The sequence below is a fragment of the Coregonus lavaretus genome (assembly GCF_964263955.1).
Source record: "Coregonus lavaretus genome assembly, chromosome: 15".
Lineage (NCBI taxonomy): Eukaryota > Metazoa > Chordata > Actinopteri > Salmoniformes > Salmonidae > Coregonus > Coregonus lavaretus.
Genome location: NC_140002.1, coordinates 31473185 through 31545052, shown reverse-complemented (window position 1 = coordinate 31545052; position 71868 = coordinate 31473185). Strand labels below are relative to the sequence as shown.

The 71868-nt window shown below is 42.1% G+C and overlaps 4 protein-coding genes across 4 annotated transcripts in view; 2 read left to right on the top strand and 2 right to left on the bottom strand.

Moving 5' to 3' along the window:
• LOC311142077 (unconventional myosin-Ic-like) overlaps window positions 1-13764 on the top strand; it is a 20080-nt gene extending 6316 nt beyond the window's left edge. Inside the window, exons 9-32 of the mRNA XM_084177641.1 lie at window positions 1-38; window positions 142-213; window positions 509-628; window positions 768-853; window positions 1187-1292; window positions 1429-1509; window positions 1651-1742; window positions 1889-1983; window positions 6004-6050; window positions 6256-6336; window positions 6670-6775; window positions 6848-6965; window positions 8523-8636; window positions 8762-8838; window positions 9084-9152; window positions 9357-9601; window positions 9743-9826; window positions 10628-10721; window positions 10993-11048; window positions 11341-11476; window positions 11670-11740; window positions 11853-11950; window positions 12202-12301; window positions 12534-13764. The exon at window positions 1-38 is cut by the window's left edge and continues 76 nt beyond it. Of these exons, the coding sequence (XP_084033767.1) occupies window positions 1-38; window positions 142-213; window positions 509-628; window positions 768-853; window positions 1187-1292; window positions 1429-1509; window positions 1651-1742; window positions 1889-1983; window positions 6004-6050; window positions 6256-6336; window positions 6670-6775; window positions 6848-6965; window positions 8523-8636; window positions 8762-8838; window positions 9084-9152; window positions 9357-9601; window positions 9743-9826; window positions 10628-10721; window positions 10993-11048; window positions 11341-11476; window positions 11670-11740; window positions 11853-11950; window positions 12202-12301; window positions 12534-12560 (2213 nt within the window). The 3' untranslated portion in view covers window positions 12561-13764. The remainder of the gene's footprint in view (window positions 39-141; window positions 214-508; window positions 629-767; window positions 854-1186; window positions 1293-1428; window positions 1510-1650; window positions 1743-1888; window positions 1984-6003; window positions 6051-6255; window positions 6337-6669; window positions 6776-6847; window positions 6966-8522; window positions 8637-8761; window positions 8839-9083; window positions 9153-9356; window positions 9602-9742; window positions 9827-10627; window positions 10722-10992; window positions 11049-11340; window positions 11477-11669; window positions 11741-11852; window positions 11951-12201; window positions 12302-12533) is intronic.
• Window positions 13765-27956: 14192 nt separating this feature from the next.
• LOC311142116 (ependymin-1) lies at window positions 27957-30240 on the top strand. The gene is made up of 6 exons (XM_084177705.1): window positions 27957-28130; window positions 28314-28345; window positions 28615-28755; window positions 28944-29130; window positions 29270-29354; window positions 29742-30240. Exons 1-6 carry the CDS (start codon window positions 28043-28045, stop codon window positions 29872-29874), a joined length of 666 nt encoding a protein of 221 aa, XP_084033831.1. The 5' UTR covers window positions 27957-28042; the 3' UTR covers window positions 29875-30240.
• A 6475-nt stretch (window positions 30241-36715) lies between these two features.
• Window positions 36716-41740, bottom strand: LOC311142111 (protein CWC15 homolog). The gene is made up of 7 exons (XM_084177698.1): window positions 41674-41740; window positions 40982-41123; window positions 40717-40829; window positions 40398-40489; window positions 40191-40301; window positions 37302-37441; window positions 36716-37215 (listed from the first exon to the last, which is right to left on the bottom strand). The coding sequence occupies exons 2-7, from the start codon at window positions 41110-41112 to the stop codon at window positions 37086-37088; spliced, it is 717 nt and encodes a 238-aa protein (XP_084033824.1). The 5' UTR covers window positions 41113-41123; window positions 41674-41740; the 3' UTR covers window positions 36716-37085.
• A 1070-nt stretch (window positions 41741-42810) lies between these two features.
• On the bottom strand, window positions 42811-59317 carry LOC311142126 (sestrin-3-like; the record flags this gene model as incomplete). The annotated part of the gene is made up of 10 exons (XM_084177715.1): window positions 42811-43888; window positions 44483-44627; window positions 44849-45039; window positions 45171-45289; window positions 45396-45543; window positions 48318-48551; window positions 50388-50570; window positions 53466-53666; window positions 53975-54040; window positions 59240-59317. The coding sequence occupies 10 exons, from the start codon at window positions 59315-59317 to the stop codon at window positions 43802-43804; spliced, it is 1452 nt and encodes a 483-aa protein (XP_084033841.1). The 3' UTR covers window positions 42811-43801.
• Window positions 59318-71868: the final 12551 nt, after the last annotated feature.

Genomic DNA, 71868 nt, shown 5'->3' with positions numbered 1-71868 from the left:
AGATCACCACTGAGCCACAGCTCAAATACCTGTCCAAGGTTAGAACTTTGAATATGAACTATACACCCTCCCCCAGACAGACACATTCCCCAATTCTCCATTTTAAAGGCAGATGTTGATGTTGTCCTGCTTGTTCTGCAGCTGCTGGGTGTGGATGGAGAAGCGCTGAGAGAGGCTCTCACTCATAAGAAACTCACTGCCAAAGGGGAGGAGGTGAGTGTCTATGGTGGGATGTTTCACTTCATACAGAACTATGCCTGCAGCCTGCTAATATCATTTTTATATAATCTAATTTAATATCCCACTTACCAACAAGTAATACAGTATGCCTCTGATGTGTATGGCATACATATTTTTATTAATTTGATTAATTGTTTTGTTTAAAAGAGAGGGTACTGATAAAGTACAGCTGAGCCCAGAAATAACACATGAAAGTATTTGCAGCTCATATTTCCAATGTGTGTGTACGTATGCATTTGTACTGCGTACTTATGTGTGTGTGTTCTAGATGATAAGCCCGTTGAGTTTCGAGCAGGCTGTGGCAGCTCGTGATGCCTTGGCCAAAGCGGTGTACGGCCGTGCCTTCACCTGGCTGGTGGCAAAGATCAACCAGTCTCTGGCTTTCAAGGTCACACACATCAATCATGATAGCTAGCTAGCAAAACAATTCACGTATTTACTGTTAGTTATTGCTCTCTCTTTGCCAGCTACCGTAATGCTGCTTGGTACCTCCAAAACTGAGTGGATTGTGTGCTGTCTATCTACAGGATGAAGTGTACAACAGCAGTAAGGGCTCGTCATCAGTCATAGGACTGCTGGATATCTACGGCTTTGAGGTCTTCCAACACAATAGGTACCTGAAAACATTCTAGCTGTTAACTTACTGTGTGTGTGTGTGTGTGTGTGTGTGTGTGTGTGGTGTGTGTGTGTGTGTGTGTGTGTGTGTGTGTGTGTGTGTGTTTGATAGCCATTTGTTTGTACAGTATCGCTGCATTTAAACAGTCAGCCCAATTCTGATATGTTTTCCTCTAATTGGTCTTTTGAGCAATCACATCAGATCTTTTCACATCAGATATTTTTCAAAGCTGATCTGATTAGTCAAAATATCAGAATTAGGCAGCCTAATTAACATATTGTAGCGCAGTTGTTTTGTGCCATCTTTCTAATCCTAACCATCTCCCTGTAGTTTTGAGCAGTTCTGCATCAACTACTGCAATGAGAAGTTGCAGCAGCTGTTCATCAAGCTCACCCTCAAGTCTGAGCAGGAGGAGTACGAAGCAGAGGGCATCACTGTGAGTCTGTGTACTCAGAGAAAAAGAGGGGTGTTTTCATTCAAATAGACAAAACAAGAATAGAGATATACTAACAAAGGCATATTGTCATGTAGTGATGAGGGTGTAGTTCATTAAATGCAACTGTGTATTTCAGTGGGAGCCGGTGAAGTACTTTGACAACAAGATCATCTGTGACCTGGTGGAGGAGAAACACAAAGGCTTCATCTCCATCCTGGTGAGAATGACTGGCATTCACTTCCGTTTAGTCGTTTATCTGACTCTCTTTAGCCTTTCTCCTCTCTTTGGTATCTCTCTCCATCTGTCCTCTCCCTGTCTCTATTTGAATGTTAACGTATAAATGTGAAATGTGTTGTAGGATGAGGAGTGTTTGAGACCAGGGGAGCCCAGTGATATCTCCTTCCTGGAGAAGCTCGAGGACACTTTGGGAGGCCATGCCCATTTTGTCACGTGAGTCCAATCTTTCTCTTACACACACACAAACACTACACACATTTCACAGTTTGTTTGTGTATTTGCACCATGACCCGAACATTTATTTGTGTGTATATTTGTGGCTCTGTATCTAAGATATGAATTGTCTCTATGTCTGTCAGTCACAAATTGGCGAATGGGAAGACTCGCAAGGCAGTGGGCAGGGAGGAGTTCAGACTGATTCATTATGCAGGAGAGGTCAACTACACTGTCAATGGTGAGCTAGCTAATCAATCAGTCAATAGTATAACTGCCGGTTCTGTGTCAGAGGAACCAGTTCCGGTGGCATGCATTGAAACGCGTGGCCTTATCGTGGCTTTCTTTTGCAAATTACTATGAATTATTCCTAAAACGTACTAAACATCATATAAAGGTGTGGGACATTTATTGTGTGACAAGAAATAACTAGCAGGTCTATTTCACTTCAGCAACTAGAATTTGTCCGTCCACAATTCAACTGTAGGAACATGGCGGCTCTCAATACCAGACAACAGAAAGAGGTGGCCCCTACTATATGAGAGATTGTTTGTGTGGAGATTACCTCTGCACTCGACTTACAATTAAAACCGGTAAATGACTCATTGGCAGTGCTCACTGCTGAAGTGGATACCTATTCAACTAAAGTGGAAATTCTGGAGAAGACAGCCAATGGAAACAGCGCGAGCTAAGTTGGAATGGATAATCAAACTCTTATAAGAGAAAACGGAATCGCTCAAATCATTCCCGTAAATTCAATGTATGGGTCACAGGACTTAAAACTGGTGTGGAAGCGGCCAACCCAACTTTCTTCATGAGCAGTCTTTTCTATTAAGTGTTCAGGTAGGAGAAGCTGGGTCCCATGCCGCTGATAAACATTGCACACGCACGGGTCCACAGCTTTGAAGTCAAGCAGCGAATTGTTCGCCTTGCAGTGGAATCCAGGGGTCTGACCTATGCAGGGAAGAGGATCAGCATCTACCCAGACCTGAGTGCCGAACTGCTAAAAAAGATGGAGACCTACAACGAGGTGAGATCCCAGCTATGCAAGCTAAACCTGAGATACGGCTTCATCCACCCGGCAAAACTCATCTTGACCTTCCAAAGCACAACACACGTTTTCCACTGCCAAGGAAGCTCAAGACTTCTTCGAGAAGCACATCAAACCCAACACACAAGCTGACAGATGGAACCCCATGACTGGCTCATTATTCAGGTATGCTATCCATGCACAATCACGCAGCCTAGCATATGGCTATGATTCTGCCCTCAGCATAAGACAATGATGAGGACAGCCCTCATGTTTGGGTACAAGGAACAATATTACTATTATTGCTGAGCATTAAACTTGTTATAATTATATTGCCTGTGGTCCAGGACATTTACACAGTGATGACACCACACCAATTAATGAACATTGGAGGTATCATACGTACTGGGACTGCTTTCTTGTGTGGCTACAGCGCATTGAATCAATTTGTTCTAAATATGGCAATATAAGTTGATAGTTATCGCCCTACAATTTGTTATTTAATTTTGTATTCATTTTTTTGCTACTGGCAAGGAGAGATGGCCAGTCCCATATAGGCTACTACTAAACAATAGCTTTTATGCTTTTACTTCCTGTTGATTCCTGTCCCCCTCTGTTTAGACTACTGAATGTATATCCCAGGTAGGACTTGACCTACAGGCAATGATGAATTATTATATAAGATCTATAGAGTTAACGTTTTGCACATACCCTCTTGTTGTTTGTACATAGTATAGAGCAGTTAATGGAGGGCAAATGTGTGTTTAAGGTCATTCAAGCATATTGCTAATAATAAATGAAGATAATGGATTAAGTGCTATTGCTCCTACAGCTGTTCTATTTTTGTTTGACTGTTTAAGCATTACGCTTGCATATCTGTCATATCTTGTTTTCATTTTCTTTACTTTTTCTTCATTACCCACCCTTACTCATCAAGTCTGCTAACTTTACTGTAAAGGTCTGAATTGGTTACTTATTTTATGTTTTACTTTATTATTATTATTATTATTATTATTATTATTATTATTTGTAATACCTTAAGACCAAAAAAATGCTGCTTAAGAGATTTCATGTGTAAGGCTGGCACTTGCCGTTATGCCATAACCCTGTGATTATAGTGCATGGCGGGGGGAACCGGGGAGGGGGTAATGGGGAGCGGTTTATAGAGGGTCTTCTGGGTGGTGAGCGACCAATGGGTGGGTTTCCCTGTGGGTCTCAAAATCACCATCCTTGGTAAAGGCGGAGACCAAGAAAGCAGAATCACTTTCCTTAAATGTTTCCACAATGGAAAGAAAATTGCCTTTATGAATGTGTATGCTCCATATTCATATGATCCTACATTTTTTGATTCTCTGAACAGCATATTGTTAGAATTAACTGAATTCCAACTGGTTATTGGGACAGACATGAATTTCATTTTGAACATGCAGGACAAATCTAATAAGACCAACTACAATCCACACGCAACCAAGGCTCTCCAACATATAATCTCTGATTACAACCTCATTGATGCCTGGGTAGCACATAATCCAAAAGCAAAAGAGTGCACTTTCTATTCAAACAGGTACAAAACATTCTCCCGAATTGATTTTGTACTATTATCTACTCCTCTATTTTCTTTAATCAAGAAAATCGAAATTCGACATATGAGCCTATCTGATTATCATGCTTACTACTGCCAGCTAAAAATGACAGAATTTCATAAAAGAGCCACAAGACGGTGCTTTAACGTTTCCTTACTACAAAATCCTACTTTATGTGAACACTTTGAAACTGAATTGAATTAATTTATAATGATTAAGAAAAATTCAGTCGATGATCCTTGGATTTTATGGGACGCCATCAAAGGTTTTATTAAAAACAATGCAACTGCATTTGCATCTGGGCTGAATAAATCACAATTAAAGAAGTGACTACGCTCTATTGATTAGACAGAGAGCAGATTTTGCCATCCATCAAGATAGACTCAACCATGACTTCCATTTTAATTGTCACAGTCGTTTACTGGCAAACAACCTTTGCAGTAATGTTCAATTAACGCATATTGCAACCGTTTAATCTGAATTAGGTGAATTACTATCAGAACCCAAGTTAAACAACCAAAGATTCTCCCGTTTCTATAAAAAATTGTACACCTCTGATTGTAAATCCACACAAAGCCAGATTGAGTTATTAGAACTTCTATTCTCTCAACTGAGGAAGCTGGCTTGCTAGGAGCCAAATCTCTCTCCATGAACTCAAGGGGCATTGGATAAAGGGGCCATGAATAAAGGCAAATCACCTAGTTTGGACGGTATTCCTCCTGAGGTCTATTAACATTTTTGGAATCAATTAGATGAACTATTACTCAATGATTAACACAGCTGTTCACAAAGGTTAATTTGGAAAGGATGTAAATACAGCACTAATTTAGCTTTTATAAAAAAAAAGGTAAGGACGGCACCCAGTGCTCTCACTATCGCCCTCTATCTTTGGTAAACATAGATATTAAACAATTTTCTCAAATTCAGTCGTCCCGTCTCGAAACCTACTTACCCAAATTGGTATATCCAGACAAAAGCCGGTTTGTTAAAAAACAAGATAACCTACATGCTTCATCAGAAACCAACGGTCCTTGGCAGTTCTATCTCTCAATGCAAAAAAAAACTTTTGATAGACTAGAATGGTCATAACTTTGTTCAGTTTTGGAGCATATGGGACTTGGCTCCAATTTCATTAATATGATCAAAATACTTTATGCCAATTCTTCAGCCATAGTGATAACAGGCTATACCTGCTCTGCTCCGCTCAGAATAAGTAGAAGTAGCAGGTAAGGTGACCCCATCTAACCTCTGCTATTTTTATTATCTGGGGCGGGGTGGGAAACATGGTTTCCGGGTGGGGAGGGAATATGCGGGCTGGTGGATGGGGACTGGGGGGGGGAGAGGGAGCCTTTTTTGTTTATTTTATTGCATACCAAACTGTTGATACTGTTCTTTATCTTTGTATTCATTTCTGATAGTTTTTTTCTTCTTCTTCTTTGGAGTGGCATGCATATTTGATAACTGAATATATCTGAGTGAATATGACTTTGAATGTTATACCTGTACCTGTAACCCCCCTTCTGAAAAAATGACAAACAAAATAAAAAGTTGATCACAAAAATATTTGGGTTATAACTGCAGGAAATAATCCACTAATTTCAACCTCACACATACTCTCTGTAATGTTTTATGTTCCTCTGCATCACAGGGTTTCTGGACAAAAACAATGACCTGCTCTACAGAAACCTGAAAGAGGTGAGGCTGGAGTAACAATAGAGAAAGGAGAACACAGACCGCACTCTAACACTCACCACACAACCATTATAGGTTTCTCATGAACTCTCTCAGAACTCCCTCACACTGTGTATGTGTGTACACTACAGTAGGTATATACAGTATAGTATCTGTGGGTGTGGTGTGGTGTGTTTACATGGTTCTGTGTTGTGCTTTCTCTGTCCAGGTCATATGCCAGTCAGATAACCAGATCCTGAGTCAGTGCTTCCACAAAGAGGAAGTGACCGACCAAAAACGTCCAGAGACGGTGAGATACACACGCACGTACACACGCACAAAGACACACACACACAGGTCACTAAACTCAACTCCATGATTTACATTGGAGTTGAGCAGCGACTAGTGTGGACGGACTGGAGCTCCGACGTCACACAAAATTACATTTTTATCAAAAGCTACGGATTTCAGCACCCAAAGAATAGCCCGCATTTACTACGACAAAGAATAGCCCACATTTACACGGGACAATGTCATGTTTAAATGCAGGCTATTCTTTGGGTGCTGAAAGTTTAATTTAGTCAGCAAACATGCACACAGACACACACAGTTTGATATCTCACCTCTCTGCTGCCCTCTGCAGGCTGCCACTCAGTTTAAGAACAGCCTGGCCAAACTGATAGAGATCCTGATGTCTAAGGAGCCATCCTATGTGCGCTGTATCAAACCCAACGATGCCAAGCAGTCAGGTAATCATACACTGTAAAGTAAATCAGTCAATCAATCAGTCAATCAGTCAATTTAATATTCTCTCTATACAGGGAGGTTTGATGAGGCTCTGGTCAGACACCAGGTCAAATATCTGGGTCTGATGGAGAACCTGAGGGTCAGGAGAGCTGGCTTCGCCTACCGCCGACGCTACGAAGCCTTCCTACAGAGGTCTGTTTGTCTGTATACAGTGCATTCTGAAAGTATTTAGACCCCTTGACTTTTTCCACATTTTGTTATGTTACAGCCTTATTATAAAATGGGTACAAAAAAAAGTCCTCATCAATCTACACACAATACCCCATAAGGACAAAGCAAAAACAGGTTTTTATAAATTTTTGCAAATGTATAAAAATAAAACCAACTGAAATATCATATTTACATAAGTATTCAGACCCTTTACTCAGTACTTTGTTGAAGGACCTTTGGCAGCGATTACAGCCTCGAGTCTTCTTGGGTATGACGCTACAAGCTTGGCACACCTGTATTTGGGGAGTTTCTCCCATTCTTCTCTGCAGATCCTCTCAAGCTCTCAGGTTGGATGGGGAACGTCGCTGCACAGCTATTGTCAGGTCTCTCCGGCGATGTTCGATCAGTCCGGGCTCTGGCTGGGCCACTCAAGGACATTCAGAGACTTGTCCTGAAGCCACTCCTGTGTTGTCTTGGCTGTGTGCTTAGGGTCGTTGTCCTGTTGGAAGGTGAACCTTCGCCCCAGTCTGAGGTCCTGAGCGCTCTGGAGCAGGTTTTCATCAAAGATCTCTCTGTATTTTGCTCTGTTCATCTTTCCCTCTATCCTGACTAGTCTCCCTGCCACTGAAAAACATCCCCACAGCATGATGCTGCCACCACCATGCTTCACCGTAGGGTATGGTGCCAGGTTTCCTCCAGAAGTTTTGGCAAACTCCAAGTGGGCTGTCATGTGCCTTTTACTGAGGAGTGGCATCCGTCTGGCCACTCTACCATAAAGGCCTGATTGGTGGAGTGCTGCAGAGATGGTTGTCCTTCTGGAAGGTTCTCCCATCTCCACAGAGGAACTCTGGAGCTCTGTCAGAGTGACCATCGGGTTCTTAGTCACCTCCCTGACCAAGGCCCTTCTCCCCCGATTGCTCAGTTTGGCCGGGCGGCCAGCTCTAGGAAGAGTCTTGGTGGTTCCAAACTTCTTCCATTTAAGGTTGATGGAGGCCACTGTGTTCTTGGGGACCTTCATTGCTGCAGAAATGTTTAGGTACCCTTCCCCAGATCTGTGCCTCGCACACAATCCTGTCTCAGAGCTCTACGGACAATTCATTCAATCTCATGGCTTGGTTTTTGCTCTGACATGCACTGTCAACTGTGGGACCTTATATAGACAGATGTGTGCCTTTCCAAATCATGCCCAATCAATTGAATTTACCACAGGTGGACTCCAATCAAGTTGTAGAAACATCTCAAAGATGATCAATGGAAACAGGATGCACCTGAGCTCTATTTCGAGTCTAATAGCAAAGGGTCGGAATACTTATGTAAATAAGTATTTATTTATTTTATAAATTTGCTAAAATTTCTAAAAAACTGTTTTCGCTTTGTCATTATGTTGGTATTGTGTTTTAGAATAAGGCTGTAACGTAACAAAATGTGGAAAAGGGGAAGGTGTCTGAATACTTTCCAAATGCACTGTATTATGTGACTGTTTACATGTTTCAATAACCACGATTTCTATATTAACCACATATATTTATTTAACCACAGGTACAAGTCTCTGTGTCCCGGGACGTGGCCTAACTGGCACGGCATACTGGCTGATGGAGTTGCCACTCTGGTCCAACACCTGGGCTACAAACCAGAGGAATACAAACTGGGAAAGTATGTACACACAGGGAGGGAGGGGGAGGGAGGGAAGTAAGGGGACTTCCATTTGCCTTAGTCATGTTATGAGGAGAAACATCAGACAGTATGTTGTTGATGTATAATTCCCTATCTCTTTGTAGGACCAAGATCTTCATCCGCTTCCCAAAGACTCTGTTCACCACTGAAGATGCCTTGGAGGCCAGGAGGCCTGCCCTTGGTAAGACTATACAGCAGGGAGGATGATGACAAGGCCGTTTAGTTTGGGGGAATCCATGTATTAAAGAAAATAACATAGATCATGATAAACAGCAGAGTAGTAGTAGCAGTAGAAAACAGTGAACTGCCCTTGGCAGAAGTATGAGGATGTATAATACACTAAGCAAATGTAATTAGGATATAATTGATATAGTCTGTTCTGTGGTCCAACCATTTTGTATCCTCTGTTCCTGTGCTCTGTTCTAGCTCTCACCCTACAGACCTCATGGAGGGGCTACAGAGAGAGGGCCAAGTATCACCGCATCAGACACGCAGGTGAGGGCCTGGATCAAACAGCTCACACTCTTATCTGCTTCTCAATTACTGCTTCCTCAAGCAGTTACTCTGCAGCCACTTTCTTGGTATCTGCTGAATGAAGTAAGGCCGAGAATATGACTTTGTTTGTTCTTCAGAGCTCTGCACAGTTGTAGCTTGTTGGTGTGTTTCTGTGACATTACTGATTGTTTTCTCTCTATATAGTGCTAGTGATCCAGTCTGCCTGGAGAGGGATGAAATCCCGCCGTAAGGCAAGGCGTCGCAGACACGCTGCTGAAATCATACGCAAGTTCATCAAGGGCTTCATCTACCGCCACTATGAGCGCTCTCCAGAGAACGAGTACTTCCTGGACCATCAGCGTTTCTCTTTCCTGATGACACTGGTTAGGAACCCGCCCAAGAGTGTCCTGGACAAGAGCTGGCCCATCCCCCCACCTAGCCTCACTGAGGTACTGCAGCCCCACAGTACACACACACACACACACTGAAGGAAATTTAGCGTAAGCCAAGGTGTGATGGTGCAATGCATCTGACTGTTGTACATTCAATGTGTCAATGTTTTATTTGTATCTGTCCCTATGTCTGTGTAGGCGTCGGAGCATCTGTGCAGGCTGTGTATGCAGAACATGATGCGGGCCTACTGCAGGAGGATCCAGCCGGAGTGGAAGAAACAGGTATGCTACTCTACTGTCTGTATCTGTCACTCACCTGACAGGAACACATAGAAAGGATATTTCTGTCCTCTTTCTATTATTTTTATTCTCTCTTACACACACTCTGTCTCTCGCTCTCTCGGTCTCCCTACTCCATTCCTTCTCCCCTTTTCTCCTTCTGTCTCTTTCTCCAACTCTACATGTATCTCTTCTGTCTCTTTCTCCAACTCTACATGTATCTCTTCTGTCTCTTTCTCCAACTCTACATGTATCTCTTCAGTCTCTTTCTCCAACTCTACATGTATCTCTTCAGTCTCTTTCTCCAACTCTACATGTATCTCTTCTGTCTCTTTCTCCAACTCTACATGTATCTCTTCAGTCTCTTTCTCCAACTCTACATGTATCTCTTCTGTCTCTTTCTCCAACTCTACATGTATCTCTTCTGTCTCTTTCTTCAACTCTACATGTATCTCTTCTGTCTCTTTCTCCAACTCTACATGTATCTCTTCTGTCTCTTTCTCCAACTCTACATGTATCTCTTCTGTCTCTTTCTCCAACTCTACATGTATCTCTTCTGTCTCTTTCTCCAACTCTACATGTATCTCTTCTGTCTCTTTCTTCAACTCTACATGTATCTCTTCTGTCTCTTTCTCCAACTCTACATGTATCTCTTCTGTCTCTTTCTCCAACTCTACATGTATCTCTTCTGTCTCTTTCTCCAACTCTACATGTATCTCTTCTGTCTCTTTCTCCAACTCTACATGTATCTCTTCTGTCTCTTTCTCCAACTCTACATGTATCTCTTCTGTCCTCTCTCTATAGATGGAGCAGAAGGTGGTAGCCAGTCAGATCTTCCAGGACCAGAAGGACAGCTATCCCCAGAGTGTCCCTAAGCTGTTTGTTGCCTCCAGACTAGGTAGGTCACACACACTCACTGACACGCTTGGTACACACCACAGGCGGCTGGTTGCACCTTAATTGGGGAGGACGGGCTCATAGTAATGGCTGCAACGGAATAAATGGAATGGTATCCAGCACATCGTTTCCTAGTGTTTGATACCATTCCATTCACTCCATTCCAGCCATTATTATGAGCCATCCTCCCCTCAGCAGCTTCCTTCGAAACTTCACAGACCATCACAGACTTGACAAACACACCACTGATAGATGCTCTTTCCTGTATACAGACAGTGAGGAGTTCAACCTCAAAGTGATACAGACTCTGGGCAATGACAAAGTGAAAGTGAGTAATATGATATTGTAATACTATCCCCCTGTAGTGTTTGCGTCAGTTTGGACTGGAGTCTACCGTGACCCCTGTCTCACCGGTCTCACCTTTGTCACTCTGTTGTTGTTGGCTGAGTAGTTAAATCCTGCTAATTGGTTGTTTCTTGTGTACAGTGTCTCTATAAAGTTATGTATTGCTTTGAAACAATATTGATACAGAAACCTTGACAACTTTGGGTTTTTATGACAACCCCTCACTCTCTCTCTTTCTCTCTCCATCCCCCTCTCCTTCTGTCTGTCTGTGACAGTATGGAGTTGCGGTGACTAAGTATGATAGGAGGGGTTACAAGGCGCGGCCTCGCCAGCTGCTCCTCACCTCCTCCTTCGCCATGCTGGTGGCTGAGGCCAAGCTGAAGCAGAAGATCGACTACGCGGCCCTGAGGAGTGAGTCTCTGCTGGGGGCCATAGGGGATTGAGGGGCCGGGGGTGGTGGGCCAGGGGTGAGGGCAGGCCTGGAGGAGGGGGCAGGGGGGTTGAACTTAAATAGTTAGGCCTCAGGAGTTTTTAGTAACATTGCTTATAAGATAGTGGTAGTGTGTGTGCACTGTATAACAGGGTGCCATTCCTCTCTTTCCAGGCATCTCTGTGAGTTCTCTGAGTGATGGGTTCATGGTTCTGCACGTGCCCAGTGAGGACAACAAGCAGAAGGTAGCAGGATGACCTCATCCTGGTTATTCTATCTAGCAGTTGTCATGGTGACTTACTGCCATGGTGCCATAAAGTACAATACCTAACATCTGACCACTTGTCTGCCCTGTAGAGTGATGTGGTGCTCCAGTGTGATCATGTGATCGAGGTGGTGACCAAGCTGGCCACCATGGCGGACAAGAAGAACAAGGTCAACATCAGCCAGGACAGGTGGGTCTGGCTCATAGAATTAGGAATTAGAATAGGATCTCTATGGTCAGGCTTCTCTGATCATCTGGACACTGGATAGCTTCATGACCTTTTTCAGAGTATTTTTGTCAATCCATTCCAACTGTCATGCTCTGTTTGTGCTAATGACACCTTTCTATTTTATTCCCTCCTCTCTCTCATCCCCTCTCACCCCCACCCCACCCCTCCTCTCCTCCCTCTGGTCCTCTCCTCCTGTCTGTTCCTGTGTGCAGTATTACGTTTGCGGTGGCTCGGGGGAAGGAGGGGGTCATTGATTTCACCAGTGGACCAGAGCTGAAGGTGGCCAAAGGCAAGAAAGGACACCTGTTGGTGGTGAGTCAGGGGATGGGAGAGGAGGAAACATATTATTATGAGGACAGTAGGGCTGAGGAAGGGAAGGTGAGGACTTCTCGATGGAGGACGAGCTGAGCTGGGATTGTAAAATGGAAAGCAGTAGAGTTTTAAAGATGGCTAACTCTTTCATGTCTATATTTTCACTGGAAGTTTTGACCAATAATCCGCATTAGGCACTAACAATGACCTCGTGGATTGACTTGTTTTGCAGACGGCTCCTCAACTCAACCCAAGATGACGATGGCAAGTAATGACAACCTCGCTGTAATCCACAGCGAACCAATCATTCCACAGGATGATTTCCTGCTTTAGCCAATCAGATTATAGCCACACAGAAGTAATTTTTCTCCTTTAAATGTGAGACCACAGCCATACACTGCCTACTACAAGATAATGATTATTTTCTCTGTTAGCACAATTGAACTTATAATTCTTAATTTAGATAGTTATTGATTAAATAGCATATTATCATATATAAATGGATTCAGAGGTTTTGCCGGAATTCATAATACTTTGTTGTTTATTAACAAAACTCGTATTAAATGAAACAACACATTTTCAATCTTATGCTTCATCTTTATTTTGTAGTCCTTTACAATATATTAGCTCTTGTATGTAATACAAATAAAAACTATATTTAGATTTCCATAATAACAAAAATAAACAGCATTTTCAAATAAATAAGTAATAAATAAGTAAATAAATAGGCAAAAAGGCTTCTTTGGAAAGTACAGTGAAATGAGGGCTGTGGGAAAAGGGGATGTTGGGTAGTGTTTCTCAACACTCTTCTTGCGCTCGGCTGTTAGAGTCAGCAAGAGAGAGAAAGAAAATAAGGAAACTCAGGGAGAAACCCAGAGGAGAGTAAGGCTGTAAGACTTACAGTAATACTACGTGTAAACCTGGTTTCAGTCTAACAAAGTCAACAGAGCATCTCACAACAATGAGAAATCACAATCTTAGGGAGTACCAGAAATTATAAACCGGGTAGTTTGGCTCCTGGATGCTGTTTGGCGGAAAAGCTGTGGTATATCAGACAATATTCCACGGGTATGACACAAAACTACTTGTTTACTGTTCTAATTACATTGGTAACCTGTTTATAATAGCAATAAAACACCTCTGGAGTTTGTGGTATATGAGCAATATATCACGGCTAAGGGCTGTATCCAGGCACTCCATGATGCGTTGTGCATAAGAACAGCCTTATCCTTGGTATATAGGGCCATATACCATACCCACTCGGGCCTTATTGATTAATTTAACCCTATCATTAATGCAGTTGAAATAACACCATCAGGTATTGACATCACTTTGTAATATTGAGTCACAGTACTGTCTTTGTCATAGTAATACTGAATGAAATATATCATTATTATCACCTTATAACGCTGATTATTAGCTGCCTTGTTACTGCTGAAATAAACTGTGTGCATTGACTACATAAAATACTGTTGTGTTATAATTAAAAATACTACAATTGTAAATTCTCACATCCAACAATGTCCCTAGTCCACAAAATAAGTTAAAAGCCACTCTGACCGCAACTTGTCACAGGCTAGTGCAGTACTAGTATGCATTATGAATATGAATCCATGCATACCGTGTCTATCTACCCCTGGGCTGGGCGCCTGGAGGACCTCTGTGTTTGGTCTTCAGGAGGTGGAAGTCTCTGGCCAGCTTAGTGAGGTAGCGCTCCAGGTCCCTGAGGATGACGTAGCCCTCCAGGCGGCTGGTCCACAGGGACTTTGATGGGGCCTGGTGGCTGGAGGGAGGGCTCACTGCACGGGTCAGGGCTGGGGGAGAGATGGGGCTCACGCTGGAGCTGTTCACACATCTCAACTGTAAAGACCACAGAGAGGTTTATCAGACTGAGCGCATAACATTTCTCCTCACAGGAGCTACTGAGTAGTCATAATGGGTAGCTATATTAACACCTAATATAGTGTGCAGAGAGAATAAGTCTACACTCACTAAATGTGTGAACACCTCAAATGTGTATGTGTGTGTGCGTTCGTTCATGTATATGGCGCACATTGTCTGTACCTGAAAGTTGACTTTGGTCATGAGATCCCGCAGGTCTGTCAGAATGCACTGTATGCTCTCAGGTATGGTGGGTTTAGCCTTGCCACTGCGCCCCATCCCGTGGGCTGCCCCCTGTCCCACCTCCTCCCTCTCCATCTCCCTTCTCTTCATGTCCAGGTGAGCCCAGAAGGTATGCAGGTCTCGAGAGGCAGCACTCAGACGCTCCCAGTCCTGTACAGGCCAGATAATAAAAAAATTCACAATGTCACTCCTATTCTATGGTACCTTTTTAAAGCATTAAACCACAACAGGTTAACAAATGGTACAGGTCACACACAAACACAAACCTTCATCTGAAGCCAGTGGTAGAAGTCTGTAGAGAGGGATGGTAGGGTCTGCAACTCCAGACTTCTGTCCTCAAACTGCTTGTTATCCAACTGCTCCTCCTTCTGGCAAGACAAATGATGGTACATTATGATAACCGCCTCTAGTAGGGGAGGATAGCTATTGTCTCTGGGCATACAGAAGCTCTAGCAGACTAGCCACCAGTAATAGAGGTTAACAGAGGAGTCAACTCACATATCTCCTGAGCAGCTGCTGTACCCGGGCGTGGGTGCACATGGTGGATTTGAGGGAGTATGAGTAAGCCTTGAGTAGGCCTGGAGGGGACGCACAACATGGGTACACACAGCAGAGGGTATGGAAGAACAGGGGAAACAGAACCCGCCACCAAACAGACATCTGGAAGAGACAGGGACAGGATGAGTGATTGCTAAACTGCAAAATCATGTCAACATTTGTCAATGAATGAAAGTCGACATGCAGAACAAAAATAGCCAGCCTTTCTGAATCAATACCCAATACATGTTGGTAACTTGTGAAACTCTCTAATATGTAATATTTTACAACACCTGTAATGCTCAACACTAGCTAGAGTGAGATGGACAGAGACAGAGCAGACTTACCTTACAGAGATAACAATCTGTGATTGACAAATATCCTAGCTGCATCCTTTGATATTTATGTATGTCTTCAGTTTCTGTTGTGGTCTGGAGTTTTTCTCAGCAGCTCGTATAGCGTTTCCTGCTAACCTGCCCATTTCTCTATTGTTGCCTAAGTGTAGAAGTTAGTAAGCACAAAATTACATTATTCATTTTTCGGTAACATTTACATTTTAGTCATTTAGCAGACGCTCTTATCCAGAGCAACTTACTCACTCCAGAGTGAGTGCATACATTTTTTCATACTGGCCCCCCGTGGGAAACGAACCCACAACCCTGGCATTGCAAGCGCCATGCTCTACCAACTGAGCTACACGGGACCTAAAATAGGGCCTAATATGATGATTGTTCATTGTTGTATAATTACTCAATATTATCATATTTTTATCAAACTCAAACTGTTCTGTAAGTTTTTACAGTGTAAATGCAATCTAGCCTAATTAGTCATTATATGTAATATTCTGTTGAGTTTAGTAATGAAACTAAATCTTTTTTTTAATAGTTATTGGACACTTACATTTTCGCAGAATCTCTTATCCAGAGCGACTCAAGGGCACATCAACAGATTTTTCAGCTAGTGTGCTCGGTGATTTGAACTAGTGACCTTTTGGTTACTGGCCCAAGCTCTTAACCGCTAGGCTACCTGCCCTTTTTCAGTTATTGGGGTTCAGAAATCTAGAGTCACTCCTTTACACTTTACATTAGTAGCGTGTCAAATTATTTTCTAACAGGGTTTCTAAGTAGTGTAAACTCTAAATTAATAGTTAACAGTTTATTCCACAAATCCCTTCATACTTACAAACCCCTTTATAATTGTATACCTTATATATACTATTATACCTTAATTTATATGGATGGTTATAGAAGAAGATTATGAAATGACATGATTATCTAAATTACAGTATTTTGTTCCAGAAATAGAGAACTAACCACTGCCTAAAATAATCCCGGAAACGAAAACTCCTTTGGGCAATCTTTTTGGTTGTTTCTTTTCTCTACGCTCATCGACGACACTTTTTTTGTGGTGTGCTCTCTATGTGGGGAACTATTCCAGAGAAGCACCGTAATGCCTGTGTCTCAACTGTGTCATCAAAACGTCTCTATCCTTGTGATGTTTTTAAATGAGTGGGTGGGTTGTACAAGCTACTTTCTGTATTCATTCCTATTTCTTCAGGTTGTCTTTTTATTCAAAGTGACTTCTATTCAGTAACACTTTGACATATACTGCACAACCCACCTGGGCGGATGTTTAGTATGAAAAGCATTTCCCATACATGCACACCAGAAAAACTCAAAACGCAATTAATAGTAGTTTTGAAAGTAAGTAATTGTGAAAGCACTGTTCTCATGCAGGATACAGCAGCGGTCTAAGGCACTGCATCTCAGTGCTTGAGGCGTCACTACAAACACCCTGTTTCGATTCCAGGCTGTATCACAACCGGCCGTGATTGGGAGTCCCATAGGGCTGCGCACAACTGGCCCAGCGTCGCCCGTGTTTGGCCGGTGTAGGCCGTCATTGTAAATAAGAATTTGTTCTTAACTGACTTGCCTAGTTAAGTAAAGGTTGAATTAAAAAAAGAATAAATAAATACAGTAATTCACTACTTTGAGACGGGCAGCACAGTGAATCAAATGGTACACATGGCATGGAACAGCAGTGTACGCTAGCCTACAGCACAAGTCATTTCGAAGTCTGCCTGGCACAGTCATATCAAAGTGTAGAAAGCACCATTTTTGGGGAAGGAATTTGTAATGCACAAATTGAATAATTGAATTCATAAATTGAACTTGCATTTCATGATTTTAATGAATATTGCATTTAGTTTTAAATGTAATTAAATATTGAAATAAAATATGTATATATTCAGTTTCAATATGGTAGACATTGCATTCATTGTCTGTGTATCAAGTTTACGATCTATCATTTGAAGTTTACAAAAGTTTAATATATTCAACTCCTCAGATGCATTAAGATTACGTTTTCAAATTCAATTCTCGAAATTCAGATTCAAAACCAGAGACAACATCCTGGTACTTTGCCATCCAGGAACGGTAGAAGAGAACAGATCAAATCAAACGCGTGGTTTCTAGAGGTTGGTGCGGTCTTGAGATAGCACTGAGTCACGTCTGTGTGTTATACACGGTCTGACTGAGTAATAGTGGTTTCTTCTCTTTTTCTCTTCTCTCTCGATTGCGAGAGAGAGAGAGCATTCATATAAAAAAAAACTATGTAAGAATCTTTCAGAAAAAGTCCAGATCTCAGAAAAGTTGATACTATTTCACCCTAGGAGAAACAACCCTGAAACACATTTACATTTACATTTTAGTCATTTAGCAGACGCTCTTATCCAGAGCGACTTACAGTTAGTGAATACATATTTTTTTTATACTGGCCCCCCGTGGGAATCGAACCCACAACCCTGGCGTTGCAAACGCCATGCTCTATCAACTGAGCTACATCCCGGCCGGCCATTCCCTCCCCTACCCTGGACGACGCTGGGCCAATTGTGCGCCGCCCATGAGTCTCCCGGTCGCGGCCGGCTGCGACAGAGCCTGGATTCGAACCAGGATCTCTAGTGACACAGTTAGCACTGCGATGCTAACTTTGGATAAACACCACCAACTATACTTACCTTGGTCTGACTATAAATTAATCTGGCCGGTTTTACTTGGCCATAAAGTCTCTAACAGATAAAGACCCTGTATAAATGTAACCTACCAATTAGAATTTGGCTTAAATTATTTGACTTTGTCATAACTCCAATCCTTCTGTATGGCAGAGAAACTTACAATTTAAAATATACATAATGGGATAAATGCCCCACCAAAGTTTTACACCTGGAATTTTGTCAAAATATTCTAGGTGTGCACAGAAATGCCCCAAGCCTAGCCTGTAGGGCAGATCTTGGGAGATTCCCCCTAGCATTTCAAATTGAGAAAAGAGCCACAAAATTCTGGACTCACCTAACACACTGTGATCCAGAATATTATCATCACAATGCTTTTTTATGCAAACACCGTAACCAGAGAGTGACCCTTCAGACTAGCAATTGGCCCAAAAGCATCAACTAAATTAAACCATTCAACCACAAATAACAAAATTCTAACAAATAGAAATCTCAATTTAATCACAAACTTCAATGTTACCACATTCTAAATAGAAATATCAAATTTGCACAACACTTTGTCAAGATCAAAGAATTCAAACAATGGAAGACATTAACAATGTACAGACTCAGTGACCATAGCCTGGCCATAGAGACGCCATAGAAAAACATGAAAGCTCATAGAAGAAAGGCTATGCAAGCACTGTGGGTCGGGTGATGTGGAGAATGAGCAGCACTTCCTACTCCACTGCTTCAAATGTCTCTCAATCAGAGATATTTATCTCCTGAAATTTAAAGAAAGAATTGCAGGTTTTCTGGAACTGCCTGTTGAGGAGAAAATCTGCGTTTTGTTAGGAGAAAACGTAGAGACAGTAGATCATGCTGCAGATTATGTTCTGGCCTGTTATAATATATGCGAAATAATATGTCACCATGTCATACACATTAGCCCTTGTAGATTTACTTTCTCAATTGTTGCTGTTGTTTTCTTTTTGTGTATAGTTTTCCATGTATAATTGCTTTTGTTGATATACAGTACCAGTCAAAAGTTTGGACACACCTACTCATTCAAGGGTTTTTCTTTATTTTTACTATGTTCTACATTGTAGAATAATAGTGAAGACATCAAAACTATGAAATAACACATATGGAATCATGTAGTAACCAAAAGTGTTAAACAAATCAAAATATATTTTAGATTTTAGATTATTCAAATTCTTTGCCTTGATGACAGCTTTGCACACTCTTGGCATTCTCTCAACCAGCTTAATGAGATAGTCACCTGGAATGCATTTCAATTAACAGGTGTGCCTTGTTAAAAGTTAATTTGTGGAATTTCTTTCCTTCTTAATGCGTTTGAGCCAATCAGTTATGTTGTGACAAGGTAGCGTTGGTATACAGAAGATAGATATATGTAGTGTATTTTCAGAGCATTTGGATAATTACTTTTTCACTAGTTTTACTTTTCAAATTGTGAATGACTGAACTGTTTTTTTTAGGGGGGGGGGGGGGGGTTTAGAGAGAGAGACGGGGGGCAGGGAGGCGAGTGAGGATGAGAGGTCTTAGTAATTTCCTGGATTGCGGAAGCATGCCGTTTCATCACAGTCTTGTGCTGTGAGTGGCAGGCTGGTTGGCATATTCACCATTATTTCACCATGACAGAAATAGCAGAAAGAGAAGTTTCTGTGCTGCCGATCTCCTGGTGATCCCCAGAATCAACCGCCTGGAGGGGGGCAGCCCTGGGAATGTCTCAGAGAACTTCATCGTCACTATTTTTACCATAATTACCACCACCATCATGACTATCAAATCAAATCACATTTATTGGTCACATACACATGGTTAGCAGATGTTATTGCGAGTGTGCTTCTAGATCCGACAGTGCAGCAATATCTAGCAAGTAATATCTAACAGTTCCACAACAAAAACCTAATACACACAATCTAATTAAAGGAACGGAATAAGAATATATAAATATATGGATGAGCAATGTCATTATCAGAGTGGCATAGGTTAAGATGCAATAGATAGTATATAATACAGTATATACATATGAGATGGGTAATGCAAGATATGTAAACATTATTAAAGTGGCATTATTAAAGTGACTAGTGTTCCATTTATTAAAGTGGCCAGTGATTTTCAAGTCTGTATGTAGGCAGCAGCCTCTCTGTGCTAGTGATGGCTGTTTAACAGTCTGATGGCCTTGAGATAGAAGCTGTTTTTCAGTCTCTCTGTCCCAGCTTTGATGCACCTGTACTGACCTCGCCTTCTGGATGATAGCGGGGGGAACAGGCAGTGGCTCGGGTGGTAGTTGTCCTATCCATCCCACTTTCTGTTATCAAGAGCCATAGTAGAGATGATATGGCACTCTGCCATTACCCTAAGGCCCATGGTCATAAATCACCATAATCAAGATTCAAATGAGAGATATATATTTACTATTGAGATTTTGGAATAGGAAAATAAACAGAAGCTGCTTAATCGACTTAGGGATCAGTCAAAATCAGCCAAGTAGTATGGGACACAGTCTTGGTACTATCTGAGTGTGTATCTGTGTAGTTACTGTTTTGGCCCCACTGGCCCGTGCACACAGGTCAGGTTCAGACCTGGAGAGAGGAAGTAGGCTGTGAACTACAGGTCAGTGGTCGGGACAACAGTGTTTTATGGACAGACACAGTACCTACTTCCTCTCTTTCGGCAGCAGAGAACTCTCACAGGGATGTGGTGTTGGGAGTGGTTGAGCGGGAGTATGTGGGTGTGTGTTTGTTGTGAGGGAGAAGCTCTCTGTGCATCACATACTGTACATACTACCCCTTTTAAATCATGACTCTCCAGAAGGGCTTCCCTCACTCTCATGACTCCCCCCTCTGCTCTCTCAGTTTGGAGGAAGACTGACAGAGATGTGCTGGTTTAGATGTACTGTAGGTGCAACTGTCCCGGCGTCCCGGTTAAGGAGGCTACACGGTTTACGTGCATAGATCTACGTGCGTGCATGTTCGTCAGTTGAGTCGGTTTTTAGAGGCAACGGACTCTTTTCATTGCATTCCACCCAGAGAGGAAGTCCACCTTGTGTAGTGTATAACCACTAGGGGGCTTGGGGAGCCAGAGTAGCTTACCAAGCAAGCAGGGCCGAGACATTCATTTTATATTTGTATTTGTATTTATTATGGATCTCCATTAGCTGCTGCCAAGACAGCAGCTACTCTTCCTGGGGTCCAGCAAAATTCATACATTCATAACAGATTTCCCAACATATTAAGTGTGTGCCCTCAGGCCATTACTCTACTACCACATATATATAACACAACATCCATGTGTACATGAGTGTATAGTGCATATGTTATCGTGTGTTTGTATGCATGTGTCTATGTTTGTGTTGCTTCACAGTCCCTGCCGTTCCATAAGGTGTATTTTTATCTGTTTTTTCAATCAAATGTTACTGCTGGCATGAGTTTCTTGATGCGGAATAGAGTTCCATGTAGTCATGGCTCTATGTAGTACTGTGTGCCTCCCATACTGTTCTGGACTAGGGGACTGTGAAGAGACCTCTGGTGGCATGTCAAAAGCTGCACTGAAGTCTAACAAAACAGTCCAAACAATCTTTTTATCATCAATTTCTCTCAGCCAGTCATCAGTCATTTGTGTAAGTGCTGTGCTTGTTGAATGTCCTTCCCTATAAGCATGCTGAAGGTCTGTTGTCAATTTGTTTACTGTAAAATAGCATTGAATCTGGTCAAATACAATTTTTTCCAAAAGTTTACTAAGGGTTGGTAACATGCTGATTGGGCAGCTATTTGAGCCAGTTAAGGGGGCTTTACTATTCTTAGGTAGGGGAATAACCTTTGCTTCCCTCCAGGCCTGAGGGCACACACTTTCTAGTAGGCTTAAATGTAAGATATGGCAAATAGGAGTGGCAATATCGTCCGCTATTATCCTCAGTAATTTTCCATCCAAGTTGTCAGATCCCGGTGGCTTGTCATTGTTGACAGACAACAATAATGTTTTCACCTCTTCCACACTTACTTTACGGAATTCAAAATTACAATGCTTGTCTTTCATAATTTGGTCAGATATACTTGGATGTGTAGTGTCAGCGTTTGTTGCTGGCATGTCATGCCTAAGTTTGCTAATCTTGCCAATGAAAAAATCATTAAAGAAGTTGGCAATATCAGTGGGTTTTGTGATGAATGAGCCATCTGATTCAATGAATGATGGAGCAGAGTTTGCCTTTTTGCCCAACATTTCATTTAAGGTGCTATCATTCTTTATGTCATTTATCTTTGTTTCATAGTGTAGTTTCTTCTTCTTTTTATTCAGTTTAGTCACATGATTTCTCAATTTGCAGTACGTTTGCCAATCGGTTGTACAGCCAGACCTATTTGCCATCTCTTTTGCCTCATCCCTCTCAACCATACAATTTTTCAATTCCTCATCAATCCACGAGGATTTAACAGTTTTTAAAGTATTTTCCTTTATGGGTGCATACTTATTAGTAACTGGGTAAGCAATTTCATAAATGTGTCAAGTGCAGCGTCTGGTTGCTCGTCATTACACACAACGGACCAACAAATATTCTTCACATCAACAACATAGGAATCACTACAAAACCTATACACAAAAGTAGACCCATCATTTGGAACTTTGGTTTTCCTAGATATAGCTACTATATTGTGATCACTACATCCGATGGATTTGGATACTGCTTTCAAACAATTTCTGCAGCAGTAGTAAAGATATGATCAATACATGTTGATGATTTCATTCCTGTACTGTTTGTAACTACCATGGTAGGTTGATTGATAACCTGAACCAGGTTGCAGGCACTAGTTACAGTTTGAAGCTTTCTCTTGAGTGGGCAGCCTGATGAAAGCCAGTCAATATTTAAATCACCCAGAAAGAATACCTCTCTATTGATATCACATACATTATCAAGAATTTCACACATGTTATCCAGATACTGACAGTTAGCTCTTGGTGGTCTATAGCAGCTTCCCACCAGAATGGGCTTTAGGTGAGGCAGATGAACCTGTAGCCATATTACTTCAGCAGTTTTTAACATGAGATCCTCTCTAAGCTTTACAGGAATGTGGTTCTGAATATAAACAGCCACACCTCCACCTTTGGCATTTCTGTATTTTCTGTAGATCTTATAACCATGTATTGCTACCACTGTATTCTGTCACGATCGTTAACGGAAGATACGGACCAAGGCGCAGCGTGATAAGCGTACATTTTATTAAGTACTTAACACGACACAAAACAACAAACAAACGATACGTGAAGTCCTAGGTTACACAAAACAAACCTTTACGGAACAAGATCCCACACCGACTAGTGCCAAACAGGCTGCCTAAGTATGGTCCCCAATCAGAGACAACGAGATACAGCTGCCTCTGATTGGGAACCACCCTGGCCAACATAGATCTAAACGATCTAGAACATCAACATAGAAAATATAACACAGAAACTACACACCCTGGCTCAACATTTCAGAGTCCCCAGAGCCAGGGCGTGACAGTACCCCCCCCCCCCCCCCCAAAGGCGCGGACTGTGACCGCGCCACACAAACACAACAGGGTAGGAACCGGGTGGGCATTCCGCCTCGGAGGCGGATCCGGCTCCGGGCGTGACCACCACTTTCTCTCCACCTCCCCATTGCGCCCCTGATCTGGTCTGGCACCGCTGACTGGAGCTGGACCCAACGACGGTGGATCAAACCGTACAGGCTCCGGGACTGGAGCCGCTGGCCGGAGCTGGACTGGACACCGGTGGAGCGGATTGCTCTGGCTCCGGAGTGGATCCGCTGACTGGAGTTGGACCGGACCCCGGTGGAGCGGATTGCTCTGGCTCCGGAGTGGAGCAGCTGACCGGTGCCGGACCAGGCACCGGTGGAACAGGCACGGGCCGTGCCGGACTGGACACACGCACCACTGGCTTGGTGCGGGGAGCAGGAACGGGCCGGACCGGGCTGACGACGCGCACCACTGGCTTGGTGCGGGGAGCAGGAACAGGCCGGACCGGGCTGACGACGCGCACCACTGGCTTGGTGCGGGGAGCAGGAACAGGCAGGACCGGGCTGGCGACGCGCACCACTGGCTTGGTGCGGGGCGTAGGAACAGGCCGGACCGGGCTGGAGACGCGCACCACTGGCTTGGTGCGAGGGGCAGGAACAGGCCGGACCGGGCTGGCGACGCGCACCACTGGCTTGGTGCGAGGAGCAGGAACAGGCCGGACCGGGCTGGCGACGCGCACCACTGGCTTGGTGCGAGGGGCAGGAACAGGCCGGACCGGGCTGGCGATGCGCACCACTGGCTTGGTGCGAGGAGCAGGAACAGGCCGGACCGGGCTGGCGACGCGCACCACTGGCTTGGTGCGAGGGGCAGGAACAGGCCGGACCGGGCTGGCGATGCGCACCACTGGCTTGGTGCGAGGGACTGGAACGGACCGGGCTGGACTGGGAATACGCACCACTGGCTTGGTGCGGGAAGCAGGAACAGGTCGGGCCGTACTGGGAACACGCACCACTAACTTAGTGCGGGGAGCAGGAACGGCCGGACCGTACTGGGAACACTCACCACTGGCCTTGTGCGGGAAGTAGGAATGGGTCGGGCCGTACTGGGAACACGCACCACTGGCTTAGTGCGGGGATCAGGAACGGGCCGGATCGGACTGGTGACACACACCACTTGCTTGGTGCGAGGAGCGGGACTGGGTTTCCTTATAAACCTCTGCTCCTTCTGCTGCCTAACCAGTTCCTCTCGCCGTGGCTCTACACTCTCCCTCTCCCTTAACGCCTCTTGTAGCTCCTCCCTCTGACCAATTAACTCCTGCTCCCTCTGGACCAATAGCCCCCGTAACCTGGTGGCCTCCTCTCCTAGTCTGCAGATTCGCCCTGTAGCTGCCTCCTGTTGCCCCGTCGTCCACGCCGTGTGCCCCCCCAAAAATGTTCTTGGGGTTGCCTCTCGCGTGTCCGTCGTCGGCACAGTTGGCGCCGTTTCTCCTCTCCTGCCTGGGCATTTACCTTTGCCCATGGCCCTTTCCCTGCGAATATCTCCTCCCATGACCACCATTTGCCCACCTGAGACATCGCTATCTTCTCCTCCTGGGCACGCTGCTTGGTCCTCTTTTGGTGGAATCTTCTGTCACGATCGTTAACGGAAGATACGGACCAAGGCGCAGCGTGATAAGCGTACATTTTATTAAGTACTTAACACGACACAAAACAGCAAACAAACGATACGTGAAGTCCTAGGTTACACAAAACAAACCTTTACGGAACAAGATCCCACACCGACTAGTGCCAAACAGGCTGCCTAAGTATGGTCCCCAATCAGAGACAACGAGATACAGCTGCCTCTGATTGGGAACCACCCTGGCCAACATAGATCTAAACGATCTAGAACATCAACATAGAAAATATAACACAGAAACTACACACCCTGGCTCAACATTTCAGAGTCCCCAGAGCCAGGGCGTGACATATTATCTAAGTGAGTTTCAGAGATTGTCAGAATATGAATGTCATCTGTTACTAGCAAATTATTGATTTCATGAACCTTGTTTCTTAAGCTACATATGGTAATCTGGGCTATTTTTAACACTTTTCTGGGATGCTTGATTCTTTTTCTTGCTTTACTGGGAAGCTTAGCAGAGGTGGACATACTCAGGTTATTTTTATTAGTGCAGGGTGAGCTGCACACACTAGGGCACACCACCTCAGTGCTAACAGTATTACTCTGGTTCATAGGCATATGATTACTGCATACAATAGCTGTAGGATCAGCAGATGCATTCCAGGCAGTAAGAGGGACATACATTTGGTTACTTACATCTTCCAACGCCCCTAGGATAATGTATGTTTGCTGAAGCATTATGACAACTCAGCGACACAATGGTAGGGATTAAATGAGCTGGACTTGGGTCACTGATAAGTCATTGTCTCAATACTGCCTTATAATGCTGTGAAAGGATCCAGGAACCCAAATGATTTGGGTGGATCCCATCCTCCTTATAATACAAGCTTTGTTTCCAGAAGGTATCAAAATTCTCAATAAATGTTACACCCACAGAGCTGCAATAGTCTCGTAGCCAGTTATGGAAAGCTAAAAGTCTGCTGAACCGTTCAATGCCACGCTTTAGGGAGGGCAGAGGGCCAGATATTATGGGGTGTTTGTTGGTGTCAAGTAGAGACCCAATCAGTTCTTTAAAATCCATCTTCAGCTGTTCCTAGCTACCCTTCGTAATGTAATTTGACCCCACATGAACCATGACAGTATCAGTATCACTGACTCACAGCCTCGGGAAGCAACCTGGTTATATCCTGAACTTTTGCCCCAGGAAAACACAGTCTTTGCCCCAGGTACAGATATATGCCAGATATTTTTACTCTAGCTAGCGATGACAATTGAACTTTAGATGGAGGTCAGGGGTTGGAAGCCTACCTCATCTATAAGAAGTCCCAAAGTTAATCTCTAAAGCCCAGAGATAGAGTTTGAGAGAGGGTTCTGAGAAGCACACATGGCCAATTGTAAGGGTTTTCTACAATCTCTATCTCCCACTCTACATTGGTACTCTGCCATATTATTTGGAATAGAGAAGCCCTAAAGACCGTAAGAACTGTCAACATTAATTTGGATACTAATTTTGATCCCTCTCCGGGGGTTTTGTAACAGTGAGAAATGTATTTGGAAAAAGTTTGGTACAAATCATTGTGGACTGATAACTGGAGTTTCTGTTAGTTGTTCTTTCAGTTGACGGTCCAAATGCTGAAGAACAGTTCAGTGTATGTCTAAATCCATTGGGGGGAGTGCTGGAACCATTTCAGTTTGATTGCATACCCGAGCCTAGATGCACTAAGATAAACTCTTCTTGTCCGAGAGAACTTATTATTTGGACGTGATCCGTTCTCTCTATATGCCAGGGTCGACTGAATTTTTGATTGGCAGTATTGTCTGATATTTATCCTGTATAAATGTTGTACATGTACACATACTACTAATTATGACAGTATTTGGATTCTGTCCATTACAGTGTATCCAGATTTGAATCCAGAGGAATGTCAGATCACTGATTATAGACCAGTCAACATGCTGTGTTACCTGAGCTGTGGAGCAGTGAAATGTGCTGTATGTAAAAATGAAATCTTACCATTTTATTCACTTTTTCAACAAATCATTTTAAGTTGAAGATTTAGTCGAACGTGACCTCTTTAGCGATGTGACCATAATCATCCTCTCAAAGGAAAAACAAATCTCTTGTCTTATATTGTTTAATATTGTTTGGTGTAGGGAAACAGAGGACAGACAGCAGGACGACAGAGGGCCGAACTCATTTGAACAGGGCCTTTAGTGTTTGGATTGGACGCCCCCCTAAGTTCTTCAGAGGGCGGCTGGATCTTTCACAGCCATAGAGACAGAAACTGCACAGTAAGCACTATTAATATAAGGGCATGAAAGGTTGTTATCAATAAACATCACATTGGTAAGGTTTTAGAAGAACAAAGGGTATGTATTTTACACAGTAGATATTCTAGTTTTAAAAGTGCACCATATTCTACGATACCACACAATTTATTGTTGAAAGGCCATCAAAATAAATTTAAGAGCAAGCAATAAGTATTCTTATAAATTGGTCTCTGTTGAACATGGCTTTCATTATGAGCTGAATATTGGCTCATGGCTTACAAACTAATTGGGTTGACTGTACCCAAGGAATCATAGCATAGGTTCTATAGCACAAGATGCTGACAGGACAGGGGATACAATGAAAAGGCAGACCATTGCTCCACAGTGACTCCATGTGGCTTGTCCTTAAGTCCTTGTTTATGCAGATGTTGTTTGTCAGGGTCCAGGTGGAAGGGTCAGCCAGTTTAAACCACTCCTGTCACTTTCCACAACATCCTTCCATTGAGACAGACACTGTGGGGGTTGGACCCATGGAGGTGTTCTGTTTAGTCCTGTGGTTAGACCCTATAAAAGGACCAGTGTGTCCATCCATCCTGTCACAGTACCTTTTACCACTTGGAATCGTGATCATCCTCTCTGAGTTGTGCAGTTTGAGTGTTAACCTCAGTCTCCCTCCACGAGAAGATGCAGGCCTTTGCCGTCGCTGCCCTCTCCATCTGGCTGTGTCTGGGTGCCACCACCCTGGCAGAGTCCCACGGCCCACAACACTGCAGTAAGGATTATCTGCTTTATATCTACTTGTAGAAGTTAATGTTTGCTGTGCACTATGTGGAAAACTGCTGTGACTTGTATGACTATTTTGGTAATATTGTCAAGGATAAACCAACAGTCTCTTCTAAATTAAATTATACCTATACATTTGAAAATCTGTCTAACTGCCGTCTTTGTCTTTTAGCATCACCTAATATGACTGGGGTCCTGACTGTGGTGAGTAGCCCTCTTGTCCATTCAACCTTATCAATATCCAGTGTCATGTAAGAACACTGTGTGGCCATATTGCATTATTTCTATACCAAACCAGATTCTCAGTTCAGGCAACCCTGAATGTTTTCCCTGAATGCAACCCTGAATGTTTTCTCCTAAACACAACCCAATTGGCAGTTGGCTTAGATTTTGCAGGTATAGAATTGGGTCATATTAGTCTTTCTATATATCTTCATCTCTCTCTCTATCTATTTTCTCTCTTGATAAAACAGATGGCCCTTACAGGAGGTGAAATCAAGGCAACTGGACATTACAGCTACGACTCTACGGACAAGAAGATACGTTTCACTGAAAGTGAGATGCACCTCAACAAGACTGAGCATCTGGAGGACTACCTGATGCTGTTTGAAGAGGTAACACTGACAACTGACAGAAACATACAAGGCAAGATTTCAGTTGAGTCCAACCCAATTGTAATTCAGAATAGCTGCTTTATAACATCACATGTCCTACATAACAGTTGCATAACCCACTTGTTACTGTGGTTATGACACAGCATCATCATAACCGAGGATTCCTCCTTCTCTACCGTCTCTCTCAGGGGGTCTTCTATGACATTGACATGAAGAACCAGTCCTGTAAGAAGATGCCTCTGCACTCTCATGCTCACGCTCTTGAACTCCCCACTGGTGCAGCCCATCGGGTTGAGCTGTTTTTGGGGAGTGACACTGTTCAGGAGGAGAACATCAAAGTGAACATATGGATGGGATCCGTGCCAGAGACTAAGGGTGAGTATGATACGCATTAGGAATCAACCTGTCAATGTGATTTTTATTAATGAAGTATAATGGTGTATACATTGGTTTATATAGTGAAGCTATTAGAATGTATCAAATCAAAGCATCTGTCTGTCTGTCTCATCTCCAGGCCAGTATTTTTTGTCTACTACTGTGGGAGAATGTCTACCACTCAGCACTTTCTACTCAACTGACTCCATGACGCTCCTCTTCAGGTGAGTGACATACTTTTAATTTGTTTAATGCAGCTGTAGGGTCACTGAAACCTTCTTGTGCAATGAATAATAGCTGCTACCATCTGCCTATATTTTGCTATATCATAGTACTAGATTAGTACTTGAGGAATTATGGAGATTTTGTTCTGTATATCAGACTCTGATTGTGCTTACAGTATACGTATGTTCGTGTGTCACGAGCAGGATCTGAACCTTGGTCTCCCACAGGATAAACCAATGTCTTGACTGTTAGACCTAGAGGAAATGTCCAATTGGGCCGAAGATGACACTGATTTTGAAGTTGCAGGCAGGGCTACTATATCACGAGACAATGAGCCCGACTCATGTCCGCTACACTTGCATGTTATTTCTCTCTTCTTCTCACAGCAATTCCGAAGTGGTCACTGAGGTGAAAGACCCTGAAGTGCTCAATCTGCCATCTTTCTGTGAGGGTGTGGAGCTGGAGGAGGCTCCTGAGGGCCAGAAGAATGACTTCTTTAGTCTGTTCAACAGTGTCTAAGACAGTGGCACCAGGACCTCCAGCCCCAACCAACCAAGAGTGTGGCCAGCTAATCCACCTAGATGTTTCTCTCCCTCTCATGACTACATTTGAGTGTTTCATTGCAATCTCTTCTCTTCTGTTAGACAAGATATATATCATAATATACTTTCTTTGTTGATTCCTCGTTGAAGACATTGCATAAAGATTAATCAGATGAAAAAAGGAAAGTTAATGTCAAGTTGTCATGTTAATGTAATCTCTATGTTTGAAGAGGATATAAGGGGATATAACGTTTGTAATTTACACTATTAATCTGTCACTTAAAGTTGCTAATGCGTAGGAGGTCTGCATAGGCAAATTAGATAATAAAAACTCAACATCTTTTCGAGTCTCCAAATGTATTTATTTTATTACCCAAGTCTTCCTCAAAGTCCTCCTCAAACACACATAAGACTAGATAAGGCCATTTCCTCAAGAAAATGTGTGTGCTTGATAGTTTATTAAGGTTTGAGAGAATTTTAAGTGAGGACTGTTTGAACGTTTCAAAAGTTTGCAGCTTAAATGGCCAAGGAGCCGGACCATTTTCTATAGCTACCGCTGTATTCCTATGGTTCTCATTCAAACCCATGTTAATTTATGCAAATGTTAAATGCTTATAGTTTAAAAAGTATGAATAGTATCAAAAATCGTTTGGCAAGCAATCTAAGTTGTCAGTCTGTATGTAGGTTTGGTGTTTATAGCTTAAACGGTTGAAGAGCAGTGGTAAATCTAAAATGTACTATTCTAGCCAATAGAGCTTTCATGACAATTTTAAATGGTTATAGTTCAAAAAGTATAAATAGTATCAAAATGCCTTTGACAAACAATATAAGTTGGGTCAGTCTGAACATGTCAATATTGGTTTGGTGTTGATAGCTTAAACGGTGTAAGAGGAGTTGCGTGCCCAATGTTTCCCCAGGGAGGTCTATGGCACTTTTATTGCAATTGAAATGCATTGGGAGCTCATTTAAATATTGTTGGAGTACAAAAAGTATAAACGCTATCAAAAATATTTTCTCAAGCAGTCTAAGTGGGGGCTGTCTGCACATTTGAAAGTTGGTTTCGTGTTTACAGTTTAAATCGTTTGTACTAGAGTGGGCGGAATAATAATAAGAGTATGTAAGAATTGCCTTCAGCAAGCACATTCAATAACTCAATCTCTCTCTCTGAAACTCTGTGTCTTTGTGTCTGTCAGTATTTCTGGGGATAGGTTTATACAAATGTGTTTCACATTTACACACAAGATCACTCATGGCCTGATTGGGAGTCCCATAGGGCGGCGCACAATTGGCCCAGGGTCGTCCGGGTTTGGCTGGTGTAGGCCGTCATTGTAAATAAGAATTTGTTCTTAACTGACTTGCCTAGTTAAATAAATATAAAATAAAAAAAAATAAAAAAAAACACAGGATCTGTGATACCAGATGTCCTATCCTAGGAACAGCTGATAGATTAGTGAGTGATTGTGAACTTTGTTGCACATGAACATGCCTTTTATAGAGAACACTTTAGAAAACAGGGACAGGAAGAATTTGCCTCACAGCTTTTTGTACTCAAGAGTCTTTGTGCCTCAGCATTTTCAACAAATTCAAGATTAGGACGAATCCACAAAAGGAATAGGAATCGAGTCCACAAGCAGCTCCTGGCATTGTACCTAAAACAGACATTGCCATGAGTCGCAATAAGAGAAATCCCATGCAGCCTTGTACAAGTTCGGAAACATGGCATGTGAGATGTAATCTACACCTCGATTAGAATGATAGAAATCGTCATTATGTCGTTTAATGATTTTTAAATTTGAGCCTAATTATTTCTATACCGCCTACACTTTCTCGTTCGGAAATTCTAACGCGAATGGGGCGGGTGTGGCTTCGAGTGTGACCTCCAGGCCCCTGAAGGGAAAGTGGTTGAATGAACGTCAGGCTGCAATCTGCTGTGAGCTGGTTAAAGTGTTTATGGTTGTTCCTCCCAGGATGCCATTACGTGTGGAAACAGATATTCACAAGGCCCAGGCACACCAAAGAGCCCTGCTTTGATGTCAAAAGCCTATGACAATAGTCAGAGAAGGACTATTGGGCACTTTAGGGATCTGTGAGTTTCTTATTTGGAAAGTTCTTATGGCTCATATTAGGACAGCTCCCTCACTGTTTTGTGAAATGGCCATGGGATCCCAAAATCAGTAGCTTACCATCTTGTTTGATGCCATGATAAATTATATATTGGGACTGGAACAACATGAATAGACGTGGGCCAATTGTACGTAGTCTAAACCGGTGATATGATACTGATGATTTGTTGCCACAGATGGTTTGTTTACGTTTTTACCGTTGTCGCTAGATGGAGGAGCCTAAATCTACTGCGCCATCCAGTGGTCGCGTCGGGGACAACAGTTGTTGATAGCTTAGCATTGTAGCTAAGCCTAACCCTAACCATTTTCCTAACCTAACCTCATTCTCATAACCTGCTACCTTAATTAACCTAACCTGCTGTATTAGTTCTCTAACCTGCCATGTTAATTATCCTAACCTACTATGTAAACGAACCATCTGTGCCAACAAATCATCAGTATTAATCCGTATTGCAGAAGTTCAGCATTACAGCATGATTGAAATTTAAAGGCAATGTTCCCGCATTAGCGGACACTGCATTAACGGTAAACGCTGCATATGTTGTCTCAAAAGGAAATTACCTTTTGATTTCTATCGTGCAATCTATAACGCTTCAGCGATACAGATTGAATAGAGCCCTAAATCAGAGTTCAATCCCCACTAGATGGCACGCTTTTCTTTCTTTACCTTTACCTTGGTGTGCCTGGGCAAAAACCAGTCTGTGAGGAGATAATAGTAGAGTTTAATATGTAGGAAAAACGTCTATGTCTTACCATAGACCACAGCAGACTGAGGGACCCAGGTAGTCGAAGAGGGACAGACATTACATTAGAGCACTTTGGTCCTACTGTAGCTCAGCCTTGATAATTCAGAGAGGGGACAGGATACTGAGTTGGAGAGAGTTCACCTTCAGTCCGGCCAGTGGTGGGTTTCAATACAAATCATGGAATCCCTTTCCTTTTGTAATAATGAAGTACTCAGCTAACAGAGAAATGTAGTGTCTGGAAATGATTGGCTCTAAATTGGTGAACTTTAGCAATGACCTTTGGTAGGAAAAACCCAACACTTCCACCAAATTGAACATTTTCCATTTGATTTAACTTAGTTTAATACAATTGTAGTTTTTTAATGACATTGCTCCTACCTATAATTGGATTCTCTGCAAAGAAAGTTAATGTAGTGGTGATTGTCTTCGTAGAAATGATTGTTTTGGTGAAACAAAAACAATTTCCTAATTTCCCAGCTTCATTTGAGAGTGCCAAAATGAATGAGTGGCGCAGTGGTCAAAGGCACTGTATTGCAGTGCTAGCTGTGCCACTAGAGATCCTGGTTCGAATCCAGGCTCTGTCGTAGCCGGCCGCGACCGGGAGACCCATGGGGCGGCGCACAATTGGCCCAGCGTCGTCCAGGATAGGGGAGGGAATGGCCGGCAGGGATGTAGCTCAGTTGGTTGAGCATGGCGTTTGCAACGCCAGGGTTGTGGGTTCAATTCCCACGGGGGGCCAGTAAAATAAAAATATATATACAAATAAAAATAATGTATGCACTCACTAACTGTAAGTCGCTCTGGATAAGAGCGTCTGCTAAATGACTAAAATGTAAATGTAAAAATGAATGTCAGAGAAAAACAATTAGACTGTTACTGAGTAAACCTTTATTTACATCCTTGTTTAGTCAGTCTTAATTATGTTAGTTGACACGCTGAACCATATCATTCTTCTAACAAAAGTTGAAATAGATAGGCACTCTGAACAATATCATAAAAGGGATCAATGGTCCAGTTGATACTGTGAGTGGGGGTGTGAATAACACTTGTTCAGGTCAGCCTCTCTTGCTATTGCATTTGCAGCTTGCTCATCTCATACAGTCTTACAAAAAATTAAAGCAGCAAATCGTTTTATGATTAGTGATCATCCTTTGAGTGAAAGTGAAAGAGAACAGAAGAGAATATAATGATTCCTATACATCTGAGGACTGTGGGTATTGCAATCCCAAAGACTATCCGTCAAAACTTTTGTTTTCTGTCAAGTAACAAGGAAAAAGCATACTGCCCTCACCTACCAAAGTGCATGGTAGAGAACAAACTGAAGTGCATTCTCTCATATTATTTTATTTCCATTTTCCTCTGAGAATGGTTGAAAACCTTGTGTACAACGTCAGCAAAGTAACGTTGTAGATTTACAGAGAAAAAAATTGGGGGACCAAACCAAAACACGGGTTGCATTCAGCCAGTAAACTATTTTGCTATGGTTCGCAAAAAGACATACTGAATTACCAGTCTCCCGAAAACAGTGTGTCCCATTCTATACTTGGGTATGAACAAAAACAAAAAGACCTACTACCATTGAAGTAAGTAGGAGATGAAGGCAGGAACCACATGGAATGAAGTCAAGAAAACTGCCTAGAACAGAGTTCATTGGAGTGGAGATGCACCGCTGAGGACCTTTGCTCCACTAGGAGCTGAAAAAGTATACTGAACAAAAATATAAACGCAACATGCAACAATAAAATATTTTACTGACTTACAGTTCATATGAGGAAATCAGTCAATTTAAATAAATTCATGACTCTGAATACAGAAATGCATCTGTTGATCACAGATCCCCCCCGGAAAATTGGCCTCACAATGGGCCACAGGATTTCGTCACAGTATTTTTGTGCATTCAAATTGCCATCGATAAAATGCAATTGTGTTCGTTGCCCATAGCTTATGCCTGCCCATATCATAACCCCACCGCCACCATGGAGCACCCTGTTCACAATGTTGACATCAGCAAACCGCTCGCCCACATGACGCCATACACATGGTCTGCAGTTGTAAGGCCGGTTGGACGCATTGCCAAATTCTCTAAAATGACCTTGGAGGCGGCTTATGGTAGAGAAATGAACATTCAATTATCTGGCAACAGCTCTGGTGGACATTCCTGCAGTCAGCATGACAATTGCATGCTCCCTCAAAACTTCATCTGTGGCATTGTGTTGTGACAAAACTGCACATTTTAGAGTGGCCTTTTATTGTCCCAAGCACAAGGTGCACCTGTGTAATGATCATGCTGTTTAATCAGCTTCTTGATATGCCACACCTGTCAGGTGGATGGATTATCTTGGCAAAGGTGAAATGCTCACTTAGATGGATGTAAACAACTTTGTGCGCAAATTTGAGAGAAATAAGCTTTTTGTGCATATGGAACATTTTTGGGATCTATTATTTCAGCTCATGAAACATGGGACCAACACTTTACATGTTGCATTTATATTTTTGTTCAGTGCTCATGAAACATGGGACCGACACTTTACATGTTGCGTTTTATATTTTTGTTCCGTATATATATGAAAATACAGATGTTTTCACCATGAGATAAGCTTGCCAGAAGTAATTTTAAATTCACACGCAAGAAACCATACCTTTGCTCTAAAAAGGCCATAATTCAGTTGGAACAGCTTAGCTCATCATAGCAGACAAAATAATACAGACAACAAACAATTCTCTATGAATCTTTCCAGGTTTCTCTGCAATGTTGAACTGTGTGGTGCACTATCAGCCTGGTCTCAGACTAGACGTAACATAGTAAACGTAAATCCGGGACACTCAAATTAGTATGTCACGTTACATTTACATTTTAGGCATTTAGCAGACACTCTTATCCAGAACGACTTACAGGAGCAATTACGGTTAAGTGCCTTCCTCAAGGGCACAGACAGATAAAAAAAACATTTGGTATGGTTTACATAAGACAGGTTACTTGAGGCAAAAACGAAAAGGAGGGAGGTTGGTCAGCGTGGGGGCGTATAACGCGAACGTCTAGCAACCCAAAGGTGCCGTGTTCGAATCTCATCATGGACCACTTTAGCTAATTAATGAATACATAGAAAACGTAACATATCATAATAAATGTAGGGAGACATATTTACATTCACCCAGTCCAGGTTCACAGACATGGGCTTGATTCAATCAGATCCGCCTTAACCCGTGATAACTGACAACTGCATAGCAATTTCATTGTTTATTATTTAGGCGATGTCGGAGGTCTAACTGTAAATCAGCAAGCGGCTCCTGTTATACCTATCGTGGACATTGCCATTGGATGCACGAGTCGCAGTAGGATAAATCCCATGCAGCCTGTCACAAGTTCGAACACCAGAATGTGTGTTGTAATCTACACCTCGACTAGGCTGATATCAAGCCTTATTTTGTTTCATGGTTTTCAAATTTGAGTCATTATTTCTACATAGCCTACACTTTCTCCTTCTGAACTTCTAACGTGAGACGGATTTAAGGACGGATGTGGTTTTGTGACAATGACGAAAAGAGCAGCCGCTCACCGATTTACATTTTAGTCATTTAGCAGACGCTCTTATCCAGAGCGACTTACAGTTAGTGAGTGCATACATTTTTTCATACCCCGTGGGAATCGAACCCACAACCCTGGCGTTGCAAACGCCATGCTCTACCAACAGATCTACACGGGGCCCAACGCAGTTACACCTCGACATCGCCTAAATAATAACAATGCAACTGCTTGCTGTGCAGTTGTCGGTTATCACGGGTTGGCGCCAGAACTGATTGAATCTTGGCCTAAATTGAACATAATCTTTTTATTTTAAGGACAGAAAAAAAAAAAAAAACTTGCTGACAAGCTTTTAATGGAAGTCATTGCAGAATTATAACTCCCGGGCACAAAGCTAAAAGCATTGAAAAAAGTATAAAGGGTCTCTCACAGACATAGGGTTTTTATTTTTTGTTGTCGTTTATGGACATTGGGACCTAAAAATGGTAAGGTAAAAGTTAAATAACAACAAGTTGACATTGATGATGTCACTATTGCAACCATTCCTTTCAGGGGTGGAAAATGATTGTACATGAAACAAAACTAGTTTAAATCTATTTTAAGGTTAGGAGTTAGATTAATTTATATACAGAGGATTTGGTGGTGTTCCATGTTGAAGGATGACACCATTCTTCAGGCCCATTCAATGTTTTCAGACCAATTCCTATCAGTCAGTTATTACTGAAAATGTCCTCTACCTTAGAACTGGGAACAGAGCAGAGAGAAATGAAACACCTTCATAGCAGCGCTGCAAGTCCTACTTCACATATTTCTCCATGAATTTCTTGTGGAACTCCGAGCGCAGAGTGTCGTTGACAAAGCGTTTCTCCCTGCGTGCCTCATCCACTCCCTTTGCACAGTTCTTGAACACGACGTCATCGTCCCACCTTAAAGAGACAGGAGAGGATGTAAAACAACAGTCATCCACAGCCATGCCCTAAGCAGTTGTGTGTGTGTGTGTGTGTCTCAACACCTTCTCTTGACGCTGAAGGCAGTCGGGGTGGGGACTATCTGTTGTTGTTGTTGCTGCTGCCCAGCCAGGTTGAGCAGAGGATTCCCACTAAGGATGTTTTCCATGCGGATCCTCTCCTCCTCTGCTTTCTGCTCCCGCTCCTGGCACAGGACACGAAACATGTTGGTCAGAGCGGACCAGGTGCAAAGCTCTCTCGCAAACACTAATCTCAAATCATCAACAAAAAGGTCAACATGTTTAACACTAGAACTGCTAAAGCAGTCATTTGGACTGCTCATTAATTATTACTGTTTATTACTCCGCCATTTTTTAAGTCATGCCCCCCGTCATTGATTTTTCCTAAATAAGTCTGTATAACACACATTTTTATAATGTTTCCCCCCCCCACTCCCAACAGTAGGGCCTGCACCGCTCCTCCTGATAGTTGAAGGTGCCGTGCTGTGTTGATAATCAATTTGATAATTGCCCCGAAACTAATTTCACACATACAACAGATGAAATAAATGAAGTAAAGTATGTGATGGGGGAGAAAGGGGGATAATGGGTGTTGATGAGCGAGGGGCAGCAAACGATGCATAATTATGTAATCACCAATTGTGAATGAAGAACAGGGCCAATAATGGCCATTCTATTGTATTGATCTGTTCTAATTCTTATCTCTAAATGGTATGTGCCCTATATCAGTCCACCCTGGCCTATTTGGAGTAGGCTACACACTGAGGGTGCGTCATTTACAATGGCAAGAAGACCAAGACGAATGGATTCATATGCTGATGGATGCAAAATCTGAATGAAAACGACTCAGATGGTGAGGAAGAAATGAATCATGACATCTCTGATGATGATTATTCTTCTGATTCTGAGCCTCAGCCTCAGCCTGAACCTACACCTCCCGGGCCTACGCGCGAAAAAAGCCAGAAAGGTGCAAACTGAGTAGGTGCCCGCACCACCACCAAATGAAACGGTGAGACAGGAAGGGACGGCACAGTTTGGATAGAACAAGCCAGTGACAATGTTACGGGCCGATTATCAGCACAAAATGTAATCACTGAGAGCGCAGACCCTACACATTAAGCAAAAAACATCAGCAACGCACTCACCAGCTTTCGTTGTTTATATGGACATATGCCAATTCATGCCGTTGCGTGAATACCACGTAAGCACAAGCAGACAATAATATTTTTTTGACTGCTTTCATATCGACACTTATATTAATTATAATGCCATTATTGCTTTTGTGCCGATTTTCACTATTTATCAAGCACACTTTGCGCTTATAATGATGTTTATAGACTACTGATGTTTTCATCATTTTGATTGCGCGTCTTGCTGACTTGGTGGTTGGGGTATTTTTTTAGGTTATAAAAATAAGTTATTACCATTTTTCAACACATGCTTTCTGTTTAATAGCTGTAACAAAGGCACTCCACTAATAACATTGATTGAACACTTGAATCTTGGTGATTTTTTGTTTTTACATAAACTAATGAAAATGCTAGTGTTATTTGAAATATATACACACTACCGTTCAAAAGTTTGGGGTCACTTAGAAATGTCCATTAAAATAACATCAAATTGATCAGAAATACAGTGTAGACATTGTTAATGTTGTAAATGGCTATTGTAGCTGGAAATGGCTTATTTTTTTATGGAATATCTAAATTAGTGTACATAGGCCCATTATCAGCAACCATCAGTCCTGTGTTCCAATGGCACATTGTGTTTGCTAATCCAAGTTGATCATTTTAAAAAGGCTAATTGATCATTAGAAAACCCTTTTGTGCGGATTAAAGAAGCAATAAAACTGGCCTTCTTGAGACTAGTTGAGTATCTGGCGCATCAGCAATTGTGGGTTCGATTACAGGCTCAAAATGGCCAGAAACAAATAACTTTCTTTGAAACTCGTCAGTCTATTTTTGTTCTGAGAAATTAAGGCTATTCCATGCGAGAAATTGCCAATAAACTGAAGATCTCGTACAACGCTGTGTACTACTCCCTTCACAGAACAGCGCAAACTGGCTCTAACCAGAACAGAAAGAGGAGTTGCAAATAAAAAGAAAAGATGAAGATGGCCAGTCTGAGATATGGCTTTTTCTTTGCAACTCTGCCTAGAAGGTCAGCATAATGGAGTCGCCTCTTCACTGTTGGTGTTGAGACTGGTGTTTTGTGGGTACTATTTAATGAAGCTGCCAGTTGAGGACCTGTGAGGCATCTGTTTCTCAAACTAGACACTAATGTATTTGTCCTCTTGCTCAGTTGTGCACCGGGGCCTCCCACTCCTCTTTCTATTCTGGTTAAGAGCCAGTTTGCTCTGTTCTGTGAAGGGAGTAGTACACAGCGTTGTACGAGATCTTCTGTTTCTTGGCAATTTCTCGCATGGAATAGCCTTAATTTCTCAGAACGCGAATAGACTGACGAGTTTCAGAAGAAAGTTATTTGTTACCTAAGACCTTCATAAACACAGCCAAATGATTATTTTTGCAAAAACATATATGAAATGTTAGAATGTTACAGTTCACATGATCAAATTATGTCCGATATGTTCAGACCTCAAAAGTTATCAAAATCAAGAATGATTTCACATTCCCCACAATCTGTTTTGTAACTGTAGCTAAATGCCTCAATCCCAAATGAATAGGGGAAATAGGCTGAATCTACACAACAGATGCTCATCTCTACATTAGATGACCTTTAAAGTCTGAAAATGTCAGAGATAATATCAAAACAAAACAATCCATTCATTTAGCAAGTCAATAGAGCCCTATTCTCTGCTCCTACTAAGCAACACCTGAAAAAGCCATTTGTATTTGGCTGGACTCAACTGGCGCGACTGACCTAGCAGCAATTGATTGTCTTGTAGCAACTCGGGTTGCTGCGTTGGCAGCTTACCTTGCGTTCCTGCTCCTCAGCCCGCTCCTTCTTGATTTTCTCCAGTTCAGCCAGCAGAGCCGCAGTGTCATCGTCATCACTGTCCTCCTCAGAGTCATCTTCCTCCTCATCCTACACCCCAAAACATAAAACAATGAAGGTTTGAGGCTGAGCTTTAAAAAAAACACAGACTTTGATGTGACTGGTGGATGAACAGGTGGCACCTACGTCAGTGAGAGGGTCATCTGCATCCAGGTTGGCAGCAGGGATCTGATCTAGTCTGGGCCTCTTTGAGGACGAAGACGAGGATGTGGTGTGTTCTGAACATTTAAAAGAGACAAACCACCATTTTAATGATGCTGGCTTGAGATGAAATCCCCTGCAGATGACTCATGTCAACAAAACAAAATTAAAAAAATACTTTGGCCATAATGGTATGTCAGATGCAAAAAATCTTGTTGATCTTCTTTACACACAGTTAGACACATTTACGTTCAGGTCAATATTTAGCTCGGATCTGGGTTTATGTGTATGCCTGGAGACTCACCTCTAGGTCCCCTCTCTCTAGTCTTCTCCCGGACAGCAACACGCTCCCTCTCCTCCAGCTCCCTGCGGAAGTCCCGGGCACGCACCTCCTCGGGGGCATCCTGGGTGAGCTGCCTGAAGGGATCACAAAGGGAGACATTCTGGATGAGACAGCACTTTATCTTTAACCAGAGGGACCTGTTCCCAACTACTGGTGCAACACTTAGCCACAAGGGCAAAGACTGATGCCAAGATGCCACAAGGATAGGTTGTGTTGTGTCACTCACCTGTATTTGATCTTAGTGTGACCAGGCAAATCTCGGCTTGAGTACTGTTTGGACAACGCACTGAGATCGCCCTCTCCCTTCCCTCTCCCTCCTCTCGCTGGCTCAAACGTCGGTCTCGCTGCTGTTGTCATTTTTGGTGGCTCTGTAAAAATGGTAAACCCAGTGAAATATAGCTAGCTAGAACAGAGGGCAACAAAGATAATCTGATCAAATATTTTATCAACATATGTCACGTTAACAGAACTCAATCCGTATTTAGCTAGCAAACGTTAGCGAACTCGCCATGATGAGAAAAACAAACAACCCGGTGGACGTCTGAGATGAGTTGGCTAGTAGCTAACTAGCTACTTAATCAAAATAGCCATATAGGCTTGCTATATAGCTTACCAATCGACAAAGCTAGCTATTATAGCTAATTTACAAACGATTTCACCATTGTGTGGATTTTTTTTATAACATTGGTATTGATTATTGCTAAGCAAACACCAACACACTTGTCTATGCTAACGTTAGCTAGCTAGTAGTTATTGTAGCAAGCTTTCTTACATGCTGACAGTTAACGTTGGTGTGCTGGAAGAATAACAGTCATACGGTAATGCAAGCTACACGTTTACTAAAATAATACCATAACTAGCTATCTTTCTCTTTTAAAAAACAATGAGCTAATATGGAATCATTTGTTGAAAATGTACCTTTTTCCTCACACTATCAGAAAGAGAAAGGGCCGTTTGGATTGTAGCCGCTGACGTCACAGCGTATGAACAATTTATACGGAACAACGGAAAGGTCAAACAGCAAGTTCGAAACGCGATTTTATAGTTGGCGTGTGTGAGACGTTTTTTCAAATGGCCAAATTTTCATTCCACCGTTTTTTTAAATCTATGATATTAAAATGTTGACTGATTAAACAGATTTGATATGTAGCACACGTACCACTATCATACATCAAGTTACCGGGATGCATGTTGATATATCAAATAAACAGAACACATATGTAGATGTATTTCTTAACTTCTTTATTGTTTCCTTACAAGCACTGTGTGAAATATAGTTTCAGTTGTAGTTTTCATTTTACAGTTGTTTTAATTGAAAAACGACTGAATGTGGCTTTGATAAAGAAGGCACGACCTCCCAAAACTATTACAACAATCCTGAAGCACAATCTGGGTAAGAGAAAGAAAAGTGCAGATTGAACTCTCAGACCAGTAGATTATTAATTTGTAAAGTTTAGACAACTCAGCTTCCATCTTCATCGGTTATAATTCGGATGATACATTACCTAATTGGTCTTGTTAACGCAAAATGTTTATTCTTTTTTGTTGTTGAAAAACACTATAAAAACTTAAGGTAGGTTGGCAAACAGTAAATAGTACTTTGGTGAATGGCATCTGAGTTCAGATATATTTTTTTATCAATACATCTAAACTATCTAAACCTATACAGAAATGGGGGGAGGGGATGCTAATATATGACACATTTCACATCTGAGACATACAATGCAATGTCTTGATATTTGAGAAAGATTCGAGAGAAGGGAGAGAGGATTTTCAAGGAAATACAAACATTTCTTGCATATTTCCAACTGGGAATAACCAACGTTCCAACGTGCAGATACAAATGTGCAAAGAGCAACAATCATTCACAAAAGCACCATGACTTTTCCAACCCTACACTGATGAAGAATTAAGCATCAGATAAATGCTGGTGAGACAAAGTTAACAGTGCACATTTTAGGGTTAGTGTTAGGCATTCACTCATGTGGTGATACTTCAGTAATTTCAAAACAAAGAGCACATTCCCACCACTACGTACTGTAGCTTATCTCTGTTCTGAAATGTACTGTACTTCCTAATGGAATATACATTTTATTTTGAAAATGTCTCATGGATCTAACATCTGTACTGTACACGACATCTTTGGTAGAAATATAGACAAGTAGGCATTATTAATGTCTTACAGACCCTGTTAGAAACATTTGGCACAGAAATATGTCACAAACAGGATGAGAGGGAAAGAAATAACTAAATAAAACAATCCTACAATTGCTGATAATGTTGCTTGTGTGCTCCCTGCTGTGATACATACTCTATATTAGGCCAAATATTGCAGAGAAATCGTTTAAGAAATATTTTCATTAGCCAAATGTATTGACAAAGGTATAAATATACTGAAAAGTATTCTGTCACAGCCTTTCAAGTTGCAAAACATATATAATAAAAAAAAGGTAAGGAGACATATTGCACTTTTTAAAACATCTGAGTGCCACAAAAGGGCTTGCTCTGTCAATCAGATAAACTTCTAATCTTGCTTCTGATATTGGTGGGTCTGTCCCAAATCAAGGCATTACATTCAGAGGTATATTCTTGTGTAACACTGTTTCTGGCTATTCAGTATCCTCCTTAGAGCTGGAGTTCAGTACTTTGTGAGGTTGCTTGGATAAACAATTTCCAAACTAAAGCCAAACTGCCATTTAGATTTTGGCAAAGGAGGATGATAACAGTCAGTCATGTGCACCCCTGTTTTCACTTTTATACACTCACAGTAGGATTTCCTTCATTTTCACAAACTTCCTCTTTACAAGGGCATTAAGCTAAAAAGACCTCAAAGTCCCCCCCCCCAACCACACAGTAGGAGGCCAGTTTTAGGGTCATGTGCCTGGTAGAGAGACAGTTTTCTGGTTCCAAGAGGCCTCGTCCTGGGGCTGTGGAGAGGGGAAGGCCAGTGGTGGTGTTGGGGGGAGGTGGGGTGATGAGGACTGTGGAGGGCTGGGGTTTTCTATTGGTCAGTTGGAGAAAGACAACCCGCTGTGGTTGGTCAGGGTCAGGTCATGTAGCGTGTGATGGCGCGCAGGGCGTATAGCAGTTCTGCCTGCATCCTGGCCTCCATTAGGAGTAGGTTCACATGGACCTGGAGGGGGACAGGGAGGCCAGAGGATTAACATACCATACAGTACATACTATAACACAGTACAGTTACTTTATATAACTGCCATGGTATGGACTGCAGTATGGACAGCCACTGAGCTGTAAAATGGATATGCATTTGCAGAAAATAGCAGAAGGCTACAAAAGACATCTCACATAAGCTTTAAGAACAAGACAATGCCCCTTCTACCCTGCTGTTCCTAATGATACATGGAGTAACTTGCTCGTCTTTCATCTCTTTCAGCCCAGTCAGATTCCAACAGGGGGCCTCTCTGCAGAACAACTCAAACACAATAACAGCATGTTCCTGCGGCCAAGAGCTTCATTTACTTCAGCTCTGCTCAATAGTCCTAGTGTACTCATGAGCCAAAGCCTCCTGCACAAACACAATCGAACAGCATGACCAACCCTGCCACTGAACTCTGGCCTAGTTACAAAAATATATCAGGATTCAGAATATCATTTTTGTGGCTGTGGACGGTGTATGCTTGTTTGCAAAGAATACACACAACATAAGATTATGCCCTCTCACAAACACACACACAAAAACACACACAAGCATTGACAGTTTTCTAACCTTCTCGGAGTGGCGGAACTGGCGCCAGTAGCTGTCGTACATGCGGCGAGTGGTCCTCTCTGGATAACACGTTACCGTCTTTATATAGACCTTCAGACTGCGTTCTAATAGCTGATTCACCTCCCCATAGTCATAGTCATCATACCTGCAGACAGGACATCAAGCAAATCATTCTATCAGACTGGAGCATCACTTTACTGTCTACTTGGCCATTTCTACTGGACTTCAGGGACTATTCCAGGGCTTCAACAATCACTTACTCACTCATTTAAATATAATCATTATCACACTAACTTGACACCAAGTGTCCACACTTGATAGTGCATGAGAAGTGTATGTGACTGAGGAAAGAGGGCGCTGTCTTACCTGATGCCATACATGCAGTGCACGTAGTTGAAGAGTGCACGTCGGAGCATGGTGGTGTCCACGTCCTCGTGACTGGCCATGTTGTAGTAGGTCAGGTCACACGCTGTCCGGAACTTGTCATCCAGCAGCAGGCCAATGTCTGAATACAGCCTGTTGACCAGAGAGAAACCATGGTCCTTCCACGAGTAGTCCTAAAGCAGACAGACAGACAGACATAGAGAGAGACATTTAGGTTTTAAGAAGTGACTGTTAAATCTATAGGCCTTGCACTTATGGCATGATAATGGAATTTAGATTAATTTGATCTGTAATTATCCCCCACCTGGGCTCTAAATGTTGGTGGGTTGTCCTCTCCGTGTCGAGCAAAGTTCTGGTACCCAAAAGTGGCATCCTCCACAAACCGAGACACTTTGGATGTGGGCATCACCTCATCCTTCATATCTGCAGTCACAATGGAGATGGATTATAATCAGTCATGACTTCACTGACAGGTTTACAGTAGTACTCAGTGAGAGACAGACAACAGGAACAGGTGTGGCTGCAGTACCCCCAGAGCCCACCAGGAGGCTCTCTTTCTTCTCTTTCTCGAAGCGTGTGGCCATCTCCTCCTGCGAGGCCTCATCCTCCTCTCTCTCCTCCTGCAGCCTCTTCATTCTGTCCATCAGCGCCTCTAACTCACTGACTGAGTCTGTGGTCTGAAACACACAACAAACCAGAACTCTATTAATGTGACAATAGAGTCACACATACAGTACCAGTCAAAAGTTTGGACATACCTACTCATTCAAGGGTTTTTCTTTATTTTTACTATTTTCTACATTGTAGAATAATAGTGAAGACATCAAAACTATGAAATAACACATATGGAATCATGTAATACCCAAAAAATTGTTAAACAAATCTAAATTTATGTTATATTTGAGATTCTTCAAAGTAGCCACCCTTTGCCTTGATGACAGCTTTGCACACTCTTGGCATTCTCTCAACCAGCTTCATGAGGAATGCTTTTCCCACAGTCTTGAAGGAGTTCCCACATATGCTGAGCACTTGTTGGCTGCTTTTCCTTCACTCTGCGGTCCAACTCATCCCAAACCATCTCAATTGAGTTAAGGTCGGGTGATTGTGGAGGCCAGGTCATCTGATGCAGCACTCCATCACTCTCCTTCTTGGTCAAATAGCCCTTACACAGCCTGGAGGTGTGTTTTGGGTCATTGTCCTGTTGAAAAACAAATGATAGTCCCACTAAGCGCAAACCAGATGGCGTATCGCTGCAGAATGCTGTGGTAGCCATGCTGGTTAAGTGTACCTTGAATTCTAAATAAATCACCCACAGTGTCACCATCAAAGCACCCCCACACCATCACACCTCCTCCTCCATGCTTTACGACGGGAACCACACATGCAGAGATCATCCGTTCACCTACTCTGCGTCTCACAAAGACACAGCGGTTGGACCAAAAATCTCAAATTTGGACTCATCAGACCAAAGGACAGATTTTCACCGGTCTGATGTCCATTGCTTGTGTTTCTTGGCCCAAGCAAGTCTCTTCTTCTTATTGGTGTCCTTTAGTAGTGGTTTCTTGCAGCATTTCGACCATGAAGGCCTGATTCACGCAGTCTCCTCTGTACAGTTGACGTTGAGATGTGTCTGTTACTTGAACTCTGAAGCATTTATTTGTGCTGCAATCTTTTTTTTTTTTTACCTTTATTTAACCAGGTAAGCCAGTTGAGAACAAGTTCTCATTTACAACTGCGACCAGGCCAAGATAAAGCAAAGCAGTGCGATAAAAACAACACAGAGTTACATATGGGGTAAAACAAAACATAAAGTTAAAAATACAACAGAAAATATATATACAGTGTGTGCAAATGTAGCAAGTTATGGAGGTAAGGCAATAAATAGGCTATATTGCAAAATAATTACAATTAGTATTAACACTGGAATGATAGATGTGCAAGAGATGATGTGCAAATAGAGATACTGGGGTGCAAATGAGCAAAATAAATAACAATATGGGGATGAGGTAGTTGGAGGGGCTAATTTCAGAATGGCTGTGTGCAGGTGCAGTGATCGGTAAGCTGCTCTGACAACTGACGCTTAAAGTTAGTGAGGGAGATAAGAGTCTCCAGCTTCAGAGATTTTTGCAATCCGTTCCAGTCATTGGCAGCAGAGAACTGGAAGGAATGGCAGCCAAAGGAGGTGTTGGCTTTGGGGATGACCAGTGAGATATACCTGCTGGAGCGCATACTACGGGTGGGTGTTGCTATGGTGACCAATGAGCTAAGATAAGGCGGGGATTTGCCTAGCAGTGATTTATAGATGGACTGGAGCCAGTGGGTTTGGCGATGAATATGTAGTGAGGACCAGCCAACAAGAGCGTACAGGTCACAGTGGTGGGTAGTATATGGGGCTTTGGTGACAAAACGGATGGCACTGTGATAGACTACATCCAATTTGCTGAGTAGAGTGTTGGAGGCTATTTTGTAAATGACATCGCCGAAGTCAAGGATCGGTAGGATAGTCAGTTTTACGAGGGCATGTTTGGCAGCATGAGTGAAGGAGGCTTCGTTGCGAAATAGGAAGCCGATTCTAGATTTAACTTTGGATTGGAGATTCTTAATGTGAGTCTGGAAGGAGAGTTTACAGTCTAACCAGACACCTAGGTATTTGTAGTTGTCCACATACTCTAGGTCAGACCCGTCGAGAGTAGTGATTCTAGTCGGGTGGGCGGGTGCCAGCAGCGTTCAATCTGAGGTGTAGTTAACTCTAATGAACTTATCCTCTGCAGCAGAGGTAACTCTGGGTCTTCCTTTCCTGTGGCAGTCCTCATGAGAGCCAGTTTCATCATAGCGCTTGATAGTTTTCGCGACTGCACTTGAAGAAACGTTCAAAGTTCTTGAAATGTTCTGGATTGACTGACCTTCATGTCTTAAAGTAATGATGGACTGTCGTTTCTCTTTGCTTATTTGAGCTGTTCTTGCCATAATATGGACTTGGTCTTTTACCAAATAGGGCTATCTTCTGTATACCAACCCTACCTTGTCACAACACAACTGATTGGCTCAAATGCATTAAATTAACTTTTAACAAGGCCCACCTGTTAATTGAAATGCATTCCAGGTGACTACCTCATGAAGCTGGTTGAAAGAATGCCAAGAGTGTGCAAAGCTGTCATCAAGGCAAAGGGTGGCTACTTTGAAGAATCTCAAATCTCAAATATATTTTGATTTGTTTTTTTGGTTACTACATGATCCCATATGTGTTATCTCATAGTTTTGATGTATTCACTATTATTCTACAATGTAGAAAATAGTAAAAATAAAGAAAAACCCTGGAATGATTACATGTGTCCAAACTTTTGACTGGTACTGTACTTAGATACATTTCCAACACAATCCCTCCAAACACACATGTAGCTAAATCAACTCAGTAAAACAGCTCAACAGTAAGTCATGTATGTCATCTCACCCCGGGGCTGGTGCTGCTGAGGTCTCGATCCAGGTGATGGTCGCTGGCCAAGTCACATGTACAGTAGTTGCTGATGTAAACGGACTGAAAGCCGTTGGCATTCTGTGTATCCACCTGGGGATTGATACCACTGCCAAACACAAAGCTGGCCAGGGCATGGAAATGGGCCAATAGGACAACAGCATGGACCAGCTCCGCCAAAGACCAACTGTGCTCCCCTGTCTTCACCAAGTTCTGAGGTAGAGGGAGGAGAGAAAGAGGTTTAGTGTGAGTTACTTTATGTGTGAGTATGTGGATAAAAGTCATGCATGTGTGTGTGTGTTAGTGAATATATATATATATATATATATATATATATATATATATATATACAGTGGGGAGAACAAGTATTTGATACACTGCCGATTTTGCAGGTTTTCCTACTTACAAAGCATGTAGAGGTCTGTAATTTTTTATCATAGGTACACTTCAACTGTGAGAGACGGAATCTAAAACAAAAATCCAGAAAATCACATTGTATGATTTTTAAGTAATTAATTTGCATTTTATTGCATGACATAAGTATTTGATCACCTACCAACCAGTAAGAATTCCGGCTCTCACAGACCTGTTAGTTTTTCTTTAAGAAGTCCTCCTGTTCTCCACTCATTACCTGTATTAACTGCATCTGTTTGAACTCGTTACCTGTATAAAAGACACCTGTCCACACACTCAATCAAACAGACTCCAACCTCTCCACAATGGCCAAGACCAGAGAGCTGTGTAAGGACATCAGGGATACAATTGTAGACCTGCACAAGACTGGGATGGGCTACAGGACAATAGGCAAGCAGCTTGGTGAGAAGGCAACAACTGTTGGCGCAATTATTAGAAAATGGAAGAAGTTCAAGATGACGGTCAATCACCCTCGGTCTGGGGCTCCATGCAAGATCTCACCTCGTGGGGCATCAATGATCATGAGGAAGGTGAGGGATCAGCCCAGAACTACACGGCAGGACCTGGTTAATGACCTGAAGAGAGCTGGGACCACAGTCTCAAAGAAAACCATTAGTAACACAATACGCCGTCATGGATTAAAATCCTGCAGCGCACGCAAGGTCCCCCTGCTCAAGCCAGCGCATGTCCAGGCCCGTCTGAAGTTTGCCAATGACCATCTGAATGATCCAGAGGAGGAATGGGAGAAGGTCATGTGGTCTGATGAGCCAAAAATAGAGCTTTTTGGTCTAAACTCCACTCGCCGTGTTTGGAGGAAGAAGAAGGATGAGTACAACCCCAAGAACACCATCCCAACCGTGAAGAATGGAGGTGGAAACATCATTCTTTGGGGATGCTTTTCTGCAAAGGGGACAGGACGACTGCACCGTATTGAGGGGAGGATGGATGGGGCCATGTACCGCGAGATCTTGGCCAACAACCTCCTTCCCTCAGTAAGAGCATTGAAGATGGGTCGTGGCTGGGTCTTCCAGCATGACAACGACCCGAAACACACAGCCAGGGCAACTAAGGAGTGGCTCCGTAAGAAGCATCTCAAGGTCCTGGAGTGGCCTAGCCAGACTCCAGACCTGAACCCAATAGAAAATCTTTGGAGGGAGCTGAAAGTCCGTATTGCCCAGCGACAGCCCCAAAACCTGAAGGGTCTGGAGAAGGTCTGTATGGAGGAGTGGGCCAAAATCCCTGCTGCAGTGTGTGCAAACCTGGTCAAGACCTACAGGAAACGTATGATCTCTGTAATTGCAAACAAAGGTTTCTGTACCAAATATTAAGTTCTGCTTTTCTGATGTATCAAATACTTATGTCATGCAATAAAATGCAAACTAAATTACTTAAAAATCATACAATGTGATTTTCTGGATTTTTGTTTTAGATTCCGTCTCTCACAGTTGAAGTGTACCTATGATAAAAATGACAGACCTCTACATGCTTTGTAAGTAGGAAAACCTGCAAAATCGGCAGTGTATCAAATAATTGTTCTCCCCACTGTGTATATATATATATATATATATCTCATATGTGCATATGTAGATAATGTACTTGAATATGAGTATGTTTTATGCATGTCTGTGTTCTAACCTGAATGTGCTCTTTGGTGATGAGCCAGGGCCTGTGTGCTAGGATCTTGTTGATCTCGTTGAGGTTCCTCAGTCTCTGAGGGGCGTACTGTAGACCCTTCAGCCAGTCTAGACACATCCCCATCCTGTAGAACTCACGCACATGCAGAGACACCAGGAAGGAACACTGGTGACGCGCTGCAGCCTGGAGACACACAGTTTTTTTTTGTTGATGAAATATAGCTCACTGTGAAAACTCTTCCTTTACTGTATGAACTGTGTATGTTTTCTACTGTCTAAACTGTCTTTATATTCATGTTCTATATACTGTTTTCTGGGTAATACTGTATTTGACAGTCCGGTTTTAGCTGGCATTCAGCAAGTACTAAATGGTACAAAGTGTTGCTTGTTTCAAAGAATATCTAACAAAACTCAAATGTCATCATTATGAAATTAACATAATGTCTAAGTAAATAAGCAGACTTTAATATAAAGCATAAATATTGTCTGTAAAATGCATGATCTTTAAATTAAAGTTTTACAGTATAGGCATATTGTATCTGTCTAAATTCTAAACATGACCTATTTTACTCTGTACATTAAATGTTTCTTTAACACTGCATTACATTAAGCTGTTCCTCCTAACATAATATTCTGTGTCTTAAGAGTGAGGGGGGTGACTTTGACCTTGTTGTGGAAGGGCCACATCAGGAAGAGGGCGAGTTGGAGGTGGGCTGGAGTCGGGGGGGGGGGGGTTGGTAGGACCCTCTGAGTTGGCTGCATACCAAAGCTCCACAGACGGAGGTGTTGAGGGCCAGTGCGTCTGAGCACAGGGCAAACACTGCCCTGCTTAATGTCTCCACTATCTCTTTCTCTCTACTAGCTACAGAAGCATCCTCAGTCCAGCACCACCCCAGGGTCATCTCAGCACTGAGGTGAAAGTTTTAACACCATACGGAAAACATCATCCGTCACTCCGGGAAAGATAGCCATTGGTTGTTAGGGAAATGGGTCATTAGATAGATATGAATGTGGGTCAGTAGGAGATTTGTATTAGGTAGGTCTCCTGAGCAGGGAGAGGGAGGCTCTAAGGGAGGATGTGTATATGCAGGAAACATTTTTTCCCAGCTTAGTTTGACCTTTGCCCTATCCCATACCATGCAGCTGCAGGTAGAAGCTGCCCATAGAATCAGCTTACCTTACCCAAATCCTAACCTCAACCCTTACAGGGAACAATGGCTGCGTTGGAAATGGCACTCTATATATAGTACACTCCCTCTGCTGAGGTACCAGGGCTCTGGTCAAAAGTAGTGCACTATACAGCCTCCTGAGACCCAGCAATTAATTTTTTTCCACTCTAATGGTGATTTGTTTTGGGTCCGTATCTCTGAGGCCATACATGCCACTGTGTTTTGAGAATGACACAAGTATTGGTCTTCACAAAGTTTGCTGCTTCAGTGTTTTTAGATATTTTTGTCAGATGTTACTATGGTATACTTAAGTATAATTACAAGCATTCCATAAGTGTCAAAGCCTTTTATTGACAATTACATTTAGTTTATGCAAAGAGTCAATATTTGCAGTGTTGACCCTTCTTTTTCAAGACCTCTGCAATCCGCCCTGGCATGCTGTCAATTAACTTCTGGGCCACATCCTGACCGATGGCAGCCCATTCTTGCATAATCAATGCTTGGAGTTTGTCAGAATTTGTGGGGTTTTGTTTGTCCACCAGCCTCTTGAGGATTGACCACAAGTTCTCAATGGGATTAAGGTATGGGGAGTTTCCTGGCCATGGACCCAAAATGTCGATGTTTTGTTCCCCGATCCACTTAGTTATCACTTTTGCCTTATGGCAAGGTGCTCCATCATGCTGGAAAAGGCATTGTTCGTCACCAAACTGTTCTTGGATGGTTGGGAGAAGTTGCTCTCGGATGATGTGTTGGTACCATTCTTTATTCATGGCTGTGTTCTTAGGCAAAATTGTGAGTGAGCCCACTCCCTTGGCTAAGAAGCAACCCCACACATGAATGGTCTCAGGATGCTTTACTGTTGGCATGACACAGGACTGATGGTAGCGCTCACCTGGTCTTCTCCAGACAAGCTTTTTTCCGGATGCCCCAAACAATCGGAAAGGGGATTCATCAGAGAAAATGACTTTACCCCAGTCCTCAGCAGTCCAATCCCTGTACCTTTTGCAGAATATCAGTCTGTCCCTGATGTTTTTCCTGGAGAAAAGTGGCTTCCTCGCTGCCCTTCTTGACACCAGGCCATCCTCCAAAAGTCTTCACCTCACTGTGCGTGCAGATGCACTCACACCTGCCTGCTGCCATTCCTGAGCAAGCTCTGCATTGGTGGTGCCCCGATCCCGCAGCTGAATCAACTTTAGGAGACATTCCTGGCGCTTGCTGGACTTTCTTGGGCGCCCTGAAGCTTTCTTCACAACAATTGAACCTCTCTCCTTGAAGTTCTTGATGATCCGATAAATGGTTGATTTAGGTGCAATCTTACTAGCAGCAATATCCTTGCCTGTGAAGCCCTTTTTGTGCAAAGCAATGATGACGGCAAGTGTTTCCTTGCAGGTAACCATGGTTAACAGAGGAAGAACAATGATTTCAAGCACCACCTTCCTTTTAAAGCTTCCAGTCTGTTATTCTAACTCAATCAGCATGACAGTGATCTCCAGCCTTGTCGTCGTCAACACTCTAATCTGTGTTAACGAGAGAATCACTGACATGATGTCAGCTGGTCCTTTTGTGGCTGAAATGCAGTGGAAATGTTTTTTTGGGATTAAGTTAATTTTCATGGCAAAGAGGGATTTTGCAATTAATCTGATCACTCTTCATAACATTCTGGAGTATATGCAAATTGCCATCATAAAAACTGAGGCAGCAGACTTTGTGAAAATTAATATTTGTGTCATTCTCAAAACTTTTGACCACGACTGTACAATAAAAAATAAATACAAATATTTTTTCACACTTTCTTCTTTGAGAAATGTGATGTAAAAAAACATCCTGGGTCTCAGGAGGATAGGGAAATAGGGTGTCATTTCAGACACACCCAATGACAATCTCTAAGTTCATCCTATATCAGTGTTTACCATGATGGCAATGTAGTGTCGGCAGTGGAGAGGCAGGGGGCCGTCCATCCTCAGCAGGTAGAACTGGCTACGCAGGAAGGACTCCAGGTAGTGGGGGTGCAGTCCCATCACCCGGGTCAGATGGTCCACGTGACCCGATGGAGAGTAGGCCTCGGCCAGGATCTGCTCTGTGTGGGGGTCCACCTGGGACGCCTCCACAATCTGGACCCAGGGCGGAGGGTTGGGGGGAAGAGGTCAGGCAGGACAGGGAAGAGAGGGGTTGGGAAGTGAGGGCTTTCAGTCAGGCAGTGTGTATTGAACCATTTTACAGTAAAGTTGCTGCTGCTGTAATCTGAAATATGGTTTACATGTCTGAGTTCCAGGCTAGGTGAAGATAAAGGTGGGAAGATATAGACAAAGGGGAAAAAGCGAGAGAGATTAAGCGAAAGTGACAGTGAGGGAGAACGAGAGAGAATAGACAGGACAGGGGAAATATAGCCTCAAAGCAAAGAAAGAAAGCATTTTCTCACCTCCTCTTCTGGAATGAAGGCACTGGGTCCACTGGAGAAGGGTCGCGGCACCCTGACTCCTTTCTCCTGAGACAAGACAAGAGCGGCAGAGAGGGAAACCGGGTTAGCTAAGGAACTATACAAGACCATACTACACAAGGAGCTTAGATGTACAACTCCACTTTTGGCACAACCTAAATGAACTCTCAGCAATGTTGGCAAACATAAGAAAAAAAACATCAAATGAAGAGAAAAAATGGGACCTGTATAGAAGTGAGGTTTGATATGTAACAGCCAGGCCTTTGTGTGTGTCAGTCCGTTTGCTCAGAGGTAAAGTAACCCCCTCCTCCTGTTACCTTTTGAGATGAGCAAACAGCCTGTGTGCACACACATTAGCCAGGGAACATTGGGAACATGGCCTGGGCAGAGGAAAGAACCCCAGCTTTATGGTTCACATTGTCTTTTATGCATGTGTGTGTGTTGAAATGTACATTTATGTTAGGACAGTACATCTATTGAAGTTAATGTACTGAGAGCCCTAAGGAGAGGGATGGTAAAAATATCTCTATAAGAGGCAGGCAGGCAGGCAGGCAGGCATGCAGGAAGGCAGGCAGGCAGGCAGACAGACAGACAGGTTATATGGAAAGATCAATGCTGGGCTAAGGAGAGTAAGTCTGCCCTCCTTTAGTTACATACATCGTCTGACCTAAATCTCTGAGAAGAGGAGAGAAAACACAGCTGCGTCTACAGGACAGTGAGAATTACATCACAAGAGGTCAAATAAAAAAAATGAAGGAAAAAATCTTGGTCACCCTTCATCTTTAGAATTAGAACACTCATAAACACTTTACATAAAGAGAGTCAACATTACTGACTTTTGAGTGTTTTATAAGTGTGTCACTTCAGTAATAAAAATGGTTCTGCTAGAACATATAAAATGGCTTGTATAAGGTGATATGGAGTGTGAGACGGTGCTTGGAAAAACTGCCTGCTAGGGTGTATTATACTGTGTTTTATTGTATATTCAATATACACTGAATGTACAAAACATTAGGAACACCTGCTCTTTCCATGACAGACTGACCAAGTGAATACAGGTGAAAGCTATGATCCCTTATTGATTTCACTTGTTAAATCCACTTCAAATCAGTGTAGATGAAGGGGAGGAGACAGGTTAAAGAAGGATTTTTAAGCCTTGAGACAATTGAAACATATATTGTGTATATGTGCCATTCAGAGGGTGAATGGACAAGACAAAATATTTAAGTGCCTTTGAACGGGGTATGGTAGTAGGTGCCAGGCACACCGGTATGTGTCAAGAACTGCAACGCTGCTGGATTTTTCACGCTCAACAGTTTCTCTGTGTATCAAGAATGGTCCACTACCCAAAGAACATCCATCCAACTTGATACAACTGTGGGAAGCATTGAAGTCAATATCCAGCATCCCTGTGGAACGCTTTCGACGCCTTGTAGTGTCCTTCCCCTGACAAATTGAGGTTGTTCTGAAGGCAAAATGGGGGGGTTCAACTCAATATTAGGAAAGTGTTCTTAATGTTTTGTACACTCAGTGTATATCAAACTAATTAATAATAACTCAGACAGTTATTTAAGCAATAATACATGAGAGGCCATGTGTTATGAGATTTCTATCATAAAAAGCGAGATTCTCCCCCAAACCATGCATTTTTCAACAAACGTGACATTGCATTCTCTAACACTGGTTGTCAAGTGCAATTTTAGGTGTTCTCTGGTCGTTAGTTATATTCGTATTGACTGCCATGTAAAGCAAAACTACCCAAGCGCTGGTTTATAGTTGTAGAACTTTGGTATGGAAAACTAAAATGGTTGCTATGGAGGCTCTTCCCCCTTGCTAGCTAGCCAACTACACAGCTAACACAATCACTTCAGACTGAAGCTGGAAAGATGTCAAAGTAGCTGTACTTCGTTTCGTTTGATCTGTTTTTCTATTGACATTTCTTTGTATATATCAGTGGAAATGATGCTGATTCATGATTTGGACTGGCTGAGAAAAGCTGCTTGTCTGTCTTGTCCCGACTCTTTACACATTCCTTATGGAGTTTCATTATTGCAACAATGTTGCAAATGTCAGAGATAATGTGTAGATGGTTTTTTCACAGTGTTTACAAAGTTTAAAATTGCATGGCAGTAGTAGTAGTAGTAGTAGTAGTAGTAGTAGTAGTAGTAGTAGTAGTAGTAGTAGTAGTAGTGCGTTTCAAGGTAAGGATGTAAACAATGGCACTTTTTATGAATGTACTGGCCATGTGTATGTATTCTAGTATATCATGAGTAGGATAGGCTCTAACAATGGGAATTCCAAACCACCTGTTGTATAATAAACACTAGACTGGGGTTATCTTGTGTATTTAGCTGTCTTACAGTACATCGCCATGGTTATAATATTACATAATGATCAAGGGCCTCAAGTTCAAAGGTGGGACGAAAGTTTATAGTACGAATGGATAACAAAGCCACATAAACCACCAAAATATACAGTAAGACAATGTAGTTCTCTGTGTGTGAGAAAGTGTGTGTGTGTGTGTGAGAAAGTGGTGTGTGCGTGAAAGAGAGAGTCAGACAGAGACCCCTCTCTGTTCCAGTAGCATATGTCTTGTTACATAACAGACCTTTGAATGTGCGCTCTGTCAACAGACAGGCCATTTCCTGTGAATTTAGCTAATTGGGTTGAAGCCCTGTGACTCCCACTGCCACCGGTGATACAGACAGACAGACCTGCCCTGGACTGCAGACAGGTTCACCCTAGTATTAATCCCTCCCTCTTTTCCTCTCTCTCGCCATCCCTCTCTCCTCCTCTCCTATCATCTCTCCCCTCTTCTCCTCTCATATCTCCTCTCCGCCCTCTGTCTGTCTGGCCCTTTGTGTGTGTTGGGTGATGAGTGTCTGTTGTTGGGGCAACGTGGCTGATGCAACTAACTGAGATTACACAGAGAGAGGTGGCTCCAGTGCTCCTCTCTATCCTGGACTGTGCAGTTTAAAAAAGAGCCTGGACCCGTCTGTCTCCATCATCTCCATCACAAAAAACGAATAGCCTAAAGCCAGTTTATCACATAACAACAACAATACTTTTTCAAGACAGTTGTAATTGTGAAATAAGTATGTGATAAATAAGTAATAAAGCACCAAAAACAAGAATCTTACATCATTATGAATGATAGAGTAAAACATGAATTGACAGTTTCATCGCTCTCTCAGTAAACTGTAATTTCCAACTAAGAGGGTTTCTGTTGAGAACAACTTGTATGAAACCTCTTGGTTTCAACCTACAAAATTAAAGATCTATAGTCTCTGCCTTTACCAGTATATTTCTATGTGATCATGGCATAGTGTATTTACCGGTATCTATTGGTAACTGTAGTATAGTATAAAATAGTGTTTTTTTCTGTCAGTGATGTTTGTCAGGAAAGGGCTTACTCCGGTGTGCAGACAGACAAAGCTGTCTCTAGGCATTGTAATCTGTGGATGTCCACTCCTCATGTTTTGTTGTTACAGGGTTGTTCCACCTCAAAAAGCACAAGAAAGAGGTTTGACACCCACCATCTCAGATTGTTCTGAAATCGTTTTTGTTGTTAGAAACTGATCAGATTAGTATTCCTGTTTAAATAGAATTTGATCTCTGAGAAATTAAGGTAATTGATTTTATCCAAGTTGGCCATTTAAATGTATAGAATTCACATAATATTCAATAAATGTAGTAAATAACATCCGATTTGGACCAACATTTTTTCTAACAATGAGTTAGACGTGAGGAATCTAAAGAAATGGTCAAAAGTCACCCACGGACCCCCCCCCCCCCACTTCACGCCAATCCCACCCCAACAATGAGTCTATAGTATCAGTTCTCTATATTTGACAAGTAGTATGAAGCTGCGGCTCAGAGTATTGTTTCTTCATCCTATGTAATGTATTCTCAGTGAATTTGGTGATGTTTTTTTCCCCTGTTCAGAGAAATTAGTCATTGAAGTTGTTGGGTTTATGTCCCATCCTACATCCTGATATGTCTAGGTTCTGACCACTAGATGGTGGTGTTCCTGCTGTTAAGTGAAATAATCTACTAACTCATTGTTAAAGGGATAGTTCACCCAAATTACATATTGGTTTTCTTACCCTGTAAGCAGTCTATGGACCAGGTATGACAGCAACCCATGCTTTGGTTTTGTTTACTGGGCCGCATTTGTGTCACAAATCCAATGCAAGTCAATGGTACCTACCTATGTTAGCATTTTCGCGCTTCATATCCAAATCATCTATAAGTAACATCATTGAGTTACACAATACATTTTTTGATACTTTAGGATGCTTTGGACATGAAGTGTGAAAATGCTAATATAGTATTAGCGTTTTCACACTTCATGTCCAAATCATTCTAAAGTATCAAGACATGTATTGTGTAACTCAATGATGCCCTGGAGATGACAAAAAAAATACCCAATCTTCTGCCTTGACACCATCGTATGATGCCTCCCTATCAAAAACTGGGTCATATGTACATAGACTAATGGCTACTAATAATAGCAGTCAGACTAAGAAAGCAGGGCACTAGAGAGAGAGAGATATCCATGTTCTTATCAAATCATCAATCTACCACCAACTCTATTGCTATCATACTGATTGACGACCATCCTGGGAAATAAATAAATGCAAATGCGACAATCTGTTGCAGATAACTGTTGTCTGATATGTTTGTAAAGAAAAACAGCCTGATTGTCATAAAATATGGGTATTTGGACTGCAAAAAGTCCATGATCCATGACTGTACATTATTAGCTTTGAGATGATTAAACTAGGCCTAATAGGAATTACAACCGATTCTGAAGCAATTCTATAGATGATGTTGAAATACAGAATGTAGTTAAATGCAAAAATAGCAGTAAGGCAAGGAGAAGACCAGTGAAAAGCAATATGTTTGTTCTGCTGTCTGAATCAATAGATCAAATGAATGTATACTAGAGTCTATAGGCTACTACTCCTGCAGGATCTCAGTGACAACTTCATAAATGAATGTATACTAGGGTCTATAGGCTACTACTCCTGCAGGATCTCAGTGACAACTTCATAAATGAATGTATACTAGGGTCTATAGGCTACTACTCCTGCAGGATCTCAGTGACAACTTCATAAGATGCAACGACATTTTATATAAATTGGAAGGAATAATAAATAGGCCTGACTTATCACCTTGATAAAACATGCTATTGGTCGACTAGTAAAAGTAACATTTGGAGAAATCAATCAGGAAACGCCATACCTTTTTCCTTATCACCTTCTGACAGATGTTACAGATGTGAAATGGGTTGGAGGTGAAAGACTCCGCACTGACGTTCATGCTGGCTGCCACTTTAATAGTCCTAGAGACCGTAGTTTGAAAAGTTTGTCTGTAACGTTACTTTTTCTGTACAATGAAATTACAGTATATCCTTCACTTGCAGGTGGGGCGGCGGTGGTGGGTTGTTGATGGGGAGACCGAAGAGTTGTTAAATCACGAAGCCTTTTTTCGAGAGTTCTATAGGCTCCGTCCTCCCCTGTCTCGCTCACCACACACAACGCACCACACACAATGCAAGGCAGTTTTTGAGTGAACTTCTAACTTTGCTCTGCCGGAGGTAGGCACGCCCACCAGCCAATTGCCGCCAGAGGGGTGTGTTTGCTGAACAACCAAAATGTTCCACAAATGGCACTTTTTATTAGGCCCCATCACAACTAAAAATTACCTTGAATCCGTAACAATAAAGCAAACAACAACTTTCAACAATAGAAAAACTATCATATAAGTTTAGTTTGTGCTACCCAGTATAGAATAGTATTTAGGGATAAATTGCAATAACCTACATTTGCCATAGGTAATTTCAATTGGATAGAAGAGGATAGATAAAACATACTCCGGTCTACAAGGTTGGTTTTACTAATAGGCTTCAGAAAGTATTCACACCCTTGACACATTTTATTGTGTTACAGCCTGAATTTAAAATGCATTAAATTTAGATTAATAAAAATGAAAAGCTGAAATGTCTTGAGTGAATAAGTATTCAACCCCTTTGTTATGGCAAGCCTAAATACATTCAGGAGAAAAAAATGTGCTTAACTAGTCATATGGACTCATACCGTGACGAGATCCTGAGGCCCATTGTCGTACCACTCATCCACCGCCATCACCTCATGTTTCAGCATGATAATGCACGGCCCCATGTTCCAAGGATCTGTACACAATTCCTGGAAGCTGAAAATGTCTTTCCATTTCCAATTTCACATTTTAGTCATTTAGCAGACACTCTGGACTTACAGTAGTGAGTGGATATATTTTCGTATATACTTCTGTTTTCATACTGGCCCCGTGGGAATCGAACCAACAACACTGGCGATGCAAGCGCCATGCTCTACCAACTGAGCCACACAGGACCTATGGCCTGCATACTCACTAGACATGTCACCCATTGAGCATGTTTGGAATGCTCTGGATTGACATCTTCCAGTTCCCACCAATATCCAACAATTTCACACAGCCATTGAAGAGGAGTGGGACAACATTCCACAGGCCACAATCAACAGCCTGATCAACTCTATGCAAAGGAGATGTCGCGCTGCATGAGGCAAATGGTGGTCACACCAGATACTGACTGGTTTTCTGATCCACGCCCCTACTTTAAAAAAAAGGTATCTGTAACCAACAGATACATATCTGTATTCCCAGTCGTGAAATCCAGAGATTTTTTGTCACTGGCCTACACACACAATACCTCATAATGTCAAAGTGGAATGATGTTTAAATATTTATTTTGACAAATCAATAAAAAATTAAAAGCTGAAATGTCTTGAGTCAATAAGGATTCCACCCCTATGTTATGGTAAGCCTAAATAAGTTCAGGAGTAAAAATGTGCTTAACAAGTCACATAATAAGTTGCATGGACTCACTCTGTGTGCAATAATAGTGTTTAACATGATTTTTGAATGACTACCTCATCTCTGTACCCCACACATTCAATTATCTGTAAGGTCCCTCAGTCAAGCAGTGAATTTCAAACTCAGATTCAACCACAAAGACCTGGAAGGTTTTTCAATGCCTCGCAAAGAATGACACCTATTGGTAGATGGGTAAAAATGATCTATTTTAGCATGGTGAAGTTATTAATTACACTTTGGATGGTGTATCAATACACCCAGTCACTACACAGATACAGGCGTCCTTCCTAACTCAGTTACCAGAGAGGAAGGAAACTGGCCAATGGTGACCAATGGTGACTTTAAAACAATTACAGAGTTTAATGGCTGTGATGGAAGGAAATTGAGGATGGATCAACAACATTGCAGTTACTCCACAATACTTACCTAATTGACAAGAGTGAAAAGAAGAAGCCTGTACAGAATAAGAATATTCCAAAACATGCATCTTGTTTGCAACAAGGCACTAAAGTAATACTTCAAAAAGAATTGGCAAAGCAATTCAGTTTTTGTCGTGAATACAAAGTGTTATGTTTGGGGCAAATCCAATACAACACATTACTGAGTACCACTCTCCATATTTTCAAGCATAGTGGTGGCTGCATCATGTTATGGGTATGCTTGTAATCGTTAAGGACTGCCAAAGGTGATTCTAACATGTACTGACTCAGGGGGTTGAATACTTATCTAATCAAGATATATTAGTATTTTATTTTTTATATATTTATTTTACACGTTAGAATTTTTCTTCCACCTTGACATTACTGAGTATTTTGTGTAGATCGTTGACAAAAAATGACAAATCAATTTTAATCCCACTTTGTAACATAACAAAATGTGGAAAAAGTCAAGGGGTGTGAATACTTTCTGAATTCACTATAACTGTGCAAGAAACTTTTATGTAGTTGTGTGTGCAACGTAAGACGTCACCTCATTTTTCACCTAATCTCTCTTCTTCCTTTCACGTCTCTCACCCAGCAACAACAACATCATCGTATCAGCTTAGATGCATCGTGTGACCAATTCAAGTGCTGGATAGCTGGCTGCATGGGCAGGGTTAGTAGTGGGCGCATTTGAGTGGTAAGGCAAAGCAACCGACTGTAGACGAAAGCCGAGGAGTGAAGTCGGGGGAGGTGCATCTGCGACAGCCAAAAGTCAGACATGAAAGTGGTTTTCCAACAGCAAGGCTCAGATCAATATGGCAGTGTTGCCATTGTTTATAAAAGTTTTTCTTTATAATGTCGAAATAACATTGCGCCATCCCCCATATCGAACACTCACAAACTGAAATCATATGTGTGTACATTGTACAATCAATCAGTGAGAGAGAGCATCAAATATCACATTCATTTGTACATATACACTGTATACATCGTGGCAAAGTTGGTTCCTGTTTCAGTCTGTCTTTGGTCACATTTGTGTGGGTCAAACAAAACACCCTAATGATTGGTTGGCAATGGAGCCTCCCACAATGCAGCCGATTAAGTTGGTAAAAAGCAACTGCAGAAATTTGCAGTAGACTGCAGTCAAAACTTCATGACCTTTGATAACATGATTTTTGTAAAGTTCATGCAGTCGATATGTAGGCTCAAGTCGGACAATTTTTAACCCCATAATGCAACACACTTTGAAAGGCGGTGACCAACAATCGTCACGACTTGACAAAAAAGATCAGCTCGAAAGCGCTCATTGTTGTTTCCCCACTTATGGCTGAAACACTATCCTCTCACGTCCCCTTCACTCACTACAGAAGTCCTTTCTGTTCAAGAGTCATGCAAGTAATGCCTTTTCTAGTGTGATTTGACAAAATAGGTTTTGCACATTCAATACAAGACGTTTCTAGACACAGACTGAAGTTATAATATTCCAAGCAAATAAACAATGTCTTCTTTGTGTTAAGTTTCTGTCGACAGTGGACATTGGTGCTTGGTGCTTCACAGAATTCAAGTAACAGACACATCTCAACATCAACTGTTCAGAGGAGACTGTGTGAATCAGGAATTCATGGTCGAATTGCTGCAAAGAAACCACTAATAAAGGACACCAAAAAGAAGAAGAGACTTGCTTGGGCCAAGAAACACGAGCAATGGACATTAGACCGGTGGAAATTTGTCCTTTGGTCTGGAGTCCAAATTGGAGATTTTTGGTTCCAACCGCAGTGTCTTTGTGAGATGCGGTGTGGGTGAACGGATGATCTCCACATGTGTATTTCCCACCGTAAAGCATGGAGGAGGAGGTGTTATGGTGTGGGGGTGCTTTGGTGGTGACACTGTCTGTGATTTATTTAGAATTCAAGGCACACTTAACCAGCATGGCTACTACAGCATTCTGCAGTGATACGCCATCCCATCTGGTTTGGGCTTAGTGGGACTATCATTTGTTTTTCAACAGGACAATGACCCAACACACCTCCAGGCTGTGTAAGGCCTATTTTACCAAGAAGGAGAGTGATGGAGTGCTGCATCAGATGACCTGGCCTCCACAATCCCCCGACCTCAACCAAATTGAGATGGTTTGGGATGAGTCGGACCTCAGAGTGAAGAAAAAGCAGCCAACAAGTGCTCAGCATATGTGGGAACTCCTTCAAGACTGTTGGAAAAGCAATCCAGGTGAAGCTGGTTGAGAGAATGCCAAGAGTGTGCAAAGCTGTCATCAAGGCAAAGGGTGGCTATTTGAAGAATCTCAAATATAAAATATATTTTGATTTGTTTAACACTTTTTTGGTTACTACATGATTCCATATGTGTTATTTCATAGTTTTGATGTCTTCACTATTCTTATACAATGTATAAAATAGTAAAAATAAAGAAAAACCCTTGAATTAGTAGGTGTTCTAAAACTTTTGACCGGTAGTGTATTTATAAACGTATTTTCAGATATCTTCTAAACTACCCACAATGCACTATTTCTCAAGGTCATATCAAGAATCTACTGTTTTATTTTTAAGATTAAAAAAACTCCTCTGCCCAGACAAACTCTGAGCCAAGAGTAAAATCAACTGATAAAAGTTTATCTCAGCTGGTAATCACAACATTTTGAGGTGGCCTACTGCAAAGGAAAGCTAGTGATGACGCACGCTCATTGACATTGTTGCAAATTATGGGGAATAACCAATTGCAATGAGGCATTGCCAGCTGTGAGAATATGGTGTAATTGCAGACCGCAATTCGGGGCGTTACTTGATGTGGGTGTTCTCTGATATCAGGAAACGCCCATCGATACATGCCATTAGTCAGTTCCGGTGTTATGAACTGATGGTTTCTCGACACAGATGATTTGTTTACAAAGCAGGTTAGGATAACTAATGTGGCAGGTTAGGATAATTAACATGGCAGGTTAGGATCATTAACATGGCAGGTTAGGTTAATTAGCGTGGCAGGTTAGGTGAATTAGCATGGCAGGTTAAGGTTAGGAATAGGGTTAGGGTTAGATTTAGCTACAATGCTACAGTTGTCAACAACTGTTGTCCCCAGTGTGAAAGAAACTGCCATAGACCAATGGAGATCATCAATGGGTGTAACTTGATATCAGGAAACGCCTACATCCGAAAACGCACCTAATTGAGTTCTGCAATTACACCCTTCTCAGCTGTGAACTCTATTGCTGCCTCAAGTGCTAGTCTGAACTAGGAAACTCAGAAATGTCCGACTTGCTAACTGGTTCAATGGTGCACGTGTAGCCTATAACTACAACCAGTCAGCAAGTTGGACATTTCAGAGTTTCCTAGTTCCGACTAGCACGTGAAACTGGCATATAGCACGCGTCAGACAACAATGGTGAATGTGACTGAACATCAAATGATGCAATGGTAAAACGTTTGATTACATTTTTGCCTGACACGAACACTTTGCCTTTAATTAATTAGCGCCTAATATTTTTGCATGCATATTTATTTATTTTACCAATGCTTATGGTTGTTAAAAGCAGAATCTTGACAATATTACCGTTATATCAACACACTCATCCCTCCCATTTAACAACTCTAAATCGCTTTGGCACAGTAGGCATCAAGTCACTTGCCAATAATGTTGCATACAACGATTGAAAGGTTTATCATTTCCATCAAACACAATCAAAGTTAACATAAACCCTAGATGCCTTCAATTGCGCAATTTATAGCATGTCCAACCTATAAATATTTTTTTAACAACGTGATATTGCGCTCCAAAGGAATAACTTGAAATAACATAATGTAGGTTATTAAATAATCGAAAGAAAAACATGTTAATTTATTAGCCTAGTGGTTATATGTATTTAGGCATATAATGTGAAATAGACCTTATGTGAAATCATTGTCAAAGGCACAAGAGGTCTATATTATTGTAGGTCTAGATTATTTATGGTTTGATTTACATTTTAGTAATTTAGCCGATGTTATTATCCAGAGCGATTTACAGGAGCAATTGGGGTTAAGTGCCTTGCTCAAGGGCACATCAACAGATTTTTCACCTAGTCGGCTTGGGGATTCGAACCAGCGACCTTCCGTTTACTGGCCCAACGCTCTTAACCACTAGGCTATAGAAATATCAAAACGTTCTTTTAATAACTACAAAGCAATTGCCGGTCTATGGCGCAGGAACCACTGACTCGCTGCATTTTTTTCTAGACACCTGATGGGAGCTCTTAACTGGTCAGGATAGCTCATGAGGTATTCTAAATACTGTATCTGTAGACTAGGTGTGACTCTTAAAGCCAATTTATGCTTGATCCGAAAATGTGGTCGGATGCGCGGTATGGATTATGTGAGGCAATTGCCTCTAGATGGTTTAATTAATGATCATGAAAACGATGTAAACCTTATACTATGGCTGTCTGTCACCAGATCTCAACCCAACTGAACACTTATGGGAGATTCTGGAGCGGTGCCTGAGATAGCGTTTTCCACCATCATCAACAAAACCCCAATGATGGAATTTCTCGTGGAAGAATGGTGTTGCATTCCTCAGATAGAGTTCCAGACACTTGTTGAATATATGCCAAGGTGCAGGTGCATTGAGGCTGTTCTGGCTTGTGGTGGCCCAACTCCCTATTAAAACACTTTATGTTGGTGTTTCCTTCATTTTGGCAGTTACCTGTACATACATAGTACAGGCTTTCACAGTTTTACACTGGAGTGTACCTTGTATCTGTACTTATCCTCCAGAAATTAAACATCCAGATGATTTCTATCTTTACCTCAAGACTCCAATATAAACCTGTCTGGTGTTTAAGATGTGTGCTACACTATATAACCCCTCTATACGGTCAGTACTGCTGTGTGTCTCATATAATCCCTCTGTGGCATTGAAGCTAGTTTGTGCCTTTGTGTCCTTCTTTTACCCTGTCCCTATAGCACACATGTCCTTCTCCATTTGGTTCCAAAAGGTTGGTATTGTCTGTCCACCTTACTCCCAGTTCTTTTGTAGCTGGTTTACTTTCCAAACTCTAAATTATATGTCCTCAGGCCTTGCACTGCCTGACCCTCAATGGTCTGGCACAACACTCAGTCAAACTGGCAGCAACAGCAGAATAAATCATATCATAACACAGGGTCCCCCCAACACAATGAAACCTGTCTGATCCTGTCTGAGCTTACTGGGAAACCCAGGGCCAGACCACTGGTTGTGGCTAAAGCGACAGACTGATTCCCAGTCCCCTCTAACTAGGTGGTTGGGAGGTTATATGAAAATGGCTTGGCTACATTGCAATTTGCGTTTATGCATTTTACAATCTGCCCCACAGATATGTAGTACAGTGAGCATACCTAACTGCTGACTAAGATAACTTTTTAAACCAATAAAATAGTTTTTTCCCATTGCTTGACCGTGACACGGAGAGGAAGTTCAGAATGGTAGCTGGCTAGCCTCTGCCGAGTCAGTTCTTATTATACCTCAGTGGCCAGTCCCCAACAACCGGATGTTCTGGTTTTTAGGGGAAATGGAAAGAGCCTGTGACATGACTTCCACTTTTGGACATTAACAAGTTGACACTCCATCTTAACTCCTCCTCCATATTTACTGGATTGGTTGAACAGTGCAGAAGATAACCTCCCCCGACAGTCTCTCTTGTTCAAGCTGTGTTTAGAATCTTACAAAACATTATGGCTTTGTCAAGGTGATTGTGAATTCCTTGCCAGTAATTATCTTATTATTCTTACATTATTGGAAGTCTGAAAGAGAAAATAGTGTATAATCTAATCAACAGTAAATTGCACGAGCACCATTGTAATAGTGCGAAATGACACCGGGGATTTCCATTAAGGGGGGATTTCTAGATTCTTCACTCTGAGGTCCAACTCATCCCAAACCATCTCAATTGGTTAGAGGTCGGGTGATCGTGGAGGCCAGGTCATCTGATGCAACACTCCATCACTCTCCTTCTTGGTAAAATAGCCCTTACACAGCCTGGAGGTGTGTTGGGTCATTGTCCTGTTGAAAAACAAATGATAGTCCCACTAAGCCAAAACCAGATGGGATGGCGTATCACTGCAGAATGCTGTGGTAGCCATGCTGGTTAAGTGTGCCTTGAATTCTAAATAAATCACAGACAGTGTCACCAGCAAAGCACCCCCACACCATTACACCTCCTCCTCCATGCTTCACGGTGGGAACTACACATGCGGAGATCATCCGTTCACCTACACTGCGTCTCACAAAGACACGGCGGTTGGAACCAAAAATCTCAAATTTGGACTCCAGACCTAAGGACAGATTTCCACCGGTCTAATGTCTATTGCTCGTGTTTCTTGGCCAAGTAAGTCTCTTCTTCTTATTCTTAAAATGTTTTTTAAAAAGTGTCCTTTATTAGTGGTTTCTTTGCAGCAAATCGACCATGAAGGCCTTATTCACGCAGTCTCTGAACAGTTGATGTTGATTTGTGTCTGTTACTTGAACTCTGTGAAGCATTTATTTGGGCTGCAATTTCTGAGGCTGGTAACTCTAATGAACTTATCCTCTGAAGTAGAGGTAACTCTGGGTCTTCCTTTCCTGTGGCGGTCCACATGAGAGCCAGTTTCATCATAGCGCTTGATGGTTTTTTCAAAGTTCTTAAAATGTTCCGTATTGACTGACCTTCATGTCTTAAAGTAATGATGGGCTGTCGTTTCTCTTTGTTTATTTGAGCTGTTCTTGCCATAATATGGACTTGGTCTTTTACCAAATAGGGCTATCTTCTGTATACCACCCCTACCTTGTCACAACACAACTGATTGGCTCAAACGCATTAAGATGGAAAGAAATTCCACAAATTAACTTTTAACAAGGCACACCTGTTCATTGATATGCATTCCTGGTGACTACCTCATGAAGCTGGTTGAGAGAATGCAAAGAGTGTGCAAAGCTGTTATCAAGGCAAAGGGTGGCTACTTTGAAGAATCTTAACCGTTTTTTGGTTACTACATGATTCCATATGTGTTATTTCATAGTTGTGATGTCTTCACTATTAATCTACAATGTAGAAAATAGTAAAAATAAAGAAAAACCCTGGAATGAGTAGGTGTGTCCAAACTTTTGACTGGTAACAAAAATCCCATGTATTGAGATTACATTATCATGTTCATCACAGAATGTGCCATTGACATCAATAAATTCTGACAGGGAGAAAAAGAAGGAGGGGAGGAGAAAAGATAACAGTCCATTGAGATAATACTACCTCATACAAGAGGACCCAGGTGCAAACCCTTATGCATTGATCCACATTCATACCTGCATTGACCCACATTCTGGACTGTTGACCCGTATTTCAGCCCAGCTGACCCTCCTGAAACCTTCATGTCCTTAAACCAGGCAAATAATTGATTAAAACACACTGTTTTGCAATGAAGGTCTACAGTAGTCTCAACAGCAATCTGTAGGGTAGCACCATGGTGTAGCCGGATGACAGCTAGTTTCCGTCCTGCTCTGGGTACATTGACTTCAATAAAAAACCTAGGAGGCTTGTGGTTCTCACCTCCTTCCATAGACTTACACAGTAATTGTGACAATTTACGGAGGATGTCCTCCAACCTATCAGAGCTCTTGAAGCATGAACTGACATGTTGTTCACCCAATCAAAGGATCAGAGAATGAATCTAGTACTGAAAGCATAAGCTACAGCTATCTAGCACTGCAATGCATAAAATGTGATGAGTAGTTGACTCAAAGAGATAGAAAGACAATAGTTGAACATTTTTGGACAAATTAATGTATTACAAAATGAAGGAAAAGCACGGTTTCCATATGTTTGATGCCATTCCATTTGCTCCGTCCAGCCATTATTATGAGCAGTCCTCCCCTCAGCAGCCTCCACTGACATCTAGCTAGTTTAGCCTACTCAAACACCCAGCTCAAACAGAGAGGGATTATATGTTAGCTAGCTGGCTATGGCTATCCAACACTGGAACTCTTCCAAGTCAAGGTAAGCTTTTGGTTTTATTAATTTATTAACACCGGGGCCCACCGGTTTAACTGCTAAACTGCTTGCTGACTGTACACTGTACTGCATGATTGTAGCGGGTTTACTAACGCATTCGTTCTAGTAGCTATGTTGATTACGACGTTAGCTAATATGGTGACAATGATGTAGGCTGTGTGTAGCGGTTAGAGGTTATGATATGAAGGTTTGGCTTGGAAAGGTTTTTTCTCCTGGTCACAGACAGCTGATGTGTTGTGCACTGAAGTCCACGCGATGGGAAAAGGTGAGAGGAGGAGTGTGCGTAGATGTGAGAAGGAATTATACAACGATCAAAGGGATCATGCTGTTTGTATGTGGCTGCTATGAAACTGTGTTTGCGTGTGATCAGGGATCATTCCGCCGATTCTGTTGAAAAACGTTTCTTAAACTGAAGCAAACGGAACGAAACGGGGATACAATACCTGAATTTGTCCAATAGAAACTCTAGTTTGCAACTGTTGGACTAATGATTACACCCTAGATCAGCTAGATGCAGGCAAGAGTGTGCAAGGCGGTATTAAATGTGTTAATGTCTGTCACCTTGATTACTTAAATTTCTCTCGACCTGAGCACCTACGTTGTAAACTTTCATAAGCTAGGTTGTAGCAACCTCATGATGGGGTATAGGTAACATTTTAGTATCAAGTAGTAGCCTAAACTTATCGATGTTACATTGAGATGGGTGAATGGAATATGAATGACAGTCATCTAATATGCTGTAATAGAAATAAGGCCATGCTCGTAAAAAATAACATAATCCTCCCTCATCTTAAACGGCACCGACCGCCACTGGTTTGCACATACCATTTTGAATGACTTACAGATAACATATGTAAATAGAATAGAGAAAACAGGTTAAAAAAAAAAGTGATATGGGATAATAATATGCCATTTAGCAGACGCTTTTATCCAAAGTGACTTACAGTCATGCGTGCATACATTTTTGTGTATGGGTGGTCCCGGGGATCGAACCCACTACCTTGGCGTTACAAGCACCGTGCTCTACCAGCTGAGCTACAGACAAAATATTTGTGCACCCCCTCTCTGCACTCACTGAATTGTTTTGTGTGGAAATCACAAGTCAAGATTCCACTGTGCTGATTCCCTCTTGCAGGGTTAAATGGAAAATCCACTAAAAAACTAGATTTTGGTATTTATTTCATTAGTCCACTGTTTAGACAGTCCCAGAATGTTTTGCATGTCATCAGTCAAATGTTCAAGATATTGGACTTTCAAGAAGCAAAGTGTCACACCGGCCACATCATCATGATGATGCAAAATGCATTCATCTCAGGGGTCAAAGGTAAGATAATGTCAGGAAAATCCCCAGGTAATATTGGCAGCGATACTCTATATAATGACAAGATGGTCTTGTCTCCGCCCTAACAATGGGAGTCATTGTCACAAAGATGGAAAGGCAGGCGGGAGGAGGCGAGATCAGGTGGGAAGAATCTAGCTCAGGGGATCCCAAACTCGGTCCTGGGGCCCCCATTGGGTGCACAGCTTGATGATGAGTTGGTTATTTGAATCAGCTGTGCTAGGGCAAAAACCAAAATGTACACCCAGGGGGGCCCCAGGACCAAGTTTGGGAAACCCTGTTTTAGCCAATGAGAAGCCAATATAAATAGTTTTCTCAAAGTTGCCATGTGCGTCCACTTATATTCGTACATTTGTAACAACCTAAACATTACAAAACTTCTGTTCGATCAAATAAACCTCACTTAGCAAATTAGCAATAAAAAATGTTGTTGACCAAATCTGACACTCATATACAGCCACACAAAAAGAGGAGTCTAACTTTGCCTCTTCCTCTCTGATATTAGCCATGTTTGAGAGCATCAAATCCGTGATGTATCATGGGTAAATTGTGACTGACTGATCTACAAATAATATTGAGTAGTTACTTATGATGCAAGATGATTTGTAAATCAGTCAGTCTGGACTCGTCTTTAAAGTCATCTGCGCCAATTGTATTTAGAGCAATGTCATTGGGCGCGTTCGAGCAGATCACTTTTGTCAAGTCGTCACCGTCTTTCAAAATGTGTTGCATTATGGGGACAAAAATTGTCCGACTTGCGCCTACATGTCGACTGCATGTACTTTACATAAATCATGTGATCAAAGGTCATGTAGTTGACTGCAGTCGACTGAACGTTTCTGCAGTTGCTCTTCACCAACTTTATCCTGCAGCCATAGGTTGCCTTGTGGGAGGCTCTATTGTCAGCCAATCATTACAATTTTTTGTTTGACCTACACAAACGTGACCAAAGACTTGACTGAAACAGGAACCAACTGCCGCCATTCATGTATACAGTGATATACAAATGAATGTGACATTTGAGACTAATTGATTGTACAATGTACACACATTTGATTTCAGTTTGTGAGTGTGATATGGGGGTTGGAGGCATGTTTATTTCGACATTGTTAAGAAAATGACAATACTGCCATGTTGCTGATGGAACACCAGTGTCTGACGTTCGGCTGTCGCAGCTGCACCTCCCCAGACCGTTCGGCTGTCGCAGCTGCAC

Excerpts from the sequence above, each read along its gene's own strand:
- LOC311142116 (XM_084177705.1), top strand. The coding sequence starts at position 28,043 with ATGCAGGCCTTTGCCGTCGCTGCCCTCTCCATCTGGCTGTGTCTGGGT. Across the intron at positions 28,131-28,313 it reads CCACGGCCCACAACACTGCA|CATCACCTAATATGACTGGG; the intron begins GTAAGGATTATC and ends TTTGTCTTTTAG. Across the intron at positions 29,355-29,741 it reads TCCATGACGCTCCTCTTCAG|CAATTCCGAAGTGGTCACTG; the intron begins GTGAGTGACATA and ends TTCTTCTCACAG.
- LOC311142111 (XM_084177698.1), bottom strand. The coding sequence starts at position 41,112 with ATGACAACAGCAGCGAGACCGACGTTTGAGCCAGCGAGAGGAGGGAGA. Across the intron at positions 40,830-40,981 it reads CACACTAAGATCAAATACAG|GCAGCTCACCCAGGATGCCC; the intron begins GTGAGTGACACA and ends TGATCCCTTCAG. Across the intron at positions 40,302-40,397 it reads CAGATGACCCTCTCACTGAC|GATGAGGAGGAAGATGACTC; the intron begins GTAGGTGCCACC and ends TTTGGGGTGTAG.